This window comes from Electrona antarctica, assembly GCF_951216825.1.
Source record: "Electrona antarctica genome assembly, contig: scaffold_322, whole genome shotgun sequence".
NCBI lineage: Eukaryota > Metazoa > Chordata > Actinopteri > Myctophiformes > Myctophidae > Electrona > Electrona antarctica.
In genome coordinates this window covers 95,905-157,506 of record NW_027637422.1, presented here as the reverse complement: position 1 = coordinate 157,506, position 61,602 = coordinate 95,905, and the positions used below count along the sequence as shown (strand labels likewise).

At 44.6% G+C, this 61,602-nt stretch overlaps 1 protein-coding gene across 1 annotated transcript; it reads right to left on the bottom strand.

The window, feature by feature from the left end:
* Positions 1–1,411: 1,411 nt before the first annotated feature.
* LOC306918941 (PHD finger protein 14-like) lies at positions 1,412–53,918 on the bottom strand (the record flags this gene model as incomplete). The annotated part of the gene is made up of 7 exons (XM_079531777.1): positions 53,780–53,918; positions 25,677–25,787; positions 24,584–24,828; positions 6,535–6,638; positions 5,925–6,145; positions 2,649–2,761; positions 1,412–1,609 (listed from the first exon to the last, which is right to left on the bottom strand). Coding segments are annotated over exons 1-7 (993 nt in total), but the record flags the coding sequence as incomplete, so codon positions are not given.
* Between the last annotated feature and the right edge of the window lie 7,684 nt (positions 53,919–61,602).

The following is a 61,602-nucleotide window of genomic DNA, read 5'->3' as shown; positions in this document are numbered from 1 at the left end:
TGGAGAGGAGAGGAGAGGAGAGGGAGAGGAGAGGAGAGGAGAGGAGAGGAGAGGAGAGGAGAGAGGAGAGGAGAGGAGAGGAGAGGAGAGGAGAGGAGCGGAGAGGAGAGGAGAGGAGGTGTTCTGGCGGTGAAGTGGTTAAAATCTAAAAATGACACAGATGAAGGTTTCCAGGTTTTAGTTAATCTGGATTATAAACACACCACAGGGGTCTTTAATCTGGATTATAAAACGCTGTCTTTAATCTGGATTATAATCCCTCTGTATTCTGGACACAAGTGGATTACAGCTCCCTCTAGGACCATGAGATGAGCTGAGTGGATTACAGCTCCCTCTAGGACCATGAGATGAGCTGAGTGGATTACAGCTCCCTCTAGGACCATGAGATGAGCTGAATGGATTACAGCTCCCTCTAGGACCATGAGATGAGCTGAGTGGATTACAGCTCCCTCTAGGACCATGAGATGAGCTATAAATGGATTACAGCACCCTCTAGGACCATGAGATGAGCTGAGTGGATTACAGCTCCCTCTAGGACCATGAGATGAGCTGAGTGGATTACAGCACCCTCTAGGACCATGAGATGAGCTGAGTGGATTACAGCTCCCTCTAGGACCATGAGATGAGCTGAGTGGATTACAGCTCCCTCTAGGACCATGAGATGAGCTGAGTGGATTACAGCTCCCTCTAGGACCATGAGATGAGCTGAGTGGATTACAGCTCCCTCTAGGACCATGAGATGAGCTGAGTGGATTACAGCTCCCTCTAGGACCATGAGATGAGCTGAGTGGATTACAGCTCCCTCTAGGACCATGAGATGAGCTGAGTGGATTACAGCTCCCTCTAGGACCATGAGATGAGCTGAGTGGATTACAGCTCCCTCTAGGACCATGAGATGAGCTGAGTGGATTACAGCTCCCTCTAGGACCATGAGATGAGCTGAGTGGATTACAGCTCCCTCTAGGACCATGAGATGAGCTGAGTGGATTACAGCTCCCTCTAGGACCATGAGATGAGCTATAAGTGGATTACAGCACCCTCTAGGACCATGAGATGAGCTGAGTGGATTACAGCTCCCTCTAGGTGCACTGTTCAATTGGTCGACTAAATCTAGGACGAAAAATGGTCGTCTACAACTTTTCACTGACGAAAACTAAATGGAAACTAAATTAAAAAGCAGCGATGATGACTAAAACTAAGACTAAATATATTGACAAAAACAAACAAATAAAAACTAGACCTAAAAACTAGACCTTCCTAAAAATGTTAGGAAGGGACTAGTGGACAAGAGATCCAGTATAAGTAATTTTACACTTGGTTGCATGCTGGAAATTGCAGATCTACAAGCTCACAACGCGTTGTGAGCTTGTAGATCGGCTATACATTTAATGTCATTTCATTGGTCACTCACCTCGTGACCTTTGCCCTGCTGGGACATGCTGTCATTGGTCAGCTCGTCGTCAAAGGCCCCGCCCCCGGCGCTGATCTTGGGCTGTTTCTTCTTGGCGTGTTTCTTCTTCGTTGGTTTGACGTCGCTGCTGTCACTGCCGCTGTTGTTTATGTTGTTGCTGTTGCTGTTGTTGTTGTTCTCCACATCCTCGTCCTCCTCCTATAGGGACGAACACATATCCATAGAATTAACACTGATGATGCTAAGGACGGGTATATCTTCCTCCTCCTATAGGGACGAACACATATCCATATGATTAACACTGATGATGCTAAGGACGGGTATATCTTCCTCCTCCTATAGGGACGAACACATATCCATATGATTAACACTGATGATGCTAAGGACGGGTATATCTTCCTCCTCCTATAGGGACGAACACATATCCATATGATTAACACTTATGATGCTAAGGACGGGTATATCTTCCTCCTCCTATAGGGACGAACACATATCCATATGATTAACACTGATGATGCTAAGGACGGGTATATCTTCCTCCTCCTATAGGGACGAACACATATCCATATGATTAACACTGATGATGCTAAGGACGGGTATATCTTCCTCCTCCTATAGGGACGAACACATATCCATATGATTAACACTGATGATGCTAAGGACGGGTATATCTTCCTCCTCCTATAGGGACGAACACATATCCATATGATTAACACTGATGATGCTAAGGACGGGTATATCTTCCTCCTCCTATAGGGACGAACACATATCCATATGATTAACACTGATGATGCTAAGGACGGGTATATCTTCCTCCTCCTATAGGGACGAACACATATCCATATGATTAACACTTATGATGCTAAGGACGGGTATATCTTCCTCCTCCTATAGGGACGAACACATATCCATATGATTAACACTGATGATGCTAAGGACGGGTATATCTTCCTCCTCCTATAGGGACGAACACATATCCATATGATTAACACTGATGATGCTAAGGACGGGTATATCTTCCTCCTCCTATAGGGACGAACACATATCCATATGATTAACACTTATAATGCTAAGGACGGGTATATACCAATTACATATATTCTGAGGGTCCTTGACATGAAAATGTTTGAGAACCACTGATATAGAAACATGAGGTACTTTCAGAAAACTGTCAGGATTCAGAAGACATTTTGCAGAATGGTCCTCAGGTCTAAATGGGTTAATTTCCCGTCCATACCTCTTCCTCGTCCTCATCCTCCTTATCTTCGTCATCGTCATCTTCATCGTTATCATCGTCTTCATCGTCGCTGGCGCTCGCCCCGTCCTCCTCGTCCTCCTCGGCCCCGCCTCCTTTTAGGGGAGGAAACGTTTTAATTAATTAGAAGTCTTTCACCCATTTACACCTTACAGATACGATGCAGACATTCACCCATTTACACCTTACAGCTACGATGCAGACATTCACTCATTTACACCTTACAGCTATGATGCAGACATTCACCCATTTACACCTTACAGCTACGATGCAGACATTCACCCATTTACACCTTACAGCTACGATGAAGACATTCACCCATTTACACCTTACAGCTATGATGCAGACATTCATCCATTTACACCTTACAGCTACGATGCAGACATTCACCCATTTACACCTTACAGCTACGATGCAGACATTCACCCATTTACACCTTACAGCTACGATGGAGACATTCACCCATTTACACCTTACAGCTACGATGAAGACATTCACCCATTTACACCTCACAGCTACGATGCAGACATTCACCCATTTACACCTTACAGCTATGATGAAGACATTCACCCATTTACACCTTACAGCTACGATGCAGACATTCACCCATTTACACCTTACAGCTACGATGAAGACATTCACCCATTTACACCTTACAGCTATGATGCAGACATTCACCCATTTACACCTTACAGCTACGATGCAGACATTCACCCATTTACACCTTACAGCTACGATGCAGACATTCACCCATTTACACCTTACAGCTACGATGCAGACATTCACCCATTTACACCTTACAGCTATGATGCAGACATTCACCCATTTACACCTTACAGCTATGATGCAGACATTCACCCATTTACACCTTACAGCTATGATGCAGACATTCACCCATTTACACCTTACAGCTATGATGCAGACATTCACCCATTTACACCTTACAGCTATGATGAAGACATTCACCCATTTACACCTTACAGCTATGATGAAGACATTCACCCATTTACACCTTACAGCTACGATGCAGACATTCACCCATTTACACCTTACAGCTATGATGCAGACATTCACCCATTTACACCTCACAGCGCTACATTCACTACGACGGCTATCTTCACAATGTTGATCTGTGGAACCAAGTCAAACTAAACGTGATGCGTACAGTCTAGACCAGTGGTGCTCAAACGGTAGATCACATGACATGACCCTAAAGAATATTTAATTTAAATATAAAAAAATAAAATGTGGCATCTGAATTTAGGTGACTTGATTGTTTGACATCAAAAGCTCAAACCCACAATGCAATATTTTGTTTTCAAGAGCACCCGTTTTGTGTCCCACATGGAGATCTCTGTATCTGTCTGTCTGTGTCCCACATGGAGATCTCTGTATCTGTCTGTGTCCCACGTGGAGATCTCTGTATCTGTCTGTGTCCCACATGGAGATCTCTGTATCTGTCTGTCTGTGTCCCACATGGAGATCTCTGTATCTGTCTGTGTCCCACATGGAGATCTCTGTATCTGTCTGTCTGTGTCCCACATGGAGATCTCTGTATCTGTCTGTGTCCCACATGGAGATCTCTGTATCTGTCTGTCTGTGTCCCACATGGAGATCTCTGTATCTGTCTGTCTGTGTCCCACATGGAGATCTCTGTATCTGTCTGTCTGTGTCCCACATGGAGATCTCTGTATCTGTCTGTCTGTGTCCCACATGGAGATCTCTGTATCTGTCTGTCTGTGTCCCACATGGAGATCTCTGTATCTGTCTGTGTCCCACATGGAGATCTCTGTATCTGTCTGTGTCCCACATGGAGATCTCTGTATCTGTCTGTGTCCCACATGGAGATCTCTGTATCTGTCTGTCTCCCACATGGAGATCTCTGTATCTGTCTGTCTGTCTGTGTCCCACATGGAGATCTCTGTATCTGTCTGTCTGTGTCCCACATGGAGATCTCTGTATCTGTCTGTCTGTGTCCCACATGGAGATCTCTGTATCTGTCTGTCTGTGTCCCACATGGAGATCTCTGTATCTGTCTGTGTCCCACATGGAGATCTCTGTATCTGTCTGTGTCCCACATGGAGATCTCTGTATCTGTCTGTCTGTGTCCCACATGGAGATCTCTGTATCTGTCTGTGTGTGAAGAGGGCTGACTGTGACTGTGGTTAAGTAGGCCAATTAATTGTCAGGTGTGGGGTTGCCATGGCAATCAATAGACTGACGGCCAAGCTACACCAGGCTTTTCTCGCGCGTTTACCCTAAACGCGCGGCCCGCGCATGCGTTTTTTTTAAATAGCACTGGACCTAAATTAAACGCACGCACAGGGGTAAACGTGCACGTTTTGTGCGCGAAAAGCCTGGTGTAGCGTGGCAGTTAGGCAGAGGCTGGAAATTGCACAGGTGAGGGGACTTAGGCTGATTAGGCCCACTGGCAGAGCCTGACCAGAGCCTTTTGTGGTGGTTCTGGAGAACCGTGGGTCCTTCTGACTCGATACGGGGCACTGCAGTCCCTGTGGGGGGGGGGGGGGGGGGGGGGGGGGGGTCATTATATTTATATTAATATTAGTATCATTACCTCTCCCAGTAGTAGACTGTCTCTTCTTCTTGCCTCCAGGCCTCCAGTCGTTATATTTATATTAATAGTAGTAGTAGTAGTAGTAGCAGTAGCAGTAGTATTATAGTAGTATTATAGTAGTATTATAGTAGTATTGTAGTAGTAGTAGTAGTAGTAGTAGTAGTAGTATTATAGTAGTATTATAGTAGTAGTAGTAGTAGTAGTAGTAGTAGTAGTAGTATTATACTATTATAGTAGTATTATAGTAGTATTATAGTAGTATTATAGTAGTAGTAGTAGTATTATAGTAGTATTATAGTAGTATTACCTCTCCCAGTAGTAGACTGTCTCTTCTTCTTGCCTCCAGGCCTCCAGTCGTTATATTTATATTAATAGTAGTAGCAGTAGCAGTAGTAGTAGTAGTATTATAGTAGTATTATAGTAGTATTATAGCAGTAGTAGTAGTAGTATTATAGTAGTATTATAGTAGTATTATAGCAGTAGTAGTAGTAGTATTATAGTAGTATTATAGTAGTATTATAGTAGTATTATAGTAGTATTATAGTATCATTACCTCTCCCAGTAGTAGACTGTCTCTTCTTCTTGCCTCCAGGCCTCCAGTCGTTATATTTATATTAATAGTAGTAGTAGTATTATAGTAGTAGTATTATAGTAGTATTATAGTAGTATTATAGTAGTATTACCTCTCCCAGCAGTAGACTGTCTCTTCTTCTTGCCTCCAGGCCTCCAGTCGTTGTCGTCTTCACTGTCGTAGTCGTCCATCTCGTTGAGCTCCTCCATGGAGGTGAAGTCCAACATGGGGCGGTTCCGACGGAAGTTCCACTTCTTGGGCTCCGTCTGCCCCTCCCCCCCCCCGCCGCCTCCCTCCTCCTCCTCCGCAGGGGTGGCCCCTCCTCCTCCGGACCTGGGGGGGGGGGGGGGGGGGGGGGGTGGAGCATTAACAACATATGAGTGTTCAGACCATGAATTAACTACATATATGAGTGTGTTGGTGTTCAGACCTACATTAAAAAGATTGTGACATAAAAAAAAAACATGTTTGTATTTTTAGGTTTTCTAAGCTCAATTGCACCCTAAAAAATGAACTTTTAACACAATCCGTGCCGGGATTCCTTCAAAATAGGAGTTCTGGGGTGCCGGAAAGACATGTCCGCTTTTACTCTGAAACCCACGACCCGGAAACAATCCGTAAAAAAAGTTTGCTTTACATTTGCTAGCTTACAGGTTTTTTGGGGGTGTGAAAAACGAAAAAATAATAATAATTGAACATTGTGTGTTGGTGTCCAGGCCTACCCAGAGCCGCTGTTGTTCCCTCCGGTGTCCAGCGCCACAGCGCCCCCTGCAGCCTCCGTGGTGTCGGCGGGGTTGGCGGCCTTCTTGCTCCGCCGTCGCCCCCCCTTGGAGAGGGTTATTATTATTACACCATAATCGTCTAATCGTCTAATTATATGTTTATCGGCCCCCCCTCTCTCCCTGTGTTCAATAAGGGCCTTTATCGGCCCCCCTCTCTCCCTGTGTTCAATAAGGGCCTTTATCGGCCCCCCCTCTCTCCCTGTGTTCAATAAGGGCCTTTATCGGCCCCCCCTCTCTCCCTGTGTTCAATAAGGGCCTTTATCGGACCCCCCTCTCTCCCTGTGTTCAATAAGGGCCTTTATCGGCCCCCCCTCTCTCCCTGTGTTCAATAAGGGCCTTTATCGGCCCCCCCTCTCTCCCTGTGTTCAATAAGGGCCTTTATCGGCCCCCCCTCTCTCCCTGTGTTCAATAAGGGCCTTTATCGGCCCCCCCTCTCTCCCTGTGTTCAATAACGGCCTTTATCGGCCCCCCCCTCTCTCCCTGTGTTTTAGGATCCAAGATGGCCGCAGCACCAGGAGGGGGTGGGGCAGAGGTGAGCGGGCGGGGTCGACATGCCCTTACTGGGCTGCATTCAAGACACCTGACTTGTGTCTGACACCTGACTTGTGTCTGAACACAGATTTGATGGATGTGTTCTGCCCCCCTCCCCCCCATCAAACAAAATGTTTGGTCAAACCATATGGGCTTCCATTGGAAATGCATTGGAGTGGCCATTAAACACAGACACAAGACAAGTGTCTTGAATTTGTGAACGCAGCCCAGTAAGGCCCCACCCCCTCCTGGTGCTGCAGCCATCTTGGATCCTAAAACACAGGGAGAGAGGGGGGGCCAAGAAAGGCCCTTATTCACCTTTAGCTAAGCCCCGCCCTCTCCCACTTGGACACTCCCACTTGGACACTTTCCAGCCGGGCTCATTCATTCCAATGTAAATATCATGGATTTTAACACATTAACCCATTCTGGACGGGATGTATATTGGATATGAATATGAATATGAATTTGAATATATATTCAAAGACTTTTTATTTATTTCGACGTCAGGCCTAAATGAGTTAACACATTAAATACTGGTTCATTTTTTTAAAACCAGACCCTTCAAGATCTCGTCCAAATCCGTCAACAAGGCCTGCCGTAGCACTGGAAAAATATGCGCGTGGCATTTATTTTTTAAAACAGTGTTTTATCATATAGGAAAACTATTGGTGGAGAGGTTTGTCTAACCCATGTTATGCTTAGCTGTGATTGGACCATAGCAGTTAGGGGGAGGGGCTTAGCTATAGGTCAATTTGTTTTGTGGTAACCGCCATACGTAAACGTTCATACAAACAGCCGATCTACAAGCTGGTAGATCTGCGCAAAAATATTCTAATGTTTTTTTTTTTTAAACTCTAGTATAGATGATAGTTTTAATTCAATGTGTTACCAGTGATTTTACAATATAAATATACAATGTCATACACTATAAATGGGGATCCCATTTATATTGTATGCTTTAGCTATTGAAAAATAGCAGATCTACAAGCTCGTAGCCTGTAGATCTGCTATTTTTTGAAAAATCATAGAAATGCCATTAACCCATTCTGGACGGGAACCCCTTTTGGTGTTTCAACTAAGCATTATGTTGTACTTTAACTGTTGAAAAATATTTTTGAAAATTTGTAAAAATGTGGCACAAATCTTTGAATATATATTCTTTCAGAGCGAACGTTTTTTTTTGGGGGGGGGGTCCTTGAAATTAAAATGGTTGAACATCACTGCTAGAGACGTACAGATCTTCTCTTATGTATTTTTCAAACGGGGTCTAATGGGGCAGGAGGTCTAAGGTCTCTAAGGGGCGAAGATTAGCATTTTGGGGGGTGAAAAACTTTGGGAAATCAGTGGTTCCCAAACTCTTTGTGTCAAGGACCCCCAAATCAACATGTATTAGGCCAAGGACCCCCAAATCAACATGCATTAGGCCAAGGACCCCCAAATCAACATGTATTAGGCCAAGGACCCCCAAATCAACATTCATTAGGCCAAGGACCCCCAAATCAACATTCATTAGGCCAAGGACCCCCAAATCAACATTCATTAGGCCAAGGACCCCCAAATCAACATTCATTAGGCCAAGGACCCCCAAATCAACATGTATTAGGCCAAGGACCCCCAAATCAACATTCATTAGGCCAAGGACCCCCAAATCAACATTCATTAGGCCAAGGACCCCCAAATCAACATGTATTAGGCCAAGGACCCCCAAATCAACATTCATTAGGCCAAGGACCCCCAAATCAACATTCATTAGGCCAAGGACCCCCAAATCAACATGTATTAGGCCAAGGACCCCCAAATCAACATGTATTAGGCCAAGGACCCCCAAATCAACATTAATTAGGCCAAGGACCCCCAAATCAACATGTATTAGGCCAAGGACCCCCAAATCAACATGTATTAGGCCAAGGACCCCCAAATCAACATGTATTAGGCCAAGGACCCCCAAATCAACATTCATTAGGCCAAGGACCCCCAAATCAACATGTATTAGGCCAAGGACCCCCAAATCAACATTAATTAGGCCAAGGACCCCCAAATCAACATGTATTAGGCCAAGGACCCCCAAATCAACATTAATTAGGCCAAGGACCCCCAAATCAACATGTATTAGGCCAAGGACCCCCAAATCAACATTCATTAGGCCAAGGACCCCCAAATCAACATGCATTAGGCCAAGGACCCCCAAATCAACATTCATTAGGCCAAGGACCCCCAAATCAACATGTATTAGGCCAAGGACCCCCAAATCAACATTCATTAGGCCAAGGACCCCCAAATCAACATGTATTAGGCCAAGGACCCCCAAATCAACATTCATTAGGCCAAGGACCCCCAAATCAACATTCATTAGGCCAAGGACCCCCAAATCAACATGTATTAGGCCAAGGACCCCCAAATCAACATGTATTAGGCCAAGGACCCCCAAATCAACATTCATTAGGCCAAGGACCCCCAAATCAACATGTATTAGGCCAAGGACCCCCAAATCAACATTCATTAGGCCAAGGACCCCCAAATCAACATGCATTAGGCCAAGGACCCCCAAATCAACATGTATTAGGCCAAGGACCCCCAAATCAACATTCATTAGGCCAAGGACCCCCAAATCAACATGCATTAGGCCAAGGACCCCCAAATCAACATTCATTAGGCCAAGGACCCCCAAATCAACATGTATTAGGCCAAGGACCCCCAAATCAACATTCATTAGGCCAAGGACACCCAAATCAACATGTATTAGGCCAAGGACCCCCAAATCAACATTCATTAGGCCAAGGACCCCCAAATCAACATTCATTAGGCCAAGGACCCCCAAATCAACATGTATTAGGCCAAGGACCCCCAAATCAACATGTATTAGGCCAAGGACCCCCAAATCAACATGTATTAGGCCAAGGACCCCCAAATCAACATGCATTAGGCCAAGGACCCCCAAATCAACATTCATTAGGCCAAGGACCCCCAAATCAACATTCATTAGGCCAAGGACCCCCAAATCAACATGCATTAGGCCAAGGACCCCCAAATCAACATGCATTAGGCCAAGGACCCCCAAATCAACATGCATTAGGCCAAGGACCCCCAAATCAACATTCATTAGGCCAAGGACCCCCAAATCAACATGTATTAGGCCAAGGACCCCCAAAACAACATTAATTAGGCCAAGGACCCCCAAATCAACATGTATTAGGCCAAGGACCCCCAAATCAACATGCATTAGGCCAAGGACCCCCAAATCAACATTCATTAGGCCAAGGACCCCCAAATCAACATGCATTAGGCCAAGGACCCCCAAATCAACATTCATTAGGCCAAGGACCCCCAAATCAACATTCATTAGGCCAAGGACCCCCAAATCAACATTCATTAGGCCAAGGACCCCCAAATCAACATGCATTAGGCCAAGGACCCCCAAATCAACATTCATTAGGCCAAGGACCCCCAAATCAACATTCATTAGGCCAAGGACCCCCAAATCAACATTCATTAGGCCAAGGACCCCCAAATCAACATTCATTAGGCCAAGGACCCCCAAATCAACATTCATTAGGCCAAGGACCCCCAAATCAACATTCATTAGGCCAAGGACCCCCAAATCAACATTCATTAGGCCAAGGACCCCCAAATCAACATTCATTAGGCCAAGGACCCCCAAATCAACATTCATTAGGCCAAGGACCCCCAAATCAACATTCATTAGGCCAAGGACCCCCAAATCAACATTCATTAGGCCAAGGACCCCCAAATCAACATTCATTAGGCCAAGGACCCCCAAATCAACATTCATTAGGCCAAGGACCCCCAAATCAACATTCATTAGGCCAAGGACCCCCAAATCAACATTCATTAGGCCAAGGACCCCCAAATCAACATTCATTAGGCCAAGGACCCCCAAATCAACATTCATTAGGCCAAGGACCCCCAAATCAACATTCATTAGGCCAAGGACCCCCAAATCAACATTCATTAGGCCAAGGACCCCCAAATCAACATTCATTAGGCCAAGGACCCCCAAATCAACATGTATTAGGCCAAGGACCCCCAAATCAACATGTATTAGGCCAAGGACCCCCAAATCAACATTCATTAGGCCAAGGACCCCCAAATCAACATTCATTAGGCCAAGGACCCCCAAATCAACATGTATTAGGCCAAGGACCCCCAAATCAACATGTATTAGGCCAAGGACCCCCAAATCAACATTAATTAGGCCAAGGACCCCCAAATCAACATGTATTAGGCCAAGGACCCCCAAATCAACATTCATTAGGCCAAGGACCCCCAAATCAACATGCATTAGGCCAAGGACCCCCAAATCAACATTCATTAGGCCAAGGACCCCCAAATCAACATGTATTAGGCCAAGGACCCCCAAATCAACATTCATTAGGCCAAGGACCCCCAAATCAACATGTATTAGGCCAAGGACCCCCAAATCAACATTCATTAGGCCAAGGACCCCCAAATCAACATTCATTAGGCCAAGGACCCCCAAATCAACATGTATTAGGCCAAGGACCCCCAAATCAACATGTATTAGGCCAAGGACCCCCAAATCAACATTCATTAGGCCAAGGACCCCCAAATCAACATGTATTAGGCCAAGGACCCCCAAATCAACATTCATTAGGCCAAGGACCCCCAAATCAACATGCATTAGGCCAAGGACCCCCAAATCAACATGTATTAGGCCAAGGACCCCCAAATCAACATTCATTAGGCCAAGGACCCCCAAATCAACATGCATTAGGCCAAGGACCCCCAAATCAACATTCATTAGGCCAAGGACCCCCAAATCAACATGTATTAGGCCAAGGACCCCCAAATCAACATTCATTAGGCCAAGGACCCCCAAATCAACATGTATTAGGCCAAGGACCCCCAAATCAACATTCATTAGGCCAAGGACCCCCAAATCAACATTCATTAGGCCAAGGACCCCCAAATCAACATGTATTAGGCCAAGGACCCCCAAATCAACATGTATTAGGCCAAGGACCCCCAAATCAACATGTATTAGGCCAAGGACCCCCAAATCAACATGCATTAGGCCAAGGACCCCCAAATCAACATTCATTAGGCCAAGGACCCCCAAATCAACATTCATTAGGCCAAGGACCCCCAAATCAACATGCATTAGGCCAAGGACCCCCAAATCAACATGCATTAGGCCAAGGACCCCCAAATCAACATGCATTAGGCCAAGGACCCCCAAATCAACATTCATTAGGCCAAGGACCCCCAAATCAACATGTATTAGGCCAAGGACCCCCAAAACAACATTAATTAGGCCAAGGACCCCCAAATCAACATGTATTAGGCCAAGGACCCCCAAATCAACATGCATTAGGCCAAGGACCCCCAAATCAACATTCATTAGGCCAAGGACCCCCAAATCAACATGCATTAGGCCAAGGACCCCCAAATCAACATTCATTAGGCCAAGGACCCCCAAATCAACATTCATTAGGCCAAGGACCCCCAAATCAACATTCATTAGGCCAAGGACCCCCAAATCAACATGCATTAGGCCAAGGACCCCCAAATCAACATTCATTAGGCCAAGGACCCCCAAATCAACATTCATTAGGCCAAGGACCCCCAAATCAACATTCATTAGGCCAAGGACCCCCAAATCAACATTCATTAGGCCAAGGACCCCCAAATCAACATTCATTAGGCCAAGGACCCCCAAATCAACATTCATTAGGCCAAGGACCCCCAAATCAACATTCATTAGGCCAAGGACCCCCAAATCAACATTCATTAGGCCAAGGACCCCCAAATCAACATTCATTAGGCCAAGGACCCCCAAATCAACATTCATTAGGCCAAGGACCCCCAAATCAACATTCATTAGGCCAAGGACCCCCAAATCAACATTCATTAGGCCAAGGACCCCCAAATCAACATTCATTAGGCCAAGGACCCCCAAATCAACATTCATTAGGCCAAGGACCCCCAAATCAACATGCATTAGGCCAAGGACCCCCAAATCAACATTCATTAGGCCAAGGACCCCCAAATCAACATTCATTAGGCCAAGGACCCCCAAATCAACATTCATTAGGCCAAGGACCCCCAAATCAACATTCATTAGGCCAAGGACCCCCAAATCAACATTCATTAGGCCAAGGACCCCCAAATCAACATGTATTAGGCCAAGGACCCCCAAATCAACATGTATTAGGCCAAGGACCCCCAAATCAACATTCATTAGGCCAAGGACCCCCAAATCAACATTCATTAGGCCAAGGACCCCCAAATCAACATTCATTAGGCCAAGGACCCCCAAATCAACATTCATTAGGCCAAGGACCCCCAAATCAACATTCATTAGGCCAAGGACCCCCAAATCAACATTCATTAGGCCAAGGACCCCCAAATCAACATGTATTAGGCCAAGGACCCCCAAATCAACATGTATTAGGCCAAGGACCCCCAAATCAACATGCATTAGGCCAAGGACCCCCAAATCAACATTCATTAGGCCAAGGACCCCCAAATCAACATTCATTAGGCCAAGGACCCCCAAATCAACATTCATTAGGCCAAGGACCCCCAAATCAACATTCATTAGGCCAAGGACCCCCAAATCAACATTCATTAGGCCAAGGACCCCCAAATCAACATTCATTAGGCCAAGGACCCCCAAATCAACATTCATTAGGCCAAGGACCCCCAAATCAACATTCATTAGGCCAAGGACCCCCAAATCAACATTCATTAGGCCACGGACCCCCAAATCAACATTCATTAGGCCAAGGACCCCCAAATCAACATGTATTAGGCCAAGGACCCCCAAATCAACATGCATTAGGCCAAGGACCCCCAAATCAACATGTATTAGGCCAAGGACCCCCAAATCAACATGCATTAGGCCAAGGACCCCCAAATCAACATGCATTAGGCCAAGGACCCCCAAATCAACATGCATTAGGCCAAGGACCCCCAAATCAACATTCATTAGGCCAAGGACCCCCAAATCAACATGTATTAGGCCAAGGACCCCCAAATCAACATTCATTAGGCCAAGGACCCCCAAATCAACATTCATTAGGCCAAGGACCCCCAAATCAACATTCATTAGGCCAAGGACCCCCAAATCAACATTCATTAGGCCAAGGACCCCCAAATCAACATGCATTAGGCCAAGGACCCCCAAATCAACATTCATTAGGCCAAGGACCCCCAAATCAACATTCATTAGGCCAAGGACCCCCAAATCAACATTCATTAGGCCAAGGACCCCCAAATCAACATTCATTAGGCCAAGGACCCCCAAATCAACATTCATTAGGCCAAGGACCCCCAAATCAACATTCATTAGGCCAAGGACCCCCAAATCAACATGTATTAGGCCAAGGACCCCCAAATCAACATGTATTAGGCCAAGGACCCCCAAATCAACATTCATTAGGCCAAGGACCCCCAAATCAACATTCATTAGGCCAAGGACCCCCAAATCAACATTCATTAGGCCAAGGACCCCCAAATCAACATTCATTAGGCCAAGGACCCCCAAATCAACATTCATTAGGCCAAGGACCCCCAAATCAACATTCATTAGGCCAAGGACCCCCAAATCAACATGTATTAGGCCAAGGACCCCCAAATCAACATGTATTAGGCCAAGGACCCCCAAATCAACATGCATTAGGCCAAGGACCCCCAAATCAACATTCATTAGGCCAAGGACCCCCAAATCAACATTCATTAGGCCAAGGACCCCCAAATCAACATTCATTAGGCCAAGGACCCCCAAATCAACATTCATTAGGCCAAGGACCCCCAAATCAACATTCATTAGGCCAAGGACCCCCAAATCAACATTCATTAGGCCAAGGACCCCCAAATCAACATTCATTAGGCCAAGGACCCCCAAATCAACATTCATTAGGCCAAGGACCCCCAAATCAACATTCATTAGGCCACGGACCCCCAAATCAACATTCATTAGGCCAAGGACCCCCAAATCAACATGTATTAGGCCAAGGACCCCCAAATCAACATGCATTAGGCCAAGGACCCCCAAATCAACATGTATTAGGCCAAGGACCCCCAAATCAACATGCATTAGGCCAAGGACCCCCAAATCAACATTCATTAGGCCAAGGACCCCCAAATCAACATGCATTAGGCCAAGGACCCCCAAATCAACATTCATTAGGCCAAGGACCCCCAAATCAACATGTATTAGGCCAAGGACCCCCAAATCAACATTCATTAGGCCAAGGACCCCCAAATCAACATGTATTAGGCCAAGGACCCCCAAATCAACATTCATTAGGCCAAGGACCCTCAAATCAACATGTATTAGGCCAAGGACCCCCAAATCAACATGTATTAGGCCAAGGACCCCCAAATCAACATTCATTAGGCCAAGGACCCCCAAATCAACATTCATTAGGCCAAGGACCCCCAAATCAACATGTATTAGGCCAAGGACCCCCAAATCAACATGCATTAGGCCAAGGACCCCCAAATCAACATTCATTAGGCCAAGGACCCCCAAATCAACATTCATTAGGCCAAGGACCCCCAAATCAACATTCATTAGGCCAAGGACCCCCAAATCAACATTCATTAGGCCAAGGACCCCCAAATCAACATTCATTAGGCCAAGGACCCCCAAATCAACATGTATTAGGCCAAGGACCCCCAAATCAACATTCATTAGGCCAAGGACCCCCAAATCAACATTCATTAGGCCAAGGACCCCCAAATCAACATGCATTAGGCCAAGGACCCCCAAATCAACATTCATTAGGCCAAGGACCCCCAAATCAACATGTATTAGGCCAAGGACCCCCAAATCAACATGCATTAGGCCAAGGACCCCCAAATCAACATTCATTAGGCCAAGGACCCCCAAATCAACATGCATTAGGCCAAGGACCCCCAAATCAACATTCATTAGGCCAAGGACCCCCAAATCAACATTCATTAGGCCAAGGACCCTCAAATCAACATGTATTAGGCCAATGACCCCCAAATCAACATTCATTAGGCCAAGGACCCCCAAATCAACATGTATTAGGCCAAGGACCCCCAAATCAACATTCATTAGGCCAAGGACCCCCAAATCAACATTCATTAGGCCAAGGACCCCCAAATCAACATTCATTAGGCCAAGGACCCCCAAATCAACATTCATTAGGCCAAGGACCCCCAAATCAACATTCATTAGGCCAAGGACCCCCAAATCAACATGTATTAGGCCAAGGACCCCCAAATCAACATTCATTAGGCCAAGGACCCCCAAATCAACATTCATTAGGCCAAGGACCCCCAAATCAACATGCATTAGGCCAAGGACCCCCAAATCAACATTCATTAGGCCAAGGACCCCCAAATCAACATGCATTAGGCCAAGGACCCCCAAATCAACATTCATTAGGCCAAGGACCCCCAAATCAACATTCATTAGGCCAAGGACCCCCAAATCAACATTCATTAGGCCAAGGACCCCCAAATCAACATTCATTAGGCCAAGGACCCCCAAATCAACATGCATTAGGCCAAGGACCCCCAAATCAACATTCATTAGGCCAAGGACCCCCAAATCAACATGTATTAGGCCAAGGACCCCCAAATCAACATTCATTAGGCCAAGGACCCCCAAATCAACATGTATTAGGCCAAGGACCCCCAAATCAACATTCATTAGGCCAAGGACCCTCAAATCAACATGTATTAGGCCAAGGACCCCCAAATCAACATGTATTAGGCCAAGGACCCCCAAATCAACATGCATTAGGCCAAGGACCCCCAAATCAACATTCATTAGGCCAAGGACCCCCAAATCAACATTCATTAGGCCAAGGACCCCCAAATCAACATTCATTAGGCCAAGGACCCCCAAATCAACATTCATTAGGCCAAGGACCCCCAAATCAACATTCATTAGGCCAAGGACCCCCAAATCAACATGTATTAGGCCAAGGACCCCCAAATCAACATTCATTAGGCCAAGGACCCCCAAATCAACATTCATTAGGCCAAGGACCCCCAAATCAACATGCATTAGGCCAAGGACCCCCAAATCAACATTCATTAGGCCAAGGACCCCCAAATCAACATGCATTAGGCCAAGGACCCCCAAATCAACATTCATTAGGCCAAGGACCCCCAAATCAACATTCATTAGGCCAAGGACCCCCAAATCAACATGTATTAGGCCAAGGACCCCCAAATCAACATTCATTAGGCCAAGGACCCTCAAATCAACATGTATTAGGCCAATGACCCCCAAATCAACATTCATTAGGCCAAGGACCCCCAAATCAACATGTATTAGGCCAAGGACCCCCAAATCAACATTCATTAGGCCAAGGACCCCCAAATCAACATTCATTAGGCCAAGGACCCCCAAATCAACATTCATTAGGCCAAGGACCCCCAAATCAACATGCATTAGGCCAAGGACCCCCAAATCAACATTCATTAGGCCAAGGACCCCCAAATCAACATGCATTAGGCCAAGGACCCCCAAATCAACATTCATTAGGCCAAGGACCCCCAAATCAACATTCATTAGGCCAAGGACCCCCAAATCAACATTCATTAGGCCAAGGACCCCCAAATCAACATTCATTAGGCCAAGGACCCCCAAATCAACATGTATTAGGCCAAGGACCCCCAAATCAACATTCATTAGGCCAAGGACCCCCAAATCAACATTCATTAGGCCAAGGACCCCCAAATCAACATTCATTAGGCCAAGGACCCCCAAATCAACATTCATTAGGCCAAGGACCCCCAAATCAACATTCATTAGGCCACGGACCCCCAAATCAACATTCATTAGGCCAAGGACCCCCAAATCAACATGTATTAGGCCAAGGACCCCCAAATCAACATGCATTAGGCCAAGGACCCCCAAATCAACATGTATTAGGCCAAGGACCCCCAAATCAACATGCATTAGGCCAAGGACCCCCAAATCAACATTCATTAGGCCAAGGACCCCCAAATCAACATTCATTAGGCCAAGGACCCCCAAATCAACATTCATTAGGCCAAGGACCCCCAAATCAACATTCATTAGGCCAAGGACCCCCAAATCAACATTCATTAGGCCAAGGACCCCCAAATCAACATTCATTAGGCCACGGACCCCCAAATCAACATTCATTAGGCCAAGGACCCCCAAATCAACATGTATTAGGCCAAGGACCCCCAAATCAACATGCATTAGGCCAAGGACCCCCAAATCAACATGTATTAGGCCAAGGACCCCCAAATCAACATGCATTAGGCCAAGGACCCCCAAATCAACATTCATTAGGCCAAGGACCCCCAAATCAACATGCATTAGGCCAAGGACCCCCAAATCAACATTCATTAGGCCAAGGACCCCCAAATCAACATGTATTAGGCCAAGGACCCCCAAATCAACATTCATTAGGCCAAGGACCCCCAAATCAACATGTATTAGGCCAAGGACCCCCAAATCAACATTCATTAGGCCAAGGACCCTCAAATCAACATGTATTAGGCCAAGGACCCCCAAATCAACATGTATTAGGCCAAGGACCCCCAAATCAACATTCATTAGGCCAAGGACCCCCAAATCAACATTCATTAGGCCAAGGACCCCCAAATCAACATGCATTAGGCCAAGGACCCCCAAATCAACATGCATTAGGCCAAGGACCCCCAAATCAACATTCATTAGGCCAAGGACCCCCAAATCAACATTCATTAGGCCAAGGACCCCCAAATCAACATTCATTAGGCCAAGGACCCCCAAATCAACATTCATTATGCCAAGGACCCCCAAATCAACATTCATTAGGCCAAGGACCCCCAAATCAACATGTATTAGGCCAAGGACCCCCAAATCAACATTCATTAGGCCAAGGACCCCCAAATCAACATTCATTAGGCCAAGGACCCCCAAATCAACATGCATTAGGCCAAGGACCCCCAAATCAACATTCATTAGGCCAAGGACCCCCAAATCAACATGTATTAGGCCAAGGACCCCCAAATCAACATGCATTAGGCCAAGGACCCCCAAATCAACATTCATTAGGCCAAGGACCCCCAAATCAACATGCATTAGGCCAAGGACCCCCAAATCAACATTCATTAGGCCAAGGACCCCCAAATCAACATTCATTAGGCCAAGGACCCTCAAATTAACATGTATTAGGCCAATGACCCCCAAATCAACATTCATTAGGCCAAGGACCCCCAAATCAACATGTATTAGGCCAAGGACCCCCAAATCAACATTCATTAGGCCAAGGACCCCCAAATCAACATTCATTAGGCCAAGGACCCCCAAATCAACATTCATTAGGCCAAGGACCCCCAAATCAACATTCATTAGGCCAAGGACCCCCAAATCAACATTCATTAGGCCAAGGACCCCCAAATCAACATGTATTAGGCCAAGGACCCCCAAATCAACATTCATTAGGCCAAGGACCCCCAAATCAACATTCATTAGGCCAAGGACCCCCAAATCAACATGCATTAGGCCAAGGACCCCCAAATCAACATTCATTAGGCCAAGGACCCCCAAATCAACATGCATTAGGCCAAGGACCCCCAAATCAACATTCATTAGGCCAAGGACCCCCAAATCAACATTCATTAGGCCAAGGACCCCCAAATCAACATTCATTAGGCCAAGGACCCCCAAATCAACATTCATTAGGCCAAGGACCCCCAAATCAACATTCATTAGGCCAAGGACCCCCAAATCAACATGCATTAGGCCAAGGACCCCCAAATCAACATTCATTAGGCCAAGGACCCCCAAATCAACATGCATTAGGCCAAGGACCCCCAAATCAACATTCATTAGGCCAAGGACCCCCAAATCAACATGTATTAGGCCAAGGACCCCCAAATCAACATTCATTAGGCCAAGGACCCTCAAATCAACATGTATTAGGCCAAGGACCCCCAAATCAACATGCATTAGGCCAAGGACCCCCAAATCAACATGCATTAGGCCAAGGACCCCCAAATCAACATTCATTAGGCCAAGGACCCCCAAATCAACATTCATTAGGCCAAGGACCCCCAAATCAACATTCATTAGGCCAAGGACCCCCAAATCAACATTCATTAGGCCAAGGACCCCCAAATCAACATTCATTAGGCCAAGGACCCCCAAATCAACATGTATTAGGCCAAGGACCCCCAAATCAACATTCATTAGGCCAAGGACCCCCAAATCAACATTCATTAGGCCAAGGACCCCCAAATCAACATGCATTAGGCCAAGGACCCCCAAATCAACATTCATTAGGCCAAGGACCCCCAAATCAACATGCATTAGGCCAAGGACCCCCAAATCAACATTCATTAGGCCAAGGACCCCCAAATCAACATTCATTAGGCCAAGGACCCCCAAATCAACATGTATTAGGCCAAGGACCCCCAAATCAACATTCATTAGGCCAAGGACCCCCAAATCAACATGTATTAGGCCAAGGACCCCCAAATCAACATTCATTAGGCCAAGGACCCCCAAATCAACATTCATTAGGCCAAGGACCCCCAAATCAACATGTATTAGGCCAAGGACCCCCAAATCAACATTCATTAGGCCAAGGACCCCCAAATCAACATTCATTAGGCCAAGGACCCCCAAATCAACATGCATTAGGCCAAGGACCCCCAAATCAACATTCATTAGGCCAAGGACCCCCAAATCAACATGCATTAGGCCAAGGACCCCCAAATCAACATTCATTAGGCCAAGGACCCCCAAATCAACATTCATTAGGCCAAGGACCCCCAAATCAACATTCATTAGGCCAAGGACCCCCAAATCAACATTCATTAGGCCAAGGACCCCCAAATCAACATTCATTAGGCCAAGGACCCCCAAATCAACATGCATTAGGCCAAGGACCCCCAAATCAACATTCATTAGGCCAAGGACCCCCAAATCAACATTCATTAGGCCAAGGACCCCCAAATCAACATTCATTAGGCCAAGGACCCCCAAATCAACATTCATTAGGCCAAGGACCCCCAAATCAACATGCATTAGGCCAAGGACCCCCAAATCAACATGCATTAGGCCAAGGACCCCCAAATCAACATTCATTAGGCCAAGGACCCCCAAATCAACATTCATTAGGCCAAGGACCCCCAAATCAACATGTATTAGGCCAAGGACCCCCAAATCAACATTCATTAGGCCAAGGACCCCCAAATCAACATTCATTAGGCCAAGGACCCCCAAATCAACATGCATTAGGCCAAGGACCCCCAAATCAACATTCATTAGGCCAAGGACCCCCAAATCAACATGCATTAGGCCAAGGACCCCCAAATCAACATTCATTAGGCCAAGGACCCCCAAATCAACATTCATTAGGCCAAGGACCCCCAAATCAACATTCATTAGGCCAAGGACCCCCAAATCAACATTCATTAGGCCAAGGACCCCCAAATCAACATTCATTAGGCCAAGGACCCCCAAATCAACATGCATTAGGCCAAGGACCCCCAAATCAACATTCATTAGGCCAAGGACCCCCAAATCAACATTCATTAGGCCAAGGACCCCCAAATCAACATGTATTAGGCCAAGGACCCCCAAATCAACATTCATTAGGCCAAGGACCCCCAAATCAACATTCATTAGGCCAAGGACCCCCAAATTAACATTCATTAGGCCAAGGACCCCCAAATCAACATTCATTAGGCCAAGGACCCCCAAATCAACATTTATTAGGCCAAGGACCCCCAAATCAACATGCATTAGGCCAAGGACCCCCAAATCAACATTCATTAGGCCAAGGACCCCCAAATCAACATTCATTAGGCCAAGGACCCCCAAATCAACATGTATTAGGCCAAGGACCCCCAAATCAACATTCATTAGGCCAAGGACCCCCAAATCAACATTCATTAGGCCAAGGACCCCCAAATCAACATTCATTAGGCCAAGGACCCCCAAATCAACATGCATTAGGCCAAGGACCCCCAAATCAACATTCATTAGGCCAAGGACCCCCAAATCAACATGCATTAGGCCAAGGACCCCCAAATCAACATTCATTAGGCCAAGGACCCCCAAATCAACATTCATTAGGCCAAGGACCACCAAATCAACATTCATTAGGCCAAGGACCCCCAAATCAACATTCATTAGGCCAAGGACCCCCAAATCAACATGTATTAGGCCAAGGACCCCCAAATCAACATTCATTAGGCCAAGGACCCCCAAATCAACATTCATTAGGCCAAGGACCCCCAAATCAACATGCATTAGGCCAAGGACCCCCAAATCAACATTCATTAGGCCAAGGACCCCCAAATCAACATTCATTAGGCCAAGGACCCCCAAATCAACATGTATTAGGCCAAGGACCCCCAAATCAACATTCATTAGGCCAAGGACCCCCAAATCAACATTCATTAGGCCAAGGACCCCCAAATCAACATTCATTAGGCCAAGGACCCCCAAATCAACATGTATTAGGCCAAGGACCCCCAAATCAACATGTATTAGGCCAAGGACCCCCAAATCAACATTCATTAGGCCAAGGACCCCCAAATCAACATTCATTAGGCCAAGGACCCCCAAATCAACATTCATTAGGCCAAGGACCCCCAAATCAACATTTATTAGGCCAAGGACCCCCAAATCAACATGCATTAGGCCAAGGACCCCCAAATCAACATTCATTAGGCCAAGGACCCCCAAATCAACATTCATTAGGCCAAGGACCCCCAAATCAACATTCATTAGGCCAAGGACCCCCAAATCAACATTCATTAGGCCAAGGACCCCCAAATCAACATGTATTAGGCCAAGGACCCCCAAATCAACATTCATTAGGCCAAGGACCCCCAAATCAACATTCATTAGGCCAAGGACCCCCAAATCAACATTCATTAGGCCAAGGACCCCCAAATCAACATGCATTAGGCCAAGGACCCCCAAATCAACATTCATTAGGCCAAGGACCCCCAAATCAACATGTATTAGGCCAAGGACCCCCAAATCAACATTCATTAGGCCAAGGACCCCCAAATCAACATTCATTAGGCCAAGGACCCCCAAATCAACATGTATTAGGCCAAGGACCCCCAAATCAACATGTATTAGGCCAAGGACCCCCAAATCAACATGTATTAGGCCAAGGACCCCCAAATCAACATTCATTAGGCCAAGGACCCCCAAATCAACATGTATTAGGCCAAGGACCCCCAAATCAACATTCATTAGGCCAAGGACCCCCAAATCAACATTCATTAGGCCAAGGACCCCCAAATCAACATTCATTAGGCCAAGGACCCCCAAATCAACATGCATTAGGCCAAGGACCCCCAAATCAACATTCATTAGGCCAAGGACCCCCAAATCAACATGTATTAGGCCAAGGACCCCCAAATCAACATTCATTAGGCCAAGGACCCCCAAATCAACATTCATTAGGCCAAGGACCCCCAAATCAACATGTATTAGGCCAAGGACCCCCAAATCAACATGTATTAGGCCAAGGACCCCCAAATCAACATGTATTAGGCCAAGGACCCCCAAATCAACATTCATTAGGCCAAGGACCCCCAAATCAACATTCATTAGGCCAAGGACCCCCAAATCAACATTCATTAGGCCAAGGACCCCCAAATCAACATGCATTAGGCCAAGGACCCCCAAATCAACATTCATTAGGCCAAGGACCCCCAAATCAACATTCATTAGGCCAAGGACCCCCAAATCAACATGCATTAGGCCAAGGACCCCCAAATCAACATGTATTAGGCCAAGGACCACCCAAATCAACATTCATTAGGCCAAGGACCCCCAAATCAACATGTATTAGGCCAAGGACCCCCAAATCAACATTCATTAGGCCAAGGACCCCCAAATCAACATTCATTAGGCCAAGGACCCCCAAATCAACATGCATTAGGCCAAGGACCCCCAAATCAACATTCATTAGGCCAAGGACCCCCAAATCAACATTTATTAGGCCAAGGACCCCCAAATCAACATTCATTAGGCCAAGGACCCCCAAATCAACATTCATTAGGCCAAGGACCCCCAAATCAACATGTATTAGGCCAAGGACCCCCAAATCAACATGTATTAGGCCAAGGACCCCCAAATCAACATGCATTAGGCCAAGGACCCCCCATTTGAAGACATATGCCAGTGACCCCGATAAGGGAGGATCTTTACGGCTCTAGCAGTGATTCCGAAACATATTAATTTCATGGACACCGAAATTCACGCGCATTAGGCTACGGACCCCCGATTTAATGGCATTTCTATCTCTGGTACCGCAATTTATATTGTAAAACCACTGTTAATTTAACTCTGAGAGTGTACAAATGGTTCTCTGAGTTACAGACCCATAAGGGTCCATTTGGTTCCTTATATCTCTAATTGAGCTAGGTACCCCCTGGAACCCCCTCAAGTACCCCCACTGTGGGAACCCATGGTGTAAATGGTTGCAAATACCTTTGGGGCAGAGGATGAGGAGGAGGAGGAGGGGTCTTTGGGGTCAGCGGTAGGATCCTTCCTCTTATCCTCCTCTTCCTCTTCCTCAGTGGTCACTGCGTCCTCCACCGTCAGCTCCTTGGCCTCCTCCCCCTCCCCCTCCCCCCCAGACTCGCTGTCAGAGCCGTGGGGGGGGGCCTCGCTGCCCTCCTTGGAGCCTTCCTCGTCCTCATCCTCGCTGCCCACGCCCGTCCCATCGGACCCCCCTGGTGGAGAGGAGAGAGAACAACAACAACAACAACACACCAGTTAACACCCCCAACGCCCCCAACGGTTATTTAACCCATTTTGGGCGGGAACCCCTTTTGGTGTTTTTAAGCAATGTGTTATGCTTTAGCTGTTGAAAAATAGCAGATCTACAAGCGTAGATTTACATTTACATTTACGTAAATGTAAATGTCCGTAAATGTAAATGTCCGTAAATGTAAATGTCTGTGCATTCGTGTGTGCGTGCCTTGTGTGCGTGCCTTGTGTACGTGCGTGCGTGCGTGCGTGCTGTGCGTGCATGCTGTGCGTGCGTGCGTGCGTGCGTGCGTGCGTGCGTGCGTGCGTGCGTGCGTGCGTGCTGTGCGTGCATGCTGTGCGTGCGTGCGTGCGTGCGTGCGTGCGTGCGTGCGTGCGTGCGTGCGTGCGTGCGTGCGTGCGTGCGTCCGTGCGTGCGTGCGTGCGTGCGTGCGTGCGTGCGTGCGTGCGTGTTTGCGTGCGTGCATATGCCGTGCGTGCGTGCGTGCGTGCGTGCGTGCGTGCGTGCGTGCGTGCGTGCTGTGCGTGCGTGCGTGCGTGCGTGCATGCTGTGCGTGCGTGCGTGCGTGCGTGCGTGCGTGCGTGCGTGCGTGTGTGCGTAGCGTGCGTGCATGCTGTGCGTGCGTGCGTGCGTGCGTGCATGCTGTGCGTGCGTGCGTGCGTGCGTGCGTGCGTGCGTGCGTGCGTGCGTGCGTGCGTGCGTAGCGTGCGTAGCGTGCGTAGCGTGCGTAGCATGCTGTGCGTGCGTGCGTGCGTGCGTGCGTGCGTGCGTGCGTGCGTGCATGCTGTGCGTGCGTGCGTAGCGTGCTACCTTCAGCGTCTCCCAGCTCAAAGTCAGAGTCGTCAGAGCTGTCATAGTCCAGAGCGTCCAGCAGGGACGCTGTGAGCGGCTTCACCTGACGACGCTTCACTCCACGGTCCACTACAGAAGAACAACCAACGTTAGTACAGAGAAACTCTATTTTAGTTTTAGTCATAGTCTTTGGAATTAAACTTCATTTAGTTTGTCATATTTTAGTCACCTGGAAATGTTTTAGTGTTAGTCGACTAAATATAAGATTTTAGTCGACTAAAATGTATTTTGGCGGGCCTTGATGCCGTCGTAATGGCTGATTTTTACACTTGTTGAGCAGATCTACAAGCGTTACGCTGCGACGCTGAAAGAGCCATTTATTTTCTGTTCATGTTTTTTGATGACGTCATTCCAAGGGCTTGGTCAAGGCCAAGGTTGGCCAGGTTACTTAATGAGACCCGATTGAATACTCTTATTGTCCTGATGTGAAGGCCAACAGTTTTTTGACTGTGAGACATAGGCTGTTGATTTATATGGTTATATGGTCATGAAGTGTGGGTCATGACTGAAAGAATAAGGTCGCGAATACAAGCGGCCGAAATGAGTTTTCTTCTACGGGTTGCTGGCATCTCCATTAGAGATAGGGTGAGAAGTTCAGTCACACGAGAGAGACTCGGAGTAGAACCGCTGCTCCTTCGCCTGGAAAGGAGTCAGCTGAGGTGGTTCGGGCATCTGGTTAGGATGCCTCTCGGGCGCCTCCCTAGGGAGGTCCTCGACGCACGTCCCACTGGGAGGAGACCCCGGGGCAGACCAAGGATCACGTCCCACTGGGAGGAGACCCCGGGGCAGACCAAGGATCACGTCCCACTGGGAGGAGACCCCGGGGCAGACCAAGGATCACGTCCCACTGGGAGGAGACCCCGGGGCAGACCAAGGATCACGTCCCACTGGGAGGAGACCCCGGGGCAGACCAAGGACCACGTCCCACTGGGAGGAGACCCCGGGGCAGACCAAGGACCACGTCCCACTGGGAGGAGACCCCGGGGCAGACCAAGGATCACGTCCCACTGGGAGGAGACCCCGGGGCAGACCAAGGCGCAGTTGGAGGAAACACATCGACTCACTTGTATGACAACAAGACTAAAATGGCTGGAGACGAGGCAGCCAATCAGAACTGCTCGACTAGCCATGCCGTGCAGACGATGGGATGTTATGGGTTGTTGCCAGTGGTGGCAACTGTCGTGACAGAAATAAGCTAACCAGTCTCCAAAAACCAAACCTGGCCAAACCAGGCAAGCAACTGAAATATGCGGGGACTAGGCAACCCGAAATGTCGACTAGGTCTCTCGCAATTTGCGGTGTTGCAAGTTTCAGAGCAAGGCATAGACCAGCTGCATGCTTTGCAAGCAGCTGGTAAAAAAAAAAGTTTATTTTTTTCCCGATTCCGTAGGCCTCAAGATCAGGTAGATTATAGTTATATTCATCAATGTACACAGTTTTTAAATGTACAAATATTTATTAAAAATATATATTAATAGGTAGTTAAACAACTAGTCGACTAGTAAACTAGGCAACTAGAACTGCATGGTATACGATCATCTAGACTATATTTTTGTCAAAGTTATAAAATAATATACTTATATTTCATAAGTTTGACAAACAGTTCTCCGTTTCAAAAACCCATGTCGTCGTCAGGTGCATCTCAGACGGTCACGACAGGACAAATCTAGTGTTCCTATTTGTATTGCTTTACGTATTTAGTCGACCACATAACATAGGGGGGGGGGGGGGGGGGACACCATAACCTCAACGCCAGCGCTAGTGGGGGGGGGGGGGGGGCTGTTGGCGCGTTATTGCCCTCGTTCAGGTCTACATGGCAGAGAAAACGCATAAAAAACTAATCTTTAACCTCTTTAGACCTGCCGATTCGATAACATATCTTCTAAAATCAGACCGTTTTCTGAAAAACCTCATGTTTCTATATCTGTGGTTCTCAAACTATTTCATGTCAAGGACCCCCAGAATTATCTGCATTTGGCCGCGGACCCCCCCCCCCCCCCCCCCCATCTGAACAGATGGAGGTCAAAGACGCAAAGATTGGAGTTAAAAACGTTCGCTCTGAAAGAATATATATTCAAGATTTGCGCCACAAGGTTTTTCAAAAAATAGCAGATCTACAAGCTCGTAGCGCGGCACTCGGTGCCACGCTACGAGCTTGTAGATCTGCTATTTTTTCAACAGCTAAAGTGTAACATAATGCTTCAAAACACCCCGAAAGGGGGGTTCCCGCCCAGAAGGGGTTAATAGAAGCATTCAGGGCCACAAACGGGCCTTAAACTAAACGTGGTTTCACCTTCAAGCATATCCCGTCTAGACCCGTCTAGACCCGTCTGGACCCGTCTGGACCCGTCTGGACCCCAGAGCACATCCTAGAAAACCACTTCTAGAATCCTGACAGTTTTCTTGAAAAAACCTCAGGTTTGTAATTATGTCAGTGGTTCTATTCCACATCAAGGACCCCCAGAGATTAACTGTATTTTGCCGCCGACTCCCATAAAGCAAAGACATGAGTTAGAAACGTTCGCTGTGAACGAATATTATATTCAAAAGGATTTGCGCCAAACATTTTCACGATTTCACAAAGAAATAGCAGACGATCTTACGAGCTTGTAGATCTGCTATTTTCCCCAACAGCTAAAAGTTTAAAGATAGGGGTTAAAGTAGGTTATAAAGCTATAAGACGACGCTGCGTCCTCCTCAGGTCAGAAAGGGATATAGAGAAGCAGGCCGCTGCGGTCCGTTTCGAGGTGGTTCTCCGTATATCAAATGCACATTACTTTGTCCGGAGTAATGCGGCATAAAATTGCTTTGCAGTAGTTAGCCATGGAGACGACTAACACGGCTTTCTGGAGGGTTTAACCCGTTTTGGCCTGACGTCGACATTTAAAAAATGTATTTTTAAAATGTATTTTTTTCTGAAAAACCTCATGTTTCGATATCAGTGGTTCTCAAACTATTTAATGTCAAGGACCCCCAGAATTATATGTATTTGGCCGCCGACCCCCATCTGAAAATATGTTGTTCCAGTGACCGCTCCACAGAAGCAAAGATTTGAGGCACATTTTCACGATTTTTCAAAAATAGCAGATCTACAAGCTCGTAGCGCGGCACTCGCTTGTAGATCTGCTATTTGTCAATAGCTAAAGTATAACATAATGCTTAAAACACCTAAAGGGGTTCCCGCCCGAAATGGGTTAACCCAGTCTGGGCGGGAGGGAATCCCCTCTTGGTGTTTTAAAGCATTATGTTATACTTTTAGCTGTTGAAAAAATAGCAGATCTACAAGCGAGTGCCGCGCTACGAGCTTGTAGATCTGCTATATTTTTGTATTTATTTTTAAATCGTGAAAATGTGGCGCAAATCTTTGAATATATATTATTTCAGAGCGAACGTTTTTAAATCAAATCTTTGCTTCTATGGGGGGGGGGGGGGGGGGTCCCTGGAACATATTTTCAGATGGGGATCGGTGGCCAAATACAGGTATTTCTGGGGGTCCTTGACATGAAATATTGAGAACCACTGATACCGAAACATGAGGGTTTTCTGAAAACTGTCAGGAAGACATTCTTTGAATGTCGCCGTCGGGTCCAAACGGGTTAAAAGGCCCATATTTGGTTTGCAGCAGCGTGCTAGCGGGGGGGCATAAAACAAAGCACATCTCAGGGGAATAAAAAAAAGAAATAAAATAAAGAGATACAAGAAGGAAACACAGAGAATGGACGTCGATGTGGAAGAGCAGGAAATGAGCGGAGAGAGAGAGGTGGCGAGAGAGAGAGAGACTTTAAGAGTATATCTGTCACAGATGAGAGGCTTTATGGCACTTAAACATAAATGAGAAGTTCTTCTTCTTCAGAGTTCAGACGGTCAGAGTGCGGCTGGTTGTCTGAGGCTGTGGTTAAAGGCAGGGAATAACTGTCTGTCTGTCTGTCTGTCTGTCTGTCTGTCTGTCTGTCTGTCTGTCTGTCTGTCTGTCTGTCTGTCTGTCTGTCTCTCTCTCTCTCTCTCTGTCTCTCTGTCTGTCTGTCTGTCTGTAAGAACAAGAACAGGCGACATTATCCTGGGTTTTCCATTTAAATGTCTCTCATTTCAGGGTCTTTTCATTTCAGGGTCTTTTCACTCCAGCCATTTGGACTGGACTGGGTTTTGTGTGTGTGTTTTTTACAGATCCGAGGCAGTTCGCTACACCTTTGGTTTTAGCCTAGTAGCCAAAAAGTTAACCAGGACATGTTGAGTACACCAACGTTTTATGTTATACATGTTGAGTATGGGTCCCCAGCATGTAGAAACTGATGTTATAAATGTTGAGTATGGGTCCCCAGCATGTAGAAACTGATGTTATAAATGTTGAGTATGGGTCCCCAGCATGTAGAAACTGATGTTATAAATGTTTAGTAGGGGTCCCCAGCATGTAGAAACTGATGTTATAAATGTTGAGTATGGGTCCCCAGCATGTAGAAACTGATGTTATAAATGTTTAGTAGGGGTCCCCAGCATGTAGAAACTGATGTTATAAATGTTGAGTATGGGTCCCCAGCATGTAGAAACTGATGTTATAAATGTTGAGTAGGGGTCCCCAGCATGTAGAAACTGATGTTATAAATGTTGTGTAGGGGTCCCCAGCATGTAGAAACTGATGTTATAAATGTTTAGTAGGGGTCCCCAGCATGTAGAAACTGATGTTATAAATGTTTAGTAGGGGTCCCCAGCATGTAGAAACTGATGTTATAAATGTTTAGTATGGGTCCCCAGCATGTAGAAACTGATGTTATAAATGTTGAGTATGGGTCCCCAGCATGTAGAAACTGATGTTATAAATGTTGAGTAGGGGTCCCCAGCATGTAGAAACTGATGTTATAAATGTTGAGTAGGGGTCCCCAGCATGTAGAAACTGATGTTATAAATGTTGAGTAGGGGTCCCCAGCATGTAGAAACTGATGTTATAAATGTTGAGTATGGGTCCCCAGCATGTAGAAACTGATGTTATAAATGTTGAGTAGGGGTCCCCAGCATGTAGAAACTGATGTTATAAATGTTGAGTAGGGGTCCCCAGCATGTAGAAACTGATGTTATAAATGTTTAGTAGGGGTCCCCAGCATGTAGAAACTGATGTTATAAATGTTTAGTAGGGGTCCCCAGCATGTAGAAACTGATGTTATAAATGTTGAGTAGGGGTCCCCAGCATGTAGAAACTGATGTTATAAATGTTGAGTAGGGGTCCCCAGCATGTAGAAACTGATGTTATAAATGTTGAGTAGGGGTCCCCAGCATGTAGAAACTGATGTTATAAATGTTTAGTAGGGGTCCCCAGCATGTAGAAACTGATGTTATAAATGTTTAGTAGGGGTCCCCAGCATGTAGAAACTGATGTTATAAATGTTGAGTAGGGGTCCCCAGCATGTAGAAACTGATGTTATAAATGTTGAGTAGGGGTCCCCAGCATGTAGAAACTGATGTTATAAATGTTGAGTAAATGTTTAGTAGGGGTCCCCAGCATGTAGAAACTGATGTTATAAATGTTTAGTAGGGGTCCCCAGCATGTAGAAACTGATGTTATAAATGTTTAGTAGGGGTCCCCAGCATGTAGAAACTGATGTTATAAATGTTTAGTAGGGGTCCCCAGCATGTAGAAACTGATGTTATAAATGTTTAGTAGGGGTCCACAGCATGTAGAAACTGATGTTATAAATGTTTAGTAGGGGTCCCCAGCATGTAGAAACTGATGTTATAAATGTTTAGTAGGGGTCCCCAGCATGTAGAAACTGATGTTATAAATGTTGAGTATGGGTCCCCAGCATGTAGAAACTGATGTTATAAATGTTGAGTAGGGGTCCCCAGCATGTAGAAACTGATGTCATAAATGTTGAGTATGGGTCCCCAGCATGTAGAAACTGATGTTATAAATGTTGAGTAGGGGTCCCCAGCATGTATAAACTGATGTTATAAATGTTGAGTATGGGTCCCCAGCATGTAGAAACGGATGTTATAAATGTTGAGTAGGGGTCCCCAGCATGTAGAAACGGATGTTATAAATGTTGAGTAGGGGTCCCCAGCATGTAGAAACTGATGTCATAAATGTTGAGTATGGGTCCCCAGCATGTAGAAACTGATGTTATAAATGTTGAGTAGGGGTCCCCAGCATGTAGAAACTGATGTTATAAATGTTTAGTATGGGTCCCCAGCATGTATAAACTGATGTTATAAATGTTGAGTAGGGGTCCACAGCATGTAGAAACTGATGTTATAAATGTTTAGTAGGGGTCCCCAGCATGTAGAAACTGATGTTATAAATGTTGAGTAGGGGTCCCCAGCATATAGAAACTGATGTTATAAATGTTGTGTAGGGGTCCCCAGCATGTAGAAACTGATGTTATAAATGTTGAGTAGGGGTCCCCAGCATGTAGAAACTGATGTTATAAATGTTTAGTAGGGGTCCCCAGCATGTAGAAACTGATGTTATAAATGTTGAGTAGGGGTCCCCAGCATGTAGAAACTGATGTTATAAATGTTTAGTAGGGGTCCCCAGCATGTAGAAACTGATGTTATAAATGTTTAGTAGGGGTCCCCAGCATGTAGAAACTGATGTTATAAATGTTTAGTAGGGGTCCCCAGCATGTAGAAACTGATGTTATAAATGTTTAGTAGGGGTCCCCAGCATGTAGAAACTGATGTTATAAATGTTGAGTAGGGGTCCACAGCATGTAGAAACTGATGTTATAAATGTTTAGTAGGGGTCCCCAGCATGTAGAAACTGATGTTATAAATGTTGAGTAGGGGTCCCCAGCATATAGAAACTGATGTTATAAATGTTGTGTAGGGGTCCCCAGCATGTAGAAACTGATGTTATAAATGTTGAGTAGGGGTCCCCAGCATGTAGAAACTGATGTTATAAATGTTTAGTAGGGGTCCCCAGCATGTAGAAACTGATGTTATAAATGTTGAGTAGGGGTCCCCAGCATGTAGAAACTGATGTTATAAATGTTTAGTAGGGGTCCCCAGCATGTAGAAACTGATGTTATAAATGTTTAGTAGGGGTCCCCAGCATGTAGAAACTGATGTTATAAATGTTAAGTAGGGGTCCCCAGCATGTAGAAACTGATGTTATAAATGTTTAGTAGGGGTCCCCAGCATGTAGAAACTGATGTTATAAATGTTTAGTAGGGGTCCCCAGCATGTAGAAACTGATGTTATAAATGTTTAGTATGGGTCCCCAGTAGTGCTGCCGGAATTGTCCAAAAATTACATTCGGATATTCGTTTTAAAAACCCACGTGGATTCGAGCAATTCGACCCATTCGGATTTCGATTTCGATTCGGGGCCATTCGGATTTTTTAATAATTAGATTTAGACCAATACAACCTGAGACATAACATTTAACCCTTAGAAGAGCAAAGACGCCAATTGGCGTCATTGCTTATATTCTGTAAATGATCAATGACGCCAATTGGCGTCTTTCTCTTTTTTGATTAATCTAAACATATTAATATGCTCCGAAGCGCTGTTTAAATTCCTGAGCTTATATTCCAACTACATTACCCAGAAAACCCGTGTCACGTGACACACGTGTACGTGTTGCCATTGGAAGCTGGTCCCACCCCCTGTAAACAGTGGGGGCAGAGGGAGTCTTCATAGTTTTCATTGTTTTGCCTGTTTTGCCGTCTCGCCCGAGCGATTTTCTAGCAGAAAAAGTTGAAAGCAGTACTATTTATTTGAGCGAGTTTTGTGGTAGTAGTATTGATCCATACGCGTCCCAGTCGCCTTCTCCAGGCGGAGTAGCCCTGGTCCAGTGCTTACAGCGAGACTCGCTGCTCCCTCCCTCCTTTTTTCATTGTCTCCCCATCGTCGTCCGATGAGCTATACCGGGAAACCATTGAAGAAGACGATCAACCCGGAATGTTTTGAGGTAATCTTATTGTAGAAAATGCCCTTCTATAGTGATCAGAAATCATAAGATGATCGCTACAAATAGATGCTTGGATAATTACTACTACTAGTCAGATCATGACGCCAGAATGACTCACCACGATGCCCCCCAGCCATTAGCCAGCACCTTTGGTGCTGGCTAATGGGGGGGTTGGTGCATTGGTGCTGGCTAATGGCTGGAGGGGGGGGTTTGGTGTCGATCGGTTGGTCGGTGCAGTACAAATGTATCGTAGCAGGCATGCACGCATGGCAGTACAATTATTTTATATTGTAGCGTGCCTTATAGGCGATCTGATCTTTAGAGTAATGTTCGCTCCTTTTAATTACTGTCTACAAAGACGGAGAACAAACATGCATCGTTTACTGAAGCAACGCGTGGTTATGATGACCTTGCTACAAGGATCGGAGGGGGGACGGGGAGTGAAGCTAACAGTAGCGTATTATATAAGATCTGTATGACGTTTCATTGACGCCTGAGCTTGCATGATAATCGCATTCATTGTATATTGTATACAATCATGATTGTACATTGTTTAGTGTGTCTCCGTGTGATGATGATGATGACGATGATGTCAGATAGCCTACGTCCCCCCCCCCCCCAACTGGCTATTGGCCGGGCTGACTACAGCTAAATGTTTATTTTTATATATTTAGAACTGGCATCAGATGAGGAGGAGGAGGAGGATGATGATGATGATGATGATGATGAAGACGAAGAGTCAAGACTGCGATGGAGTTCTCCGACACTGAACCGGATGCATTCATTCATTTCAGTTGTTGTTTTTTTTAAATTTAGCCTACACACACACACACCGTCAAGAACAACTGGAATGCAGTGGTTTGGGGACACTGGGTAGTTTGGGGACAACTGTTTTGTATGTAGGCCTATTTATTTTCTGTAATATTTATTATAATTGTATTATGTTAGTAGTCATAAAAAATAAAAGACGCTTTTACAATGAGTTAGACCTGTCATGGCTATTTTGTTCACTATTCTGAGGTTTATGGTTTGACTAAGCGAGTTTCAACTGTGATTTACTCTGTAACGGTAGATGGTAAGAACCCAATTTTTTGTTATAATACAGTATACATTCAAGTCTATATTTTGATACATATCATGGGCACCAAATCATATCAAAACAATGTCCTTGGATGTGTTTTTTATCAAAACTGTGTTTCTTCGTAACAGGTTTTTGAGATTCATGCATGAATATACAAGGTACTGGTAAGACTATGTAGACATGGTATATATCAAAATGTGCGGTAGAATGTCTACATTTACCCAAAAAAGAATTTGAGTTTCTATCACGTTCCAATGCAGAGCTATGGGAACTTTTAGCTGGATAGGTCAGATTGGTCCTGACTGACCATGCTATTTATAGATGGCAAAATATCTACAGTGGTACATGTGAGAAACTTTTTTCTTTTTCTTTTTTTAACTAGACAACTCACCCTTTAAAATGAGATATGGCATGGGTGTGTACGCCCAGCAGAAAAAAAGTTCTTTAGAAAATAAAACTTCAACTGGTCATAACTTTTTTTGGTTGTCCTAGAAACAGAAAACAGTGTAAATGCAGGCTCTTTTAAATGGCTTCCAACACAAGAACTAAACATTTTATCAACTCAGTTCATTTTTTTCCTGGAAGCAGACAAGTCAAGCTTTCTCTGAAGGTCTTTCGTTGTCACACATTCACAACAGAGAATTTTCAATAGATCATTCAAAAACGCCATTCTGCCATAGAGAAGTCTACAAACTATATAGAAATCCTTGAAACTCTCAAAGAGTTAAGATCGCATTGCTGGCGCAACTCTCTCTCTCTCTCTCTCTCCGTGCATTGGCGCTGCTGAAAACCGAGTTGGAACACAACGCATGCATTCTCCCTTCTCCCGTAAAACTTCACCGACATTTTTCTTAAATTTCTTAAATACAACACATAGCCTTATCAAAACGAGGCACGGAGGCAGTATTAAGTCACAGAACAGAACACTGCATTGCTGATGCTGCCGGACCGGCGCTGCAGTTCATCCTTACGCATTTTATTTATCTTTTTAAAATGTCCTGAAGGATAAAGCCCCTTCATGATTGAAGATTGATGAGTGATAGATCCGTGTGTTGTTGTCTAAAAATATACTCTCCCGTCCGTCCAAAACAACACCGAAGCAAAAATAAAAGTTTGGGTGTAGGCCAGGCCTGTCCCCGATTCTGATCACTAGGTACGCTGTTGACGGAAGATTTCACCCTTCTGAGCAGCGTACACTCACTGCGCAAATAACGTAAAAGGCCACCGCGGCCCCGCCCGCCCTGTGCCCACCGTTCTTTTCGCACCGTCTGTGCGCAAATAACGTAGCACGCTCTTTGCCGACTTTGCGCAGGGCGGGCGGGGGCCTTTTGTGAATCGGGGAACCTACGCAGCCTGCGTTTAGGAAGAGTCTGAGGCAGCTTATTTATTCTTCAATGTGTGGCGGTGTCGGCGTGTCGCGTGGCAAATGCAAATATAACTAATCTACAAGCTCACAACGCTTACCCACGGCACCGTCTCACGAAAACTTGCACAGTATTTTTTTTTTTTTTATTCGAATCTTAATTTTATATATTCAGTTATTCATTTATTTTTTTTATTCGAAAATTCGTTTGAATATGGAATATTCGTTGGCAGCTCTAGTCCCCAGCATGTAGAAACTGATGTTATAAATGTTTAGTATGGGTCCCCAGCATGTAGAAACTGATGTTATAAATGTTTAGTATGGGTCCCCAGCATGTAGAAACTGATGTTATAAATGTTTAGTAGGGGTCCCCAGCATGTAGAAACTGATGTTATAAATGTTGAGTAGGGGTCCCCAGCATGTAGAAACTGATGTTATAAATGTTGAGTATGGGTCCCCAGCATGCAGAAACTGATGTTATAAATGTTGAGTATGGGTCCCCAGCATGTAGAAACTGATGTTATAAATGTTGAGTATGGGTCCCCAGCATGTAGAAACTGATGTTAAATTTCTTAAATACAACACATAGCCTTATCAAAACGAGGCACGGAGGCAGTATTAAGTCACAGAACAGAACACTGCATTGCTGATGCTGCCGGACCGGCGCTGCAGTTCATCCTTACGCATTTTATTTATCTTTTTAAAATGTCCTGAAGGATAAAGCCCCTTCATGATTGAAGATTGATGAGTGATAGATCCGTGTGTTGTTGTCTAAAAATATACTCTCCCGTCCGTCCAAAACAACACCGAAGCAAAAATAAAAGTTTGGGTGTAGGCCAGGCCTGTCCCCGATTCTGATCACTAGGTACGCTGTTGATGGAAGATTTCACCCTTCTGAGCAGCGTACACTCACTGCGCAAATAACGTAAAAGGCCACCGCGGCCCCGCCCGCCCTGTGCCCACCGTTCTTTTCGCACCGTCTGTGCGCAAATAACGTAGCACGCTCTTTGCCGACTTTGCGCAGGGCGGGCGGGGGCCTTTTGTGAATCGGGGAACCTACGCAGCCTGCGTTTAGGAAGAGTCTGAGGCAGCTTATTTATTCTTCAATGTGTGGCGGTGTCGGCGTGTCGCGTGGCAAATGCAAATATAACTAATCTACAAGCTCACAACGCTTACCCACGGCACCGTCTCACGAAAACTTGCACAGTATTTTTTTTTTTTTTATTCGAATCTTAATTTTATATATTCAGTTATTCATTTATTTTTTTGATTCGAAAATTCGTTTGAATATGGAATATTCGTTGGCAGCTCTAGTCCCCAGCATGTAGAAACTGATGTTATAAATGTTTAGTATGGGTCCCCAGCATGTAGAAACTGATGTTATAAATGTTTAGTAGGGGTCCCCAGCATGTAGAAACTGATGTTATAAATGTTGAGTATGGGTCCCCAGCATGTAGAAACTGATGTTATAAATGTTGAGTAGGGGTCCCCAGCATGTAGAAACTGATGTTATAAATGTTGAGTATGGGTCCCCAGCATGTAGAAACTGATGTTATAAATGTTGAGTATGGGTCCCCAGCATGTAGAAACTGATGTTATAAATGTTGAGTATGGGTCCCCAGCATGTAGAAACTGATGTTATAAATGTTTAGTAGGGGTCCCCAGCATGTAGAAACTGCCGGATGCTAACTTGCATATCTGGAACAATTTTCATAATTGGCATAATATGTGACCATACCATTAACAACCTATAGAAGGCAAAATATTCAAAATGTAATTTTGCTTTATGTAGCATGTGATGTGTCAAACTAGGGAGTTTTCATGATGCTGAATGCAAAAAAACACCCATTGGGCTTAAAACGGCCATGCCCACTTTGTGATGACGGCATTGGCCGTTTTTAGCCCAATGAGAGTTTTTTTGCAAAACTAATGCGTGGAATGGATTCAGCATCATGAAAACCCCCTAGTTTGACACATCACATGCTAGATAAAGCATGATGACATTTTGAATATTTTGCCTTCTATAGGTTGTAATTGGTATGGTCACATATTATGCCAATTATGAAAATTGCTCAACATATGCAAGTTAGCATCCGGCAGTTTCTACATTCTGGGGACCCATACTAAACATTTATAACATAAAACCTTGGTGTACTCAACATGTCCGGGTTCACAATGGGGCTCTATGGGCTGGCTACTAGACTAAGAGGTTCACAATGGGGCTCTATGGGCTGGCTACTAGACTAAGAGGTTCACAATGGGGCTCTATGGGCTGGCTACTAGACTAAGAGGTTCACAATGGGGCTCTATGGGCTGGCTACTAGACTATTTGATTAGTCAAGTGTTAAAAAAAGTTGTTCGCACCCCATGTCCCACCTCCAGTGGAGCACATTGGGACCTTTAATCCTTTTTGACCATAACCTTTGACTGCACCGCCGCACCTTTAAGAACCGTCTCAATAGAGTATTCAATCAAGACGCCAGTGCTCTGGGGATTGACATCACGCCACCCTATGATGTCACCACAAAGGTCACGCCACCCTATGATGTCACCACAAAGGTCACGCCACCCTATGATGTCACCACAAAGGTCACGTCACCTATGATGTCACCACAAAGGTCACGCCACCCTATGATGTCACCACAAAGGTCACGTCACCTATGATGTCACCACAAAGGTAACGTCACCTATGATGTCACCACAAAGGTCACATCACCTATGATGTCACCACAAAGGTCACGTCACCTATGATGTCACCACAAAGGTCACGTCACCTATGATGTCACCACAAAGGTCACGTCACCTTATGTCACCACAAAGGTCACGTCACCTATGATGTCACCACAAAGGTCACGTCACCTATGATGTCACCACAAAGGTCACGTCACCTATGATGTCACCACAAAGGTCACATCACCTATGATGTCACCACAAAGGTCACGTCACCTATGATGTCACCACAAAAATCACGTCACCTATGATGTCACCACAAAGGTCATGTCACCTATGATGTCACCACAAAGGTCATGTCACCTATGATGTCACCACAAAGGTCACGTCACCTATGATGTCACCACAAAGGTCATGTCACCTATGATGTCACCACAAAGGTCACGTCACCTATGATGTCACCACAAAGGTCATGTCACCTATGATGTCACCACAAAGGTCACGTCACCTATGATGTGAAACGCTAGCAGATTAAAGTTAGGAATAAATAATACTCAGGTAAATGTAGTCTAACGCCTAACACAGCAAGCTATGGAAGCTATTGAAAAGTGGGGGTTGTAGTGTGTACTTACACACTTGGATAGGCCAAAGTGGGGGTTGTAGTGTGTACTTACACACTTGGATAGGCCAAAGTGGGGGTTGTAGTGTGTACTTACACACTTGGATAGGCCAAAGTGGGGGTTGTAGTGTGTACTTACACACTTGGATAGGCCAAAGTGGGGGTTGTAGTGTGTACTTACACACTTGGATAGGCCAAAGTGGGGGTTGTAGTGTGTACTTAAAGTGGGGGTTGTAGTGTGTACTTACACACTTGGATAGGCCAAAGTGGGGGTTGTAGTGTGTACTTACACACTTGTATAGGCCAAAGTGGGGGTTGTAGTGTGTACTTACACACTGTGGGGGTTGTAGTGTGTACTTACACACTTGGATAGTCCAAAGTGGGGATTGTAGTGTGTACTTAAAGTGGGGGTTGTAGTGTGTACTTACACACTGTGGGGGTTGTAGTGTGTACTTACACACTTGGAGAGGCCAAAGTGGGGGTTGTAGTGTGTACTTACACACTACAAAGTGGGGGTTGTAGTGTGTACTTACACACTTGGAGAGGCCAAAGTGGGGGTTGTAGTGTGTACTTACACACTACAAAGTGGGGGTTGTAGTGTGTACTTACACACTTGGAGAGGCCAAGCACAATGATTGACACAGGGGGAACAATGAAAACCGGTCCTGTTGTGAAAGCAACAGAGGGGTATCGTTGTACTTTAATTCAGAAAACCTGTAGTATTAGATATATATATAAAACCCGGACTATTTTATTATCAAAATTGGATCACACTCCCTTGGACTCGAAATAAAATTAGCTCACCCTCCCTCTGACTAAAATTAAAAAGACATGGCCCTCCCCTATTTTCCTGCAGGGCCCTCTTTTCTAAATTTCGACTGGTCCCTTATACATCCATATAGGGAGACGTATATACTTTATACTCTCTCTCTCTCTCTGTGCATCTGTTTCTCTCTCGGTGCAACTCTAATTAGCATCCTATTGGAGATGCCCTCCGTCTCCCTAGTGAACTAACTCTAATTAGCATCCTATTGGAGATGCCATCTGTCTCCCTAGTGAACTAACTCTAATTAGCATCCTATTGGAGATGCCCTCCGTCTCCCTAGTGAACTAACTCTAATTAGCATCCTATTGGAGATGCCATCCGTCTCCCTAGTGAACTAACTCTAATTAGCATCCTATTGGAGATGCCATCCGTCTCCCTAGTGAACTAACTCTAATTAGCATCCTATTGGAGATGCCATCCGTCTCCCTAGTGAACTAACTCTAATTAGCATCCTAATGGAGATGCCATCCGTCTCCCTAGTGAACTAACTCTAATTAGCATCCTATTGGAGATGCCATCCGTCTCCCTAGTGAACTAACTCTAATTAGCATCCTATTGGAGATGCCCTCCGTCTCCCTAGTGAACTAACTCTAATTAGCATCCTATTGGAGATGCCATCCGTCTCCCTAGTGAACTAACTCTAATTAGCATCCTATTGGAGATGCCATCCGTCTCCCTAGTGAACTGACTCTAATTAGCATCCTATTGGAGATGCCATCCGTCTCCCTAGTGAACTGACTCTAATTAGCATCCTATTGGAGATGCCATCCGTCTCCCTAGTGAACTGACTCTAATTAGCATCCTATTGGAGATGCCATCCGTCTCCTAGTGAACTGACTCTAATTAGCATCCTATTGGAGATGCCCTCCGTCTCCCTAGTGAACTAACTCTAATTAGCATCCTATTGGAGATGCCATCCGTCTCCCTAGTGAACTGACTCTAATTAGCATCCTATTGGAGATGCCATCCGTCTCCTAGTGAACTAACTCTAATTAGCATCCTATTGGAGATGCCATCCGTCTCCCTAGTGAACTAACTCTAATTAGCATCCTATTGGAGATGCCATCCGTCTCCCTAGTATTAGCATCCTATTGGAGATGCCATCCGTCTCCCTAGTGAACTAACTCTAATTAGCATCCTATTGGAGATGCCATCCGTCTCCCTAGTGAACTAACTCTAATTAGCATCCTATTGGAGATGCCATCCGTCTCCCTAGTGAACTGACTCTAATTAGCATCCTATTGGAGATGCCATCCGTCTCTCTAGTGAACTGACTCTAATTAGCATCCTATTGGAGATGCCATCCGTCTCCCTAGTGAACTAACTCTAATTAGCATCCTATTGGAGATGCCCTCCGTCTCCCTAGTGAACTAACTCTAATTAGCATCCTATTGGAGATGCCATCCGTCTCCCTAGTGAACTAACTCTAATTAGCATCCTATTGGAGATGCCATCCGTCTCCCTAGTGAACTAACTCTAATTAGCATCCTATTGGAGATGCCATCCGTCTCCCTAGTGAACTAACTCTAATTAGCATCCTAATGGAGATGCCATCCGTCTCCCTAGTGAACTAACTCTAATTAGCATCCTATTGGAGATGCCATCCGTCTCCCTAGTGAAGTAACTCTAATTAGCATCCTATTGGAGATGCCATCCGTCTCCCTAGTGAACTAACTCTAATTAGCATCCTATTGGAGATGCCATCCGTCTCCCTAGTGAACTAACTCTAATTAGCATCCTATTGGAGATGCCATCCGTCTCCCTAGTGAACTGACTCTAATTAGCATCCTATTGGAGATGCCATCCGTCTCCCTAGTGAACTGACTCTAATTAGCATCCTATTGGAGATGCCATCCGTCTCCCTAGTGAACTGACTCTAATTAGCATCCTATTGGAGATGCCATCCGTCTCCCTAGTGAACTGACTCTAATTAGCATCCTATTGGAGATGCCATCCGTCTCCTAGTGAACTGACTCTAATTAGCATCCTATTGGAGATGCCCTCCGTCTCCCTAGTGAACTAACTCTAATTAGCATCCTATTGGAGATGCCATCCGTCTCCCTAGTGAACTGACTCTAATTAGCATCCTATTGGAGATGCCATCCGTCTCCTAGTGAACTAACTCTAATTAGCATCCTATTGGAGATGCCATCCGTCTCCCTAGTGAACTAACTCTAATTAGCATCCTATTGGAGATGCCATCCGTCTCCCTAGTGAACTAACTCTAATTAGCATCCTATTGGAGATGCCATCCGTCTCCCTAGTGAACTAACTCTAATTAGCATCCTATTGGAGATGCCATCCGTCTCCCTAGTGAACTGACTCTAATTAGCATCCTATTGGAGATGCCATCCGTCTCCCTAGTGAACTGACTCTAATTAGCATCCTATTGGAGATGCCATCCGTCTCCTAGTGAACTAACTCTAATTAGCATCCTATTGGAGATGCCATCCGTCTCCTAGTGAACTAACTCTAATTAGCATCCTATTAGAGATGCCCTCCGTCTCCCTAGTGAACTGACTCTAATTAGCATCCTATTGGAGATGCCATCCGTCTCCCTAGTGAACTGACTCTAATTAGCATCCTATTGGAGATGCCATCCGTCTCCTAGTGAACTAACTCTAATTAGCATCCTATTGGAGATGCCATCCGTCTCCCTAGTGAACTGACTCTAATTAGCATCCTATTGGAGATGCCATCCGTCTCCTAGTGAACTGACTCTAATTAGCATCCTATTGGAGATGCCATCCGTCTCCCTAGTGAACTAACTCTAATTAGCATCCTATTGGAGATGCCATCCGTCTCCCTAGTTAACTAACTCTAATTAGCATCCTATTGGAGATGCCATCCGTCTCCTAGTGAACTAACTCTAATTAGCATCCTATTGGAGATGCCCTCCGTCTCCCTAGTGAACTAACTCTAATTAGCATCCTATTGGAGATGCCATCCGTCTCCCTAGTGAACTAACTCTAATTAGCATCCTATTGGAGATGCCCTCCATCTCCCTAGTGAACTAACTCTAATTAGCATCCTATTGGAGATGCCATCCGTCTCCCTAGTGAACTAACTCTAATTAGCATCCTATTGGAGATGCCATCCGTCTCCCTAGTGAACTAACTCTAATTAGCATCCTATTGGAGATGCCATCCGTCTCCCTAGTGAACTAACTCTAATTAGCATCCTATTGGATATGCCATCCGTCTCCCTAGTGAACTAACTCTAATTAGCATCCTATTGGAGATGCCATCCGTCTCCCTAGTGAACTAACTCTAATTAGCATCCTATTGGAGATGCCATCCGTCTCCCTAGTGAACTAACTCTAATTAGCATCCTATTGGAGATGCCATCCGTCTCCCTAGTGAACTAACTCTAATTAGCATCCTATTGGAGATGCCATCCGTCTCCCTAGTGAACTAACTCTAATTAGCATCCTATTGGAGATGCCATCCGTCTCCTAGTGAACTAACTCTAATTAGCATCCTATTGGAGATGCCATCCGTCTCCCTAGTGAACTACCTCTAATTAGCATCCTATTGGAGATGCCCTCCGTCTCCCTAGTGAACTACCTCTAATTAGCATCCTATTGGAGATGCCCTCCGTCTCCCTAGTGAACTAACTCTAATTAGCATCCTATTGGAGATGCCATCCGTCTCCCTAGTGAACTGACTCTAATTAGCATCCTATTGGAGATGCCCTCCGTCTCCCTAGTGAACTAACTCTAATTAGCATCCTATTGGAGATGCCATCCGTCTCCTTAGTGAACTAACTCTAATTAGCATCCTATTGGAGATCTCATCCGTCTCCCTAGTGAACTAACTCTAATTAGCATCCTATTGGAGATGCCATCCGTCTCCTAGTGAACTAACTCTAATTAGCATCCTATTGGAGATGCCATCCGTCTCCCTAGTGAACTAACTCTAATTAGCATCCTATTGGAGATGCCATCCGTCTCCCTAGTGAACTAACTCTAATTAGCATCCTATTGGAGATGCCATCCGTCTCCCTAGTGAACTAACTCTAATTAGCATCCTATTGGAGATGCCATCCGTCTCCCTAGTGAACTAACTCTAATTAGCATCCTATTGGATATGCCATCCGTCTCCCTAGTGAACTAACTCTAATTAGCATCCTATTGGAGATGCCATCCGTCTCCCTAGTGAACTAACTCTAATTAGCATCCTATTGGAGATGCCATCCGTCTCCCTAGTGAACTAACTCTAATTAGCATCCTATTGGAGATGCCATCCGTCTCCCTAGTGAACTAACTCTAATTAGCATCCTATTGGAGATGCCATCCGTCTCCTAGTGAACTAACTCTAATTAGCATCCTATTGGAGATGCCATCCGTCTCCCTAGTGAACTACCTCTAATTAGCATCCTATTGGAGAAGCCCTCCGTCTCCCTAGTGAACTAACTCTAATTAGCATCCTATTGGAGATGCCCTCCGTCTCCCTAGTGAACTAACTCTAATTAGCATCCTATTGGAGATGCCCTCCGTCTCCCTAGTGAACTAACTCTAATTAGCATCCTATTGGAGATGCCCTCCGTCTCCCTAGTGAACTAACTCGAATTAGCATCCTATTGGAGATGCCATCCGTCTCTCTAGTGAACTAACTCTAATTAGCATCCTATTGGAGATGCCCTCCGTCTCCCTAGTGAACTAACTCTAATTAGCATCCTATTGGAGATGCCATCCGTCTCCCTAGTGAACTAACTCTAATTAGCATCCTATTGGAGATGCCATCCGTCTCCCTAGTGAACTAACTCTAATTAGCATCCTATTGGAGATGCCATCCATCTCCCTAGTGAACTAACTCTAATTAGCATCCTATTGGAGATGCCATCCGTCTCCTAGTGAACTAACTCTAATTAGCATCCTATTGGAGATGCCATCCGTCTCCTAGTGAACTAACTCTAATTAGCATCCTATTGGAGATGCCATCCGTCTCCCTAGTGAACTAACTCTAATTAGCATCCTATTGGAGATGCCATCCGTCTCCCTAGTGAACTAACTCTAATTAGCATCCTATTGGAGATGCCATCTGTCTCCCTAGTGAACTGACTCTAATTAGCATCCTATTTGAGATGCCATCCGTCTCCCTAGTGAACTGACTCTAATTAGCATCCTATTGGAGATGCCCTCCGTCTCCCTAGTGAACTAACTCTAATTAGCATCCTATTGGAGATGCCATCCGTCTCCCTAGTGAACTAACTCTAATTAGCATCCTATTGGAGATCTCATCCGTCTCCCTAGTGAACTAACTCTAATTAGCATCCTATTGGAGATGCCATCCGTCTCCCTAGTGAACTAACTCTAATTAGCATCCTATTGGAGATGCCATCCGTCTCCCTAGTGAACTAACTCTAATTAGCATCCTATTGGAGATGCCATCCGTCTCCCTAGTGAACTAACTCTAATTAGCATCCTATTGGAGATGCCATCCGTCTCCCTAGTGAACTAACTCTAATTAGCATCCTATTGGAGATGCCATCCGTCTCCCTAGTGAACTGATCCTCTCCGTCTGTCACTCATCTTCAGCGTTCCAGTCACAGCGACACACGTCATGATAGATGAAGAGGAGCCGTCGCCATATAGGACGTTTTAAGAAAAACAATAAGCCAGTTCTCCTCTAAGAACTGTCAGTCTGTCTGACGACCCCCCCCCCCCCTCCCACGCAGTAGTACTTCTAATAAGTCAGTAAACTTTAACCGTAAAGCAGATTTTAACACACACACACACACACACACACACACACACACACACACACACACACACACACACACACACACACACACACACACACACACACACACACACACACACACACACACACACACACACACACACACACACACACACACACAGAGAAAAGAGGATGCTCTATCTCTCTGTCTGCCTCTCGACGGGGCGAGACAGGAGACATCCTACAAGTTAGTGTGTGTCTCTCACGCACGCACGCACGCACGCACGCACGCACGCACGCACGCACGCACGCACGCACCCCTTCTACATGCTGAGGGGAACAGCACGCTGCCAGAACTAAACCTTAATGTTCAGAGTGACTAACTGAGCAATTTAAAACATAGTTAAAAACAAACAGAGCTTCAAAAACTCACACTAAACTACAACTCAAAGTCAAGAACACCCCAATTAGCCCTCCGCTAAGTCCCTCCCCCAACCCGTCCTTGTCCAATAGGCACGTTAGCAGCGCTAAGTCCCTCCCCAACCCGTCCTTGTCCAATAGGCACGTTAGCATCGAGGAGACAGGGCAAGCTGTCCTTCTCCCCCACAGAGATGCATGTTAAATGATGGGATTTCTCCATATAAATAATCCATCATTTCTGTAGCAAAGGCTTCAAAATGTCTTCTAAATCTAGTCTACCAGGCCTGCAGTAGGCTATGCACTGGACACATGTCTTCTAAATGTAGTCAACCAGGCCTGCAGTAGGCTATGCACTGGACACATGTCTTCTAAATCTAGTCAACCAGGCCTGCAGTAGGCTATGCACTGGACACATGTCTTCTAAATCTAGTCTACCAGGCCTGCAGTAGGCTATGCACTGGACACATGTCTTCTAAATCTAGTCAACCAGGCCTGCAGTAGGCTATGCACTGGACACATGTCTTCTAAATCTAGTCAACAAGGCCTGCAGTAGGCTATGCACTGGACACATGTCTTCTAAATCTAGTCAACCAGGCCTGCAGTAGGCTATGCACTGGACACATGTCTTCTAAATCTAGTCAACCAGACCTGCAGTAGGCTATGCACTGGACACATGTCTTCTAAATCTAGTCAACCAGGCCTGCAGTAGGCTATGCACTGGACACATGTCTTCTAAATCTAGTCAACCAGACCTGCAGTAGGCTATGCACTGGACACATGTCTTATGTCACATGTCTTATGTCTTATGTCTTATGTTATGCTGATGACACACAACTGTTTCTATCCTTCCCCCCCTCTGCCACCCAGGTGGAAGAGCGCATCACTGCTTGCCTGGCTGACATCTCACAGTGGATGTCCTCCAACCACCTCAAGCTGAACCCAGACAAGACTGAGCTTCTCTTCTTCCCAGCTAAGTCCTGCCCGATGCGGGAGCTAACTATTTCCGTAGACAACGCCCTGGTAACGTCTGTCCCAACAGCCAGGAACCTTGGTGTTGTCCTGGACAGTCAGCTCTCGTTCAAAACTCACATCACAGCTGTCACTCGATCCTGTAGGTTCACACTCTATAACATACGACGAATTAGACCGTTCCTCACCCAGGAATCATCCCAGCTCCTAATCCAGACAACAGTCCTGTCAAAACTTGACTATTGTAACTCTCTCCCTACTGGCCTACCGGCATGTGCACTGAAGCCTCTCCAACTGATCCAAAATGCCGCAGCTCGCTTGGTCTTCAACCAGCCAAAATTCTCACATGTCTCCCCCCTGCTCCGCTCCCTGCACTGGCTCCCGGTCGCTGCCCGCACAGAATACAAAACTCTGATGTTGGCATTTAAAGCAACCAAAGGTATGGCTCCCCCATATCTTGCCAGCATGATTGAACCCTACAAACCCTCCCGCGCACTCAGATCAGCCAACGCAGGGAAGCTGGAAGTACCCTCACTAAAAACGCCGGGACAACGCTCCACACGTCCCAAACTCTTCTCCCTTCTGGCCCCAAAACTGTGGAATGCACTTCCCGTTGCAATCAGAACTGCAGCATCACTCCCGATCTTCCACCGTAGTCTGAAAACCCACCTTTTCAGACTCCATCATGGCCCATAGCACTTACCCTACCCCCCTTAGACAGCACTTCTTAGACTTATATAGCATTTGAAACAGACTTATAGCATGTCATGTAGACAGCACAATAAGTGCATTGTATGTAGTCATAGCACTTCATAGTATATATGTACAGCATAGTATAGCATATATGTATAGTTTATATGTATAGTGTCATTATAGAGATATGTTCTAGTTATAGTTTATATGTATAGTGTCATTATATAGATATGTTCTAGTCACGTTCTTAGCTTACGCATGTTTCGCGATAAATGCATTTTACATATGTGATGTATTCCCATGCTTTTTGTTCTTGCTTAATGTAAATCGCTCTGGATTAAGAGCGTCTGCTAAATGCCTAAATTGTAAATTGTATGTCTTCTAAATCTAGTCTACCAGGCCTGCAGTAGGCTATGCACTGGACACAAGATGTCTTCTAAATCTAGTCTACCAGGCCTGCAGTAGGCTATGCACTGGACACATGATGTCTTCTAAATCTAATCAACCAGGCCTGCAGTAGGCTATGCACTGGACACATGTCTTCTAAATCTAGTCAACCAGGCATGCAGTAGGCTATGCACTGGACACATGTCTTCTAAATCTAGTGAACCAGGCCTGCAGTAGGCTATGCACTGGACACATGTCTTCTAAATCTAGTCTATCAGGCCTGCAGTAGGCTATGCACTGGACACATGTCTTCTAAATCTAGTCAACCAGACCTGCAGTAGGTTATGCACTGGACACATGTCTTCTAAATCTAGTCTACCGGTCATGCAGTAGGCTATGCACTGGACACATGTCTTCTAAATCTAGTCTACCGGTCATGCAGTAGGCTATGCACTGGACACATGTCTTCTAAATCTAGTCTACCGGTCATGCAGTAGGCTATGCACTGGACACATGTCTTCTAAATCTAGTCTACCGGTCATGCAGTAGGCTATGCACTGGACACATGTCTTCTAAATCTAGTCTACCGGTCATGCAGTAGGCTATGCACTGGACACATGTCTTCTAAATCTAGTGGACCAGGCCTGCAGTAGGCTATGCACTGGACACATGTCTTCTAAATCTAGTCAACCAGGCCTGCAGTAGGTTATGCACTGGACACATGTCTTCTAAATCTAGTCTACCAGGCCTGCAGTAGGCTATGCACTGGACACATGTCTTCTAAATCTAGTCTACCAGGCCTGCAGTAGGCTATGCACTGGACACATGTCTTCTAAATCTAGTCAACCAGACCTGCAGTAGGTTATGCACTGGACACATGTCTTCTAAATCTAGTCAACCAGGCCTGCAGTAGGCTATGCACTGGACACATGTCTTCTAAATCTAGTCTACCAGGCCTGCAGTAGGCTATGCACTGGACACATGTCTTCTAAATCTAGTCAACCAGGCCTGCAGTAGGCTATGCACTGGACACATGTCTTCTAAATCTAGTCCACCAGGCCTGCAGTAGGCTATGCACTGGACACATGTCTTCTAAATCTAGTCAACCAGGCCTGCAGTAGGCTATGCACTGGACACATGTCTTCTAAATCTAGTCCACCAGGCCTGCAGTAGGCTATGCACTGGACACATGTCTTCTAAATCTAGCTCCTACAAGTTTGTAGCTTGTAGATCTGTTATTTTTCAACAGCTAAAGAATAACATAATGCTTTAAAACACCAAAAATGGGTTCCCGTCCTGGATGGGTCAATTTAACTCTGAGTACAAATGGAACACAGGACAGCATCATCCATTCACCACCTGGACTGGTTTTAAAATAATTAGCATCAACAAGCACAGTTTTACATCCTACTAGAAATGTGCCACGTCTCTGGGTGCGTGTGTACACTACGTGTGTGTGTGCGCGTACGTGCGTGCGTACGTGTGTGTACGGTTGTAATGCACGTAACTCGAGAACCGTTCGCCCCACCGACTTCACATTCGACACACGCGTTCCACACCCCCGCAGGGAGTGCATTGCCCGGTATCGAGTCGGTCGGACGCACGGTTCTCCAGAACCACCACAAAAGGCTCTGCTCAGGCTCTGCCAGTGGGCCTAATGAGGCCAACTCCTTTCACCTGGTCAGGCTCTGCCAGTAGGCCTAATGAGGCCAACTCCTTTCACCTGTGCAATTTCCAGCCTCTGCCTCAGCCAATTGAGGCTCAACCAATCAGGCTCTGCCAGTGGGCCTAATGAGGCTCAACCAATCAGGCTCTGCCTAGCCTCGGTCCCAGGCTCACTTAACTGCGAAAAAGAAGAGCCTGGTCACAACCTAAGGCAGAGAAGCTATCGAAAGGCGGGACTTCCGCCCTGTAACCCCCCCCCCCCCCCCCCCCCCCCCCCGGAAGTTAACGTTTTTTGACCAATCGCAGCGTTGTGTTCCCGAAAATGTATTCCCGCTGAAATGATCATTGGGTGGGGACTAGTAAACACAGCCGCACCGCGTGACGTAGTTATCTTACACGCAACACTTCCGCCACTTCCGCTGATAGTCTTTTCAGCGTAGGTCTTGCCCAGGGTGGGCTCTGCCAGTGGGCCCAGGCACAGACACAGATCTCCATGTGGGACACCGGCTGACAGTTAAAACGGGTGATATGACAACGTATATCATTAGGTTCCCAAGTTGCATCGTTCCCAAGTAGGTGGCCGACTGCGTCGGGCACGTACAGGTCTAGTATTACAAAACATGATGTAAAACAAAAAAAAAAGACAGACAAGCTTTTATCTGTAGAAAGATGTGTGGTCAATAAAGTCAAATATTGTAGTTCGTAGTGTTCTATGAACTACAGAACAAATAAACTACAAATACCAGAAAACACTAAACCAAAATAGACCCTACGGGTCTGTGACTCAGAGTGTAACACATGGAACCAAATGGACCCTTATGGGTCTGTGACTCTGAGAGTGTAACACATGGAACCAAATGGACCCTCACGGGTCTGTGACTCTGAGAGTGTAACACATGGAACCAAATGGACCCTTACGGGTCTGTGACTCTGAGAGTGTAACACATGGAACCAAATGGACCCTTACGGGTCTGTGACTCTGAGAGTGTAACACATGGAACCAAATGGACCCTTACCGGTCTGTGACTCTGAGAGTGTAACACATGGAACCAAATGGACCCTTACGGGTCTGTGACTCTGAGAGTGTAACACATGGAACCAAATGGACCCTTACGGGTCTGTGACTCTGAGAGTGTAACACATGGAACCAAATGGACCCTTACGGGTCTGTGACTCTGAGAGTGTAACACATGGAACCAAATGGACCCTTACGGGTCTGTGACTCTGAGAGTGTAACACATGGAACCAAATGGACCCTTACGGGTCTGTGACTCTGAGTGTAACACTAGCCGCAATTTGCAACTCTAGATTTGTTTATAATGGGATGAATCTAGAGTTGCAATACCCTCCATTGACTCCCCACTCATCATTTTGCGTTTGCGATCTGCTTGTCTTAAACAACGTTAAACTCACCAACATTGCAGCTGTAGTCCAAGCTTGAATTATTCTCTTTCAATCTGCCGAGCTTGTTTTTCATAAAAATCCCCCGTAGACATGTTATGAGCTACTTTCTGTCAAGAAGAAGAAATGTTGGAGTTTGGAAGCGCTCGTTTGTATTAAGGGGTCGCGCTGCTGCCTCCTGCATTATGTGCAAATGCGAAACAGATGCATGCAGGGACGTTCAGTAACTTACGACGAGCGCTTCCAAACTCCAGCACTTAGAAAAAGAATCACTTGCACAGAATTTCTTGACAGAAAGTAGCTCATAACATGTCTACGGGGGATTTTTATGAAAAACAAGCTCGGCAGATTGAAAGAGAATAATTCAAGCTTGGACTACAGCTGCAATGTTGGTGAGTTTAATGTTGTTTAAGACAAGCAGATCGCAAACGCAAAATGATGAGTGGGGAGTCAATGGAGGGTATTGCAACTCTAGATTCATCCCATTATAAAAAAATCTAGAGTTGCAAATTGCGGCTAAGTGTAACACGTGGAACCAAATGGACCCTTACAGGTCTGTAACTCTTAGTGTAACACATGGAACCAAATGGACCCTTACATGTCTATTTTACACCCACAAATGATATAAAACTGAAAGACAACACTTTCTAAATCAGTGGTTCTCAAACTTCTTCATGTCAAGGACCCCCAAATTGACACTAATCAGCCCTGTGGACCCCCATTTGAAGAGATATACCAGGGACCCCCATAAGAGAAGATTTTGACGGCTCTAGCAGTGATTCTCAACCCGTTTCATTTCAAGGACCCCCAGTTTGACATGCATTAGTCTACGGACCCCCATTTAATGACATTTATATCTCTGGGACCCCCAATTTATATTGTAAAATCAATGTTAATTTAACTCTGAGAGTGTACAAATGGAACCAAATGGACCCATTTATATCTCTGGGACCCCCAATTTATATTGTAAAATCAATGTTAATTTAACTCTGAGAGTGTACAAATGGAACCAAACGGACCCTTGAGTGCCCTCCAACCCCACAAGGCCACAGGCCATGACAACATTCCCTCCAAATTTCTCAGAGACTCAGCCATCTCTATAGCTCCAATCATCACCCACATAGTAAACCTCTCCATCAAACAGGGACAGGTCCCCCAAGATTTCAAACTGGCCAAAGTAACCCCCTTGCACAAGAAAGGTAGTAAATTAGACCCCGGCAACTACCGCCCTATTTCTATTCTTAGTTCCATCTCGAAAGTGATGGAAAAAAAAATATTTTCGCTCCTATGCCACCAAAATGTGGAACGCCCTACCAACTGTCATTAAGACATGCGAATCCCTTGACTCCTTCAAAAGCGCTCTCAAAGGGCACCTACGGATGGCTGCAATTCGAAACTGGCCCCCGTAAAATCTGAATCCCCCCCCCCGCCCCCCCTTTTTTCCCCTCACTGTATATATTTCTTTTCCCTTTTTACCTCCTTTATGATGAATTCCTGTTCTGTCTATAGAAGTGTCTATTTGTACGTCTCTAAATATTTTGATGATTTGAACATGGTGGACCCTATTGGAAACAAGTGTAATGCTTAATTGGGTCGTCCACTCACAGTTAACAGCCTTTGTATTGAGTTTGTGCTTGAAATGTACTGTAATTCTGCAAACTGTTAATAAATTCTTCAATCAATCAATCAAAACGGGTCCGTATGGTTCCATTTGTACACTCTCAGAGTTACAGACCCATAAGGGTCCATTTGGTTCCATGTGTACACTCTCAAGAGTTACAGACCCATAAGGGTCCATTTGGTTCCATGTGTACACTCTCAGAGTTACAGACCCATAAGGGTCCATTTGGTTACATTTGTACACTCAGAGTCACAGACCCATAAGGGTCCATTTGGTTCCATGTGTACACTCTCAGAGTCACAGACCCATAAGGGTCCATTTGGTTCCTAACTGTCATTTAACTGGGGACCCCCTGGAACTCCCTCAAGGACCCCTGGGGGTGTCCGCGGACCACTGCTAATCATTCACAGCTGGAACTGATTTAACAATAATTAGCATCAGTTTTATTAAATAAACAAACAAACTAAAGCTTTTATCTGTAGAAAAAACACCTAATAAATAATATTAAATCCAACCGTTGAATAAAAACACACTAATAATAAACATAAACAACAAGAACGTTATAATAATAATACTAATGTGTATTATTATCGTCATTAGCCTCCAGCGTGGCTAACTGTTAGCTCAGCCGGCTAACCCTCTGACTGAGGAGGTTGAATGTGCAGGTCTCGCGCCAACATTAATTAATAACGTCAGTATTAAATGGTTTAATATCGTCCGTGATAACGTCTCGTTGACGAAGTGAAAGAAAGCTTCACTCACTTTGTGTGGCTGCTTGGTGTTGTTAGTTGTTTTCGTTGTTGTTTTCGTTCGGCTTTGTTGTGTTTATTTATTTTTTTTACTGTTCGGAACAAAGAACGCCTCCGGACGCCATGTTGGATCCACCGAACCACGTGACACACACGGGCAGACGGCGCGCGACGGAGTGACGTCACCGCGACAACAAGGGCTTGGATGCTGTTTCCATGACGACCGGATCCTCTCTAGGAATAGAAAGGTGTTTCCAGGAATAATAATAATAATAAGATGTGAAGTGTTTTTAGACAGTGTGGGGGAAAGTACTCAAATGTATTACTTTAGTAAAAGTATACATATACTGCAATGTACTCTAGGTTACAAGTAGAAGTCCCGTATTATATATGTGAGTAATAAGTACAAAAGTATCGGCATCAAAATGTACTTAAAGTAGGCTACTAAAAAGTATATCTGGTGCTATTTCAAGTTTTCAAATGTATAAACATCATTTGAATGTATAAACATCATTTGAAAATAGCAGATCTACAAGCTCACAAGCTTGTAGATCGGCTATTTTCCAGGAATATTCAATATATCGGCTATTTAATAATAATAATAAAGATGGAAAGTGTTTTTAGACAGTGGGGGGAGAAAGTACTCAAATGTATTAAATATAAAAGTATAAATATACTGCAACATACTATACAGGTTATAAGTAGAACCCTATAGATTTTTCCCCTCACTGTATATATATATATATTTTCTTTTTCCCCTTATTACCTCCTCTATGATAATTTCCTTTTTGTTATATAGAAGTGTATATTTGTACGTCTCTAAATGTTGTGATGAATTGAACAAGGTGGACCCTCTTGTAAACAAGTGTAATGCTTTATGGTGTCGTCCACTCACAGTTAACAGTCTTTGTATTGAGTTGTGCTTGAAATGTACTGTAATTCTGCAAACTGTTAATAAATACTTCAATCAATCAATGAATTACAAGTAGAAGAATTCAAAATGTAGGCCTACTTAAAGTACCAAAAGTAAAAGTTATGCAGAATGTTCCATTTGCATGTTTTCGAAATGTATAAACATCATTTGAAAATAGCCGAGCTTGTAGATCGGCTATTTTCAAATGGCCGAAACGTCTACAGGGGCTGAAGTATAGGTTAATGTACGTTGTGTAATAATAATCAAAATCTACAAAGTAACTGTAGGTTTTCAAATAATTGTATAGTGGCCAGTAAAAGTACAATATTTGCATCTCGAAATGTAGTGGAGTAGAAGTATTGAAAATGTGACATACTGAAGTATAAAGTACTAATACCTCGAAATTAAATGTAGTGGAGTAGAAGTATTGAAAATGTGACATACTGAAGTATAAAGTACTAATAAATGTAGTGGAGTAGAAGTATTGAAAATGTGACATACTGAAGTATAAAGTACTAATAAATGTAGTGGAGTAGAAGTATTGAAAATGTGACATACTGAAGTATAAAGTACTAATACCTTGAAAATGTAAAGGTTTTTTTAAGAAAGGCTTTTATAAAAGTCGCTCATGGAAGAAAATAACACTTTTATTTGACATTTATTTCAAGAGATATGTTTATATAACGGCTATGATTAGAGATATGTTTATATAACGGCTATGATTAGAGATATGTTTATATAACGGCTATGATTAGAGATATGTTTATATAACGGCTATGATTAGAGATATGTTTATATAACGGCTATGATTAGAGATATGTTTATATAACGGCTATGATTAGAGATATGTTTATATAACGGCTATGATTAGAGATATGTTTATATAACGGCTATGATTAGAGATATGTTTATATAACGGCTATGATTAGAGATATGTTTATATAACGGCTATGATTAGAGATATGTTTATATAACGGCTATGATTAGAGATATGTTTATATAACGGCTATGATTAGAGATATGTTTATATAACGGCTATGATTAGAGATATGTTTATATAACGGCTATGATTAGAGATATGTTTATATAACGGCTATGATTAGAGATATGTTTATATAACGGCTATGATTAGAGATATGTTTATATAACGGCTATGATTAGAGATATGTTTATATAACGGCTATGATTAGGCAGTGTTGATTTCGTCGACTAAAACTAAGACGAAAAATGTTCGTCGACTACCTTTTTCCACTGACGAAAACTACATGGAAACGAAATGAAAACTAAGCTATAATGACTAAAACTAAGACTAAATATACTGACAATTTCGTCAACATATAAAAACTAGACTAAAATGTTAGGAAGGGACTAGTGGACAAGAGATCCAGTATAAATGTTAGGAAGGGACTAGTGGAGAAGAGATCCAGTATAATGTTAGGAAGGGACTAGTGGAGAAGAGATCCAGTATAATGTTAGGAAGGGACTAGTGGAGAAGAGATCCAGTATAATGTTAGGAAGGGACTAGTGGAGAAGAGATCCAGTATAATGTTAGGAAGGGACTAGTGGAGAAGAGATCCAGTATAAGTCATTTTACACTTGGTTGCAGCTAGATCAGCTATTTTCAGCAAGTGTAAATAGCTGAAAATAGCTATGCCAAAATACATTATAGTCGACTAAATCAACTGTAGATTTAGTCGACTAAAATCTTGTGATATTTAGTCGACTAAAACAAGACTTAACACTAAAACATTCCAGGTGACTAAAACTAAAATCAAAATGTGCTGCCAAAAACAACACTGTGATTATGTGATGTAATGATGATGTAAAACAAACATTACATTATCTTTATTGTTAACAGTTCTAGTGCCGCTAATCGTTTGATCCAGTGTTCCGCCGCTGCATAATACGCTATTCCCGCTATTTGTTTGACGAAACCGGAAATCAAGTCATCATCTGGGCTGCTAGGGCTTCTGGGAAATTGAGCCCAATGCAAGTGGACGGGGGGTTTGTTTGGACTACAACTTGCTCTGCACTGTGGTTTCGTTTCGCATTGTCATGGCCGCTGGTGCATCTGATCATAACAAGACGACGGACCATTTTTTACCGGAATTTCGTGGTTGAAAGCTGCAAATACTTCAGCGTATGCTCCAAAGGTAATAAAACAATGTCGGCAGCGTGTTGGATATTTGATTTGAATGAGGGGAACACGGGGTATAGCGTCAAAGTGTTAATGTGTGTGTTTAGGGACAAGATGACGTAAATGTTCCCTTCATTGTCAATGGCGTTTTTAAAACCAACGCTGAACTAAAAACAAACATTAAACCTGTATATAGGAGGGACTAGCACCCCTCAAAAACGTATGCTCACAGAAATAACGTCTAGATGTGTTAAAACGGTAAATGGTGCATTTTTATAGCGCCTTTATCCAAGGTGCTTTACGTAGACCAGTGGTTCTCAAACCTTTTCATGTCAAGGACCCCCAAACTGACACGAATTAGAAGAGATATAGCAGGGACCCCCATTAGAAGAGATATAGCAGGGACCCCCATTAGAAGAGATATAGCAGGGACCCCCATTAGAAGAGATATAGCAGGGACCCCCATTAGAAGAGATATAGCAGGGACCCCCATTAGAAGAGATATAGCAGGGACCACCATTAGAAGAGATATGCCAGGGTCCCCCATTAGAAGAGATATGCCAGGGTCCCCCATTAGAAGAGATATAGCAGGGACCCCCATTAGAAGAGATATAGCAGGGACCCCCATTAGAAGAGATATAGCAGGGACCCCCATTAGAAGAGATATAGCAGGGACCCCCATTAGAAGAGATATAGCAGGGACCCCCATTAGAAGAGATATAGCAGGGACCCCCATTAGAAGAGATATAGCAGGGACCCCCATTAGAAGAGATATAGCAGGGACCCCCATTAGAAGAGATATAGCAGGGACCCCCATTAGAAGAGATATAGCAGGGACCCCCATTAGAAGAGATATAGCAGGGACCCCCATTAGAAGAGATATAGCAGGGACCCCCATTAGAAGAGATATAGCAGGGACCCCCATTAGAAGAGATATAGCAGGGACCCCCATTAGAAGAGATATAGCAGGGACCCCCATTAGAAGATATATGCCAGGGTCCCCCATTAGAAGAGATATAGCAGGGACCCCCATTAGAAGAGATATAGCAGGGACCCCCATTAGAAGAGATATAGCAGGGACCCCCATTAGAAGAGATATAGCAGGGACCCCCATTAGAAGAGATATAGCAGGGACCCCCATTAGAAGAGATATAGCAGGGACCCCCATTAGAAGAGATATAGCAGGGACCCCCATTAGAAGAGATATAGCAGGGACCCCCATTAGAAGAGATATAGCAGGGACCCCCATTAGAAGAGATATAGCAGGGACCCCCATTAGAAGAGATATAGCAGGGACCCCCATTAGAAGAGATATAGCAGGGACCCCCATTAGAAGAGATATAGCAGGGACCCCCATTAGAAGAGATATAGCAGGGACCCCCATTAGAAGAGTTATGCCAGGGTCCCTGGCATATATGGACCCTTTTACGGCTCTATCAGTGATTCTCAACCCGTTTCATTTCAAGGACCCCCAGTTTGACATGCATTAGTCTACGGACCCCCATTTAATGGCATTTATATCTCTGGGACCCCCAATTTATATTGTAAAATCAATGTTAATCTAATTCTCAGAGTTACAGACCCATAAGGGTCCATTTGGTTCCATTTGTACACTCAGAGTTACAGACCCATAAGGGTCCAATTTGGTTCCTAACTATCATTTATCTGGGGACCCCCTGGAACTCCCTCAAGGCCTTACCCCATTTGTTTTAGAGCAATTCAGGACAAAATAAAATAAACTGGATTTCGTTCTCCACCTCGTTCAGATTCACATATCCTGTCCTCCTCAACAGTATCTTCCTGTTTCAATATGCAGTGGCAAAATGCCACAACGTATCTGTGCACACAGTGACCTCCGTTAAACATAACATATTTTTCACATTTATAGTCGTTTTAAATACAAAGGAGGGAAACGGGGAAGACCTTATGAAGGGAGAGTTCAACACTGTAATACTGCACAGTGTAGGTAGGATAATTATTATTTGTACTATGAACTGTATTTTTTGAGTGGTGTAAACCACTCCTACAACTGGCTTTTGTGTTGAGTGGTGTAAACCACTCCTACAACTGGCTTTTGTGTGCAGAAAAAATGAGCATGGTTGCTATGTTCAAAATAATTTCTGACGTAATTAAATCACACCCGGGTGAACTGGATGACCGTAGCAACCATGCTCATTTTTTCTGCACAAAAAAAGCCAGTTGTGAAATCACATCCGGGTGTGATTTCATTACGTCAGATCAGAGCTGATCAGGCTATATAATACCTTACCTTATATAATACCTCACATCGGACAAAAACTCCAGCTGAATCAACTTCATGGTCACAAATCATCACATCAGAAGACGACCCTACCTAGCCAAAGGTACGTCAGACATTACGTCAGACCACAGCTGATCATGCTATATAAAACCTTACACCACTCAGTTCACACGGGTGTGATTTTTTGTACTATGAACTGTATGCATGTAATGTATAACACTGTCTCTTGGTGCCCAAGACAAATTTGTCCTCGGAGACCATAAAGGTGAATTGAGTCGAGTCTCGAGTCGAGTCGAGTCGAGTCGAGTCGAGTCGAGTCGAGTCGAATCGAATCGAATCGAATCGAATCGAATCGAATCGAATTGAATTGAATTTAAATAAACAATAAGATCTTAATTTTGGCTTTGGCCAGATTTCTTCTTTCCAAGCTTGTATACTGTTTGGGTTGGGTTTTGAAACTCCTCCACATTCACAGTGATTCTTTGAAAGTACTGAGTGGGTTGGATTGACCTGCCTGTTTTTTTCCCCTTCTCTCCTGAATGTAAGGATGCATTATTCTGGTAAAATAATGCATTTAGGATCTAAAATACAGAGGAATATAATAAATAATACCGTCATACTGTGGATCAATAGACTACTTAAAAAATGTTGTCACCAGTAATGAGAACATGTCAGTTCATATACGATCCATACCGAAAGGGCAACACAAAGAAATAACGACAAGAAAGCAGGAAAGTGTCTGAAAATGTGTTCCGGATGGATTGCGATACATTTTGGGAATAATGACCCTGCATGTTTTAGGATCTTAATCATTAGATTATGAGATTACTTTATTATTTTATAATATTAACCCTGCATGTCTTAGGATCTTAATCATTAGATTATGAGATTACTTTATTATTTTATAATATTAACCCTGCATGTTTTAGGATCTTAATCATTAGATTATGAGATTACTTTATTATTTTATAATATTAACCCTGCATGTTTTAGGATCTTAATCATTAGATTATGAGATTACTTTATTATTTTATAATATTAACCCTGCATGTTTTAGGATCTTAATCATTAGATTATGAGATTACTTTATTATTTTATAATATTAACCCTGCATGTTTTAGGATCTTAATCATTAGATTATGAGAGGACTTTATTATTTTATAATATTAACCCTGCATGTTTTACGATCTTAATCATTAGATTATGAGATTACTTTATTATTTTATAATATTAACCCTGCATGTTTTAGGATCTTAATCATTAGATTATGAGATTCCTTTATTATTTTATAATATTAACCCTGCATGTTTTAGGATCTTAATCATTAGATTATGAGATTACTTTATTATTTTATAATATTAACCCTGCATGTTTTAGGATCTTAATCATTAGATTATGAGATTACTTTATTATTTTATAATATTAACCCTGCATGTTTTAGGATCTTAATCATTAGATTATGAGATTACTTTATTATTTTATAATATTAACCCTGCATGTTTTAGGATCTTAATCATTAGATTATGAGAGGACTTTATTATTTACATGTCTTAGGATCTTAATCATTAGATTATGAGAGGACTTTATTATTTTTCTCCCTGTTTTGTATCCTCGTTATTTTGTAATATGCTGACGTGTATTTGTGTTGTTATGAAAAATTACACCCGTGTGAAGTGAGTGGTGCAACTCCGTGTGGGGGTCCCCGGGGGGGGGGGGGGGTCCCCGGAACTTCCAGACCCGCAGGAACGCGCCCAGGGTGCCGGCCCGGTTCCGACGAGCCGCCCCGCGTCCGAAACGGTCGAGAAATGACAGAATTACCGCGTGGTGGGGGTCCCCAGGGGGTCCCTGTACTGTACTGTACTGTACTGTACTGTACTGTACTGTACTGTACTGTACTGTACTGTACTTCAAAAAATACATTGCATGGATGCACCTGGGACGTATCTTCAGTGATGTTTCCTGAGGTCAACAGGGTTTGACAAATCCCGACTTACGTCCCAGTAGCTGCCCTCGATCAGTCCATCAGGGAATGAGCAAGGCCACACAATCCGTTGCTCCGGAACTACTCTGCCGGGACTGGGAGAACCAAATTCGGGCGCGTGGAAGGACTAGGCTCTGTGGGTTGACTCCTGACCGGGCCCCTCCTACGTCTCACCAGGTCCACTCCTGCTCTCCCCAGGCCCAGGACCTGTGCGTTGCACCAGACTCCCAGCACCAGGCACTGCATTCAGGAGTGGTGGATTATAATGGCCCTCCTAAAGGCCTCACCGAGGTTTGTTGGGCTTCCTCCTCACGGAGGACACAGGCTGGGCCGCTAACCCATACTACTGTACTGTACTGTACAGTACAGTACAGTACAGTACAGTACAGTACAGTACTGTACTGTACTGTACTGTACAGTACAGTACAGTACAGTACAGTACAGTACAGTACAGTACAGTACAGTACAGTACAGTACTGTACTGTACTGTACTGTACTGCATTGCACTGCACTGCACTGCACTGCACTGCACTGCACTGCACTGC